At 41.3% G+C, this 57,989-nt stretch overlaps 1 protein-coding gene and 1 long non-coding RNA gene across 8 annotated transcripts; one reads left to right on the top strand and one right to left on the bottom strand.

The window, feature by feature from the left end:
• The first annotated feature begins 23,146 nt into the window (after positions 1-23,146).
• Positions 23,147-57,657, top strand: EXPH5 (exophilin 5). Of its 6 annotated transcripts, XM_068670542.1 has the most exons (7): positions 27,273-27,399; positions 28,218-28,353; positions 39,456-39,613; positions 41,772-41,916; positions 46,396-46,444; positions 47,803-47,929; positions 49,776-57,657. In XM_068670542.1, the coding sequence occupies exons 3-7, from the start codon at positions 39,565-39,567 to the stop codon at positions 55,124-55,126; spliced, it is 5,721 nt and encodes a 1,906-aa protein (XP_068526643.1). In that variant the 5' UTR covers positions 27,273-27,399; positions 28,218-28,353; positions 39,456-39,564; the 3' UTR covers positions 55,127-57,657. The 6 variants fall into 6 exon arrangements, with proteins under 6 accessions (XP_068526601.1, XP_068526638.1, XP_068526631.1 ...); XM_068670500.1 differs by lacking the exons at positions 27,273-27,399; positions 28,218-28,353 and adding an exon at positions 23,147-23,432; XM_068670537.1 differs by lacking the exons at positions 27,273-27,399; positions 28,218-28,353 and adding an exon at positions 23,160-23,427.
• On the bottom strand, positions 23,901-27,125 carry LOC137850504 (uncharacterized). Of its 2 annotated transcripts, none has more exons than XR_011092566.1 (3): positions 26,987-27,125; positions 25,465-26,910; positions 23,901-25,050 (listed from the first exon to the last, which is right to left on the bottom strand). It is a non-coding gene; the product is annotated as an uncharacterized lncRNA (long non-coding RNA). The 2 variants fall into 2 exon arrangements; XR_011092567.1 differs by having other exon boundaries at positions 25,465-26,907.
• Positions 57,658-57,989: the final 332 nt, after the last annotated feature.

Raw genomic sequence — 57,989 nt, 5'->3', positions numbered from 1 at the left:
AAAATGAAAAATCTTTTACCAACTATATATAATTGCAGGAATTTGGCCTTATGTGCACATACCAAAACGTATTCTGGTCTGGAAAAAAAAAGCAGTTAAGCCATTACTCTAAACACGATTGCATGATCCAGCTTAAAAGCTCAGAACAAACTCCTGACTGCATCTTTGGCAACACAGATAGATATGCATAGACAACCAACACAGAGTTAATTCTAGATTTCTCACAGGTGTGTGGATTAAAATGTTTCTACCATAGAAAATTTTAGAATTAAGTCTTTTCCTTCTATGTTGGTAAATAATTTTGCATTCTGGAAAAAAAAAAAAAAAAAAAAAAAAAGCTATCATATATAATATCATATATAAAATAATATTCAAAAGTAGCTGTTTCTTGTTTGAGCCTGATCTTACCAGAGGACAAATCATGTCTTCATGGAAAGAATATGTTTGTCTTCAACGAATCCTTCACTCATTCTCCTTGGCTATGGACAATTTATGAGCCACTACTGCAGAAATGTCCCTAGGTTCTTAAAAATGTCCTTCAACAAGTTGCCAAATTGGGATTCTTTTAGGGGATACTGATTATACACCCCTTAAAACCTGGGGTGAAATAGACTGGGAAAAGTGGGGGAGGAGAGGGAAATTGTGTTGCTCTTCTCTTGATTACTGGGATTTTGACTAAACACCAACCAATTACACAGATCGGAATGATAGCAACCAATTTACTAAATGTTTAAATGAAAGCCACCCTCCAAAAGGCAGGTTTAAGTTAACAACATACAACTTTGTGCCACAGTGTTTCAAAAATATCCAATGTATGTCAAAAACCGTGCTGGGGAGGAATTAGCCATTTTTTCAAAATCAGAAATAAAGCAGGCTTGTAAAGTCTGCAGAAATGCCAAACGGAAGTGTTGATGGAAGTGTTGGATGTTATTAGAGTGTTTCAGGAAAAAAAAAAAAAAAAAAAAAAAAGCTAAAGAGCTATTTGATAGGATATCATACCCATATCTCTTCTAGGAAAGATAAAGGACTTTTTGTTTTCTAGGGGTCTGTTGGTGATTCTATTACTTATGATTTAGTCTACAGGGCCATCCAAATGAACATTTCTCCAGTGAAAGCCTACCTGAATGTTAGGAAAGTTATGATGAAAGCCCTGGACAAAGAGAAGATTTATATAGTCAAGGAAAAAAGCTTTTCTCAGACTGTTGGAAAACAGTGTGACCATTTATAAAATGGAAAATAAAATAAAATAAAATAAAATAAAATAAAATAAAATAAAATAAAATAAAATAAAATAAAATGACTTATTATGTCACACTTTCAGTCTTCTAATAAAACCATCTGCTGCTTCAAAATGTTACCATATGTAGATACCTTTTTAAAAAAGACATGGAACTGATTTTAAAACCTACAGATCCAAAATCAAAACATTTTCCCTTAAAGCTAACAAAGGGATTTTTATTGAAAATTATCAGCATGATGAATCTTGCAGGCAGCATGTGACGCAGGTTGCCGAGACACGTTTTCCCTCGCAGAAATGTCACGCACACCCAGTGTCTCTGCAAGCCCTATCACTTCACCGCTTCCTGCAGTTTGCCCCGTAGCTCTTGGCACTTCTCTGAGCTTTTGGCACAAGGACCGGCATCGTGTTTATGTATATCTAAGCCACTAGGGGCCGTAACAGAACTGTAGAAATAAAAATGACTAATAAATTGTGATCATAATAGATAGCTGTGTAAAAGACCCATGAAATAATCAGGCCTGCCTTTACATGCTGGTCAGGGTCTGTATGCAGCCCAATGACAGGGGCTGCCATTCCAGTCCAGGGAACTCTGTAAATACCTGCTGAATTTTGAGCATCTTTGACAGTTCTTTCGCAAACTGAGCTGATTTCCTGACTCAGAGTTGACAAATCGAATTACGAAAGATTACTTAATCTTCCAGACAGTCGCACATTTTGGAAGAACACCATTTCTGAAAGAGAACGGTATACACTATGTTGCTACTGGGCCTTAATACAAAAATGACACACTTACATGCTGTCCTCTAATTAGTAAAGAACTTTATGGATTAAAAAAAAAAAAAAAAAAAAAAAAAAAAAAAGAGGACTTGCACTTAGCACAGTTCTTGGGCTATTTGTATTTCAGAGTCATTCAAGGAGACAGTTAATGTATTGTTTTTCCCAGCCCATTAACATGGTAAAATATATTTAGCTCTTGTCAGATATGCAAAGAAATGGCGCTGTACTAATGCAGCAGGCACTTACGCCTTATTATCCTTGTGTGTGTATGCTTGATTATTCTTACGTTTGGAGAAAGAGTCATAATTTATTATTTTGATTCTGTAGTTTATTCACTAGGCGTATTGCTCAACTCTGAAGTGCATATTTCTCTCCTGTTTATAATGACTTAAAAACACCTCTTTGTGTGGCTGTGAAGTGTAATCCGCCCAACCAGTCCTATTTATCTGCATATTTCTGGCTGTAGCAATTAAATTTGGTTTAAATGTTTATGCTCATTAGAGCTATATTTGATAGTAATGGGTCATTAGACTAGTTTTAGAGAGGAGATGTAGGCTGGGAGTAAATCACAGAAAGACAATGTGGGAAGGCAAAAGGAAACTGAAGCTAAACTACCTCAGCAGGACCTGTTTACACTGATAGAGGTGAGGCCAGACCAATGCCTCTCCATACACCTCAACCACTCCTGCTAACAATCTCTGTACTTGTCTTCTGGTAGGAACCTAGTGTGGGCCAATATGAAAACCAGCTGTGTGAACTGTAAAGTTGTCAAACCAAGTTCATCCCATATGTAACTGCAAAGTCATATTATATATATATATACACACACACATATATATATATTCTCGTGCTTTTATTATTGGACTTGTACCAATACAAGGTCTTCAAGACTCAGGTGAAATCTATATTGTCCCTATGCCATGTGTTGATTCGGCTGTGAATAACCAATTGTGATCTCCAAAAAACAGAGTGATGGCTGTGTTCTCAAAAATAGAGGGGGAACAGCAGCAAGGCTCACTCTCAGCAGGCATAAAATTCTGCCACCCCAAGCTTCAGAGGGGTGATGCTATTCCACATCAGCCCAAATTCTGTGGCTGCTGTGCTTGATGTCTTTATTTACATGCTCATTAACACACAGAAAGGGTTTTACGGGGAGCAACGTGGTGATGAAGCTGTGCAGATTTCTCTACTGTTCCCTTCTAAAGTATTAGATCAGTTCCATGATGGTTGGTGTAGAGAACCATGTGCATGAGTAGTTTGATTTCTGAAGCTAACGACTACAAAATTTCTGTACTACTGCTGGCTTTAAGAAAACAGGAAAAAAAAATGAAAACAGAAGCATTGTTAAAATTTTCTTTTTTTAATGGGATACTCTGTATACTTTTGTTAGACAAACCGACACAATGATTTAACATTTTTTGACAATCTGATCCCAGGGGCAGCATTCAGCTCCATGCTGTATGCATGTAAATTTAGGTATCTAAATAGGGGGGCTCACACGTGTCTGTCTGTTGCCATCTGAGCTAGGCATCCTGCCCGAGCCCCAGTGGCTTTTCCCGAAGGGCACAGATCTCCCGTCTGCCCTGTGTCACATCTGGCAGCCTCGTGCAGAAGCTCATCTACCCTAGGGCACTAGATGCTTATGTGTAAGCCCACTGGAAACTGTAGAGCCATTTGACTAATTTGGAAAGAGCCATCTCATTTAGTCATCTGTATCCCACTCCAGTCCATTATCTGTATTGACTGGATCTCCACTGACTATAATGGGAGCATGACATGCAGACATGACATTTAAGTGCCTATAAGCTGGAACTGATGGTCTGTCGCCCCTCCCCAAAGAATTTAATGTTCTCCAGATGTAAGGACACAAAGTCAGAGGCATGTGAAAGCACGGGATCATAGAATCACAGAATGGTTTGAACTGAAAGGGACCTTAAAGATCATCTAGTCCAACCCTCCTGCCACGGGCAGGGACACCTTGTACTAGATCAGGTTGCCCAAAGCCCCATCCTGCCTAGCTTTAACACCTTCAGGAATGAGGGATGGACCTTAAAAGCTTCACTAAGCATCTCAGCAGATTAGCGTTCCAGTTTCATTTAATTTAGCAATCCTATAAATCATTTTAGCATCAACAAGACCATTCAAGAAAGCAGTTGTTTCAGTAAATGAGGTTGGTTCATGGGCAGAGTTAAAGCCTAAACAAATCTTTTTATTGAGTTCAGTACTCTTTAATCAAAGTAGGATCTCTATTTCAGATTTAAGTTGTACAGGTTTAACAACTTATAAAACAAACTAAACTAAACTAAAAATAAAATTAAAAAAAAAAAAAAAAAAGAATCAGTTCCTACCAAATTTGGTTCCTACCTACAGAGCATTGGTTCCTACCAAATTCAAAAGCAGCTGGTCAGTCTAAACTACCTGGCTCTGCCTCTCAGCAGAGTTTGGTGGCATAAACATCTCACCACAACCCTCAGATTCATGTCTTCCAGAGGGGACATGGATAACCATGCACCACCCAACTGTCTGCACTCATCAGTGCTGATGTTACTTGGCAGTCTCCTGTTTTGCTCACAAAGAGAACAGCAATACAATATTGTTAGCTGTAAAACAGGGATCAAATACGCCTGAACAGTATTTTAGCTATACTTACAATTGCCTCTTGTGTAGGTAGATATTTTGAAGAGTAAAGGGAGATTACTAATGGCAATCTGTAGGCTTGGCGCCTCGCTGACTTGGCCTGGCACCTCGCTGACCTGGACCTGGATCCTGACATGCTGAGTTGACTCTCTGGCTTGACCTTGTGCCACCACAGACATGTCCGTGTCCGTCTATCAGTCACTGGAAGGAGGCTGAGCTGGGTTACCACCCTGGGGCCTGTTTGCCTTGCTCAGGCACTGGTGACTGTGCCTTGCCAGTGAGGACACTGCTCCTGCCTGCCTCGTGGTCGCTCCCCTTCCCTTACAGCACAGCCTTGCTGCTCCCGACATCACGTTATCTAGTGTCATAAAGGGTTTCCTGGGAAGGCTGTAGAATAATTGACCAGGTAACAATGCAGCAATTAAAATTCAATATAAATAAAGGTGAAATTATGTACATAGATAAAAAAAAAAAGAGACTGTTTCTATTATAAGGTTGCTACTTAGGCATTCACTATCTATATTTAAGCTAGCAGTTATCCTGTAAGGTACAAACTAAAAGTAAAAGCAACAGAAAACTCCAGTGCTATCGCTGTATATCACTATGTTGTATATGTGAACGTTGTCCAGCTGGATGGTTACATGGAGGGCTTTAACAACAATACTCAGCTTTCAACCCCAGATTGTAAACAGTCTGTGAAGAATTTATACTGCTGTGTATTCAGTGAAGTGCAAAGAGAACATGGCCATGCTATGGCTTTCCTCATCCAGCTCAGGACAAAACTGCATGCATGCACTCAGTGATCACTATCCTTCTGTTTGGATTCTCCATGCCATCCTGTCCCGCAGTAGCTGTCTGGCATCAGGAAATAGTAATACCTAAACTGCACTGAAAGGGCAAATAAAGTAACTTAACATCCCTTAGAAGACAACCCAGAACACTTGCTTCCCTTTAAACACAGCAATTCAAATATTGCTAAGACTTGAAATCCAGTCCTCACTGGAGTTGTGCTGTAGCTGTCCACAAGGCCTGGGTTTCACTCTGTTTGTGGTACTTCAATCACAGTATTTGAAAAATGAATAAAAAATCTGTAAGAATCTGTAAGAAGCGCAGGTTACCACTCAGAGATTTCGCAGAAGCACATCATGGCAGGAAAGTGTTGCATCGTCACGCATTGCCTCTGTGCTTAGGATAGGATCCACAGGATCAGGGAAAAATAAATGTGAATTCAAATTTGGGGTGACAAAAAACTTCTGTTCTTCCTCACATTTATTATTGTTACTGCATTTCATTGTAAATCTATCTTTACTGTGTTTATTGTGGCATAAAAATTGGCATAATACATAGTGGCATAATATGGCAAAATATACAAATATGACAAAAAAAAAAAAAAAAAAAGGAGACACATCTTCAGTGAAAAAACATGTGCTTGAAAAGGAACTAAAGAACAGAAAGAAAATCCAGGATACACAGTGAGACCTTTTATTCTAAATTTAAGAAAAAGGAAAAGGCATTTGAGTTGCTACTTATATTCAAAGAGTCATAGAAGAGAATAAAAATATTTATTTTCTCTACTGTGGAATTGTTTTAGATAGTAAGGCACAAGTGAACACGGTGATCTAGAGAATCGATCAATAGCTTTGACAAGACCATATAAGACAAGACCAATAGCTTTAAGTTACAACCATTTCTCTGTGTGTTTTGTTTTGCTTTCCCTTCTGTCACCTTTCAAAGCAGTAACAACCAAAGCCACCTGTGCATCACCACCTGCTTGATCCTCGCTGGTGATAGCAGATATTTTGCATCTTCGTTCAAACCACTCCACCCCATTCCTTGCTGTAATATTAACAACAAAACTTCCTGTTTGGGGATGCATTTCCGCAACAAATCCAATTACTGCGGCTCTAGGGAGGAGCTCAATGAGCAACAAATGCAACCAGGACAGATTGGTGTCACACGGATTTTTTAAAAGCCAGGTCCTCAGCATTGTGAGGCAGGCAAGACAACTGCTATAGCTTGGAATAGATAACAGCATTTTTAGCCTCCCCAAAATCCTTGTGAAGGTGAATTGATTCTGTGCCAGTTCTTGGCCAGTGTGGACTGGAAAGTTGTGCTCCATGAAATAAAGGCTGTAGAGATTCACTGTAATTCATGAAGGACAAAGTTAATTCAAAGTTCAAAAAATGTAACGAAAAATAAGCTGTTGAAGAAGCATGCTCTTTCAAGAACGAAAGGAAAGAAAAGGTTATATAAATGCTGCGATAGACATAGATAATTGTGTCTTTAAAAGGAATACGAACTAGTCATATTATCAATTATCAAATTGTATCTCTATTTTGCAAAGCATTTATCTGAGAAATTTAGGCGAATGGATCCATGCACTCCCTGGTCTCAAACCCTACTTGCCAACACAATGGTAGGATGCTAAATTTGATGTATTTCATTGTTTCTTCAACAGCTTGACACCATGCTGCAGGGGAGCATGGAGGAGCAGGAACTCACAGCAACACTTCCGTGCTTCTAGCAGCTGCCAGGAAGAGTTTGCACTCGCAGTATGAAAACGCTTGCAACCCCTCCAATGATCTGTGGATTTTTAGGGGCCCTCACTGTAAACTTATCACTGTTTCCATTGTGCTCAGCAACTCAGATGTGCAAGAAGTTTTCACAGTGCGTTACTTTTGAAGTATCTGAATGATCTCAGTTGACATTCTGGTATTCAATTAACTTTTTACTGGATGGAGGAAAGATAAAATGCTGCTACCAAAAATTATCAAGATATCAGCACTAAATTAGTTTCTCATGTGGAATTCAAGATTTAGTTTTTCAGTGCAGAGTGCAGACATATCTGAGCAGATGAGAACTGGTGGCAAGGGTCCCCCTCTTCTCCCGAGTACCAAAATGAACAAAACCAACTTATGTTTTCCTAGGAAATAAATCCTTCAAAAACAGTGGCATGTGTTGATTTGTTTTTAAATATTTTTAAAGTAGGTATGTACTTACTTAGTTTTTTGTTTGTTTGTTTGTTTGTTTGTTTGTTCATTTAGGTCTTCCAAGAGCTTCCAATCAGATCAATAAAGTTACAGTAAAATTTGTGAGTTACAACTGTATTTTATTGCCTTGTTGATCAGGCTATTTATAATGTGCATTGCACAGCTACATGCTAGGATATGTAAACTGTTATATCTGCATATCTACAGCTCTACAGCTGTTGAAGTGACATCATTCCCAAGTGTTTAAATGGATACCTTCATTGATACCACGTTTAGTGAGATGAACTGATTTCATTAATCTTCGGCAAAGGCTTCTACATGTAACAGTGTCAGAGCAATAAATTCTTCCCACAGAGAGACAAAAACAGGCAATAGTGGGGAAAAAAAAATCGACTGAAGGATCACTCACTAAAGAGATTCAGATCATCTAGAAATGTAACAATACAGCAAAGACATATGTAACTGCACCTGAAATACTGGATTTATCTTTTTATCAGGAAGGTGAGGAGTAGGTGGAAAATAACAGTAATATTTTGGGTACTGAAAAACAGACAGAAGATAAGAAAAATCTTCAATGGCTCCACTGCCTTGTACTTTGAACAATTGCTTACATTAGCACCTAATGAACGTAATATGCTAGCATTTTCATTAACAATGCCTCCAATTTATAGTCACTTTGCACTGAAGCAAGATCTTATTTCATGAAGTTACCAACAAATTGTTTATATTAGGTGTATGGTTAAGTGGATCCCCATTTAACAAGGTTACTTAACCAGTTTGCAAATACCTTGGTACATATAAACTGTGTTTACCCTGAAGCCAAGCAGCTAGGCAGTATGCAGGGCTATTTGGTTGAGATCATTTTCACTGGAAGAAAAAATACCCATTATCTCACTGCATATCCTGGTTTGCTCATCATCTGACCAAAGTCCTGTCTCCTAAGAGTAACAATGCACCAGCAGAAAGGTAATGTCCACATCCAGAAGCCAAGCTCTGTTTCCAGATAGGTCTGAGAATTTCTGGTCCATATAGAATTACAGGTGGCAAATTTTACTGTTTGTTTTATTCCTGAAGTGGAAGAGAGGAATGAACACAAATGTGATGTTTGCTATTTTCTGTTAAATGAGAACTGTATCATTCTACCACAGTGGTAATAGAGAACTATGTCATTAAATAATATGAATTAAAAATCCAATAGAAGTTTTGAAGAAGGCTGTAAGCCAGTGACTAAGAAATACTTCTTCCTTTGGATCCCCCTTCAAGCCACGCTACTAGCGCTCTCCTATGCTCTTTCTAACCTCCCAGTTGCTTTCAGACATGGTCACGCAGTCTGATTCTCACGCAGCCAAATCAGCAGCCTTCTTCTTCCCCATTCTCGGAGTCACTCTGGTTTGACCATCACTAAGGTGGAGCTGGTGCCTCCTACAACTAGGTCAGCGATACTTTACCTTGATGACACAAGGCAGTGACCTAGTCAGAAGCATTCTGCCAGCTGCAAATTATTCCAAATATGTTGCTGGGTCAACTATGCCACAACAGGCATTGCCTCTCTGTGCAAGTGATCTATTAGACTCCCCACAGCTGCCTCACCATCTTTTTCACCAGTTCCTCCTTGCTGCCTCCTTGTCATTGATGCTGGAAATTGTCGGGTCTGGATGCTGCAGGTTTCAGTCTGGCATTTTTCCTTTCTCTTCAGGCTCTCACCTCAGCCAAATGTTTCCTTATTTTTCACTCAGTCTGTCCATTGAGCATTTGCCTTCCTCAGAGCCTGTCTTGTTTACCCCTCTCCCCTTGCATCTAGAGCACCAGCACGGTATAGCCCATGCTGGAGCAAAAATTGGGTTTCCCAGGTAAGAAGGTCATTTGGCAGGTCCTTTCCTGTTTTCCTTTTTATCACTCGCCAGGCACAGAGCCAGGAGCGGGGCACTTTGCCAGCACACAGGCTGCTCTCACCCCACCCTGGACCTCGTGTCTTCGTGCCTACCTCACCTCTGGAGCGGTGCCTGGGGCCGCACCCCTCGCTACACCCCTGCAGCAGCGGAGCCACTCCTGGCCCTGGCGCTGGCCCCAGCTCCTCTGCCTCTGCCCCACCTGGGGAGCAGAGCCTTGTGCTTTCCGGCTGCCTTTCTCCACACATGCAGCCAGGTCTGGTTCCACTGCCTGGGGTCTCTGTGGTGGCTTGCACTGGGAATGCAGACAAGGCATGTGCACAGACAGAACAGTAATTTATTCCACCTGAGAGAAGGAGAGAATGCTGGCTGTAACAATGCTTGTCTCCCAGATAGGCATCAATCAGACATGTAACGTTACGTACTTTTAATTGATCTGTAGGTTGATGTGGTGATATAGCATCCTCAGACACTCCCCAGAGACAACAGGCTCCTCTCCAGGCAGCTCTTCCAGCACCGCTGTTCCCCTTCTCCTGGGATGACTTTTGCTTCAGCAGCAGCAGAACAAAATCAGCACTTGTCTGTCCGGGATGGAGTTCACAGAATCACAGCATCGCAGGATGGGATGTCTGGAGATTATCTGGTCCAACCCCTGCTCAAGCAGGGCCACCTAGAGCTGCTCTCAACCCCCAGCAAGGAGGCTGAGGGTACACAGAGCCAGGACAGCTGTGTGCAGCCTAACCAAAAGGATATCCCTTACCATACGATGTGTCCAGCAATAAAAGCTAAGACAAAGGAGAGGGGGGAGTTATGTGGTTTTGTCATTAATATTCCCAAATAACCATTACACGTGCTGAGGCCCTACTTCTCTGAAAGCAGCTGGACATCTGCCTGCTGACAGGAAGCACTGAATGAACTCCTTATTTCGCTTTGCTTGTACATGCAGCTTTGCTTTACCTATTAAACTGTCCTTATCTCAACCCATGAGTTCCAAGTTCTTGACCTTCTGAGTCTCCCCCCATCCTTCTTGTTGGGGGAGTGAGCAAGCAGCTGGGTGGGCATTTAGCTGCTGCCTGGGGCCAACCCACCACAGCACTTGAAATGCCTTGGGCTTGACTGACAGAGCATTTTCAATTAATTAATACAAATTAATTGAATTAATACAATTCTGTTCTTTGCTACCAGGGCTGACTGAAAATGGGTACAAGCATCACGATCAGGGCACGTAGGAAAAGCTACGTTTGCTCCTTATCTTGAATGAGGATGTGTCTGAAGGAAAAAGTGTTTTTGCTACTCTGACCTTAACAATGATAATCTATGACAAGGGTTAATTGCAAAGGCACATAATTATTGTTGGCTCCTCTTTGAGCATCTCCTTGCTGGGCCTCACGGTGCCAAGGACATTAAGGAGAGAGGGAAAAGCCTTGCTGCTCTGAGTAAGCTCTTCCTTAGAAATACATGACTGTTTTTTCCTTATTATTCTTCCTTTACTCATTCCCAGGACAGCATGTCCAGCTGCTAACAATGTTTTGTTGGTTTTGTGTTTTTTTTTAAAGATCATACAAAAAGTAACTGTCATCATCAGAGCTCACTGGGAGAGGAGCTAAGGGCGCTAGGCAGCTCCTGACTCCCTCCAGATTAATTATTTGTCCTGCTGGGAGTCATATGGGTACAGGCATCTTCTGCCAGTGCTGAGTAACAGTGTGTCACCCAGGTAATTCTTTTCAAAGTGCTGAAACACTTAGGTACACTTCAACCAGATTAAAGTTGTAAATCCTACCAATGCCATTTCCTATTTCCTGAGCAGCAACTCATCTCAAAAACAGGTGTTAGGTATTCCAGTGTCATGTAAGAACCCCTTTAACGCAATAGGACTGACATCAAAGGACCTGCAGGGTGGACAAGTCCTTGCAGATCAGCCTGTGATAACAGACTGAATACCCATGCTGCATGTGGCACAAAAACATCATGGTGCAATTCTATGAATTTGGTAATGCCTGCTGTCATTCTGATCACGTGGCAACATCTTCACCACCAAATCCAGCACAGAAGATGAACACAACTGTTCTATGAACACACTAATCCCACATAAATCCCTTTGCCTTTAAAGCACAAGCATTACTAAGGCTTTTGCTTCTTGGTTTTTCATTTGCTTTTAAGAAAGAGACTTACACAGTTCCTGTGAGCTGGTAAATAAAATGAAGCTAAAACTGAAGAAGTTATTTTGAAAACTCTTGTGCCATCCAAGTGCTTTTACTAGCATTTTTGTGCTAGTAGTGAAGAAATTGAAACTCCTCCTGTGCTTACAGCATTACAAAACCAGTGTGTAATTCTTTCTTCTGATGAAATACACCCGTATAATACAGAATTTATGGCTGATGTTAAAAGAAAATGAGATCATATATAAATAGCATATCACCATGTAAAAAGTTACCCCAAAATGTTGCAGTTATATGAATTAATACATATGCAACCTCTCACACCTTTCCTGTAGATTATTGATAACATTTCTCTGTTTTTTTTTTTTCATTATTTCTCACAAAATAAAATAAAATAAAATGGATTATATATCATTGCCATTTTTAATGTGCACAAACTTCACCTTTCTTTCAGTATGAAATACAAATTCTGCAAGGTTAATTAACAAAATGATAATTTGCAGGAAAACTACTAATGTAACTAATTTAATTGGAACAGGAATGACTTCTTAATTCTGCATCCCTTCAGGACCCAGAGTTTTAGTAAGCCTGTACCAAATTTTCCTAAATACAGGTTGACACAATTAGAACAATTCCAGCACAAATTTGCCAGGAAGCAGAGCACCAAAGGTGTTGAAGTTACCCTGGTGGCCATTATCTTCAGCACCCATCATTAAAGAACTCTGCAGAGCACACAATCCTCCTTCACATGCTTACAGCAGGCAGGACGTTGGGTGGATGAAAGCTAGCAATGGCACGGCAAACAGAGCTAATCTACGGCACTGCTTGTTCAGCAAAATTCCTTTTCCACAAGAATGGGGTCGTCGGTTTCTTTCCAAGCTGCTGTAGCTGCTTGTATTTCTCCACCTAGATAAATTGTCATCTTTTACATCCAGGTGCACTGGTGAGTCCCTCACTTTCAGCCACTCCCATACTGATCCAGTTCTTTTACTTTAATTTAATCCTGTTATTAATATGTAGAGTTGCTACTTTGATTCTTAATGTGTTTAGAAGAATCCTTCCAAGCTGACCTCTTTTGCTTTTGCACTGGGGTTGTCAAACGGGGTGGCTGCGCAACCTGTTATCCCCAGTTCTCAGCACTCCTGCCTTTGACAGAATTCCCTCTCCCCTTTTTCAAGACCTCTTTGCTAGGTGCTCAGGCAAATCAGTTAACTGTGAAGCCAGACTGATATTTAGGATGAATCCAGCAAGGAGAAAACAGCACAAATCACTTGGCTTCCCCTCCCATTAGAGCTAGCAAAGGCTCTGGAGTTCCATGCCACAGTCACAGTCATGCAAGTCCATGCCCCCTGGTTCTTCAGTTCCTCACACTGAGATCAGGACTGGATTACACCTGAGCTACACAGTAAATCTTCATTTAGATAGAGATTCATTTTCATCACCTAGACTAGGTCCCTAATGCTTTCATCAGACTTTCCAACCAAACCTCCGTTGTATTGCCTACCTTTTATCATCTGGGGTCCATCACTGAGGATCTCTGCAAAACTGACAGCACGAAGTTCCAAAGCCATCTCTTAAATAAGACAGCAACATCCCACTGGGCTTTTTTAATGTATAACACATATTAATTAAAGGGCAAATCATCCTGGGGAAGGAAAACAAACATCTTTACTTCCTGGTGTTATTTGGATTAGAATTATTAAGTGCATATATCACGAAGGATTTATCGATACTGCTTACATATTTAATATAAAACTTGGAAGGAAAAAAAACCCTGTTTCAAAACAATCCTATTCAAAGTATAAGCACATTTATAAAATATGCTTTCCCATTAAGCACTGGATAGCCTTTTCTAAATGAATTTAGTTAAATATCCTTGATGAGAGAGTAAACAAAGCTAAGTGACAAGCCTCATTAAATTCCTCTCAAAACATACAGCTATTGACTTCAATGGGAGTTGAATCTAACCCTAAATTAAGAGCTGAATTGCTCAAGATTAAAACAACTTGTTTTAAAGCCTGGGGACAGTTTGTTCATTTTTCTTTTTTATACTATATTGGTATTCTTCTTTTATTATGTGTACAAACAGGTGGGATGGGATTCCTCTCACCTAACTTCAGACATTTGCAGTGTACACTTCTCAGCCAGCCATGCCAGACTCACTTTATATTCAATGCAGAGAAACAGCCTCTTTTAAGGCATGATTCATCTGACCCATTTTAGATGTCTACTCCAGAATGAGATAAATTGTGTGCTAGAAGTATTTGGTTTTCTTCATTGAAAGTAAAGGTAATTAGGCAAACTCACTTAAAGAGAGCTGTCTATATTACAAGTGTTTACACTTGGTAAAATGAGTATTTCCTCTGGCAGCTGAAGCCATTTAGACCTCTTGTCAATGTATGTAGAAGAGGACTAGTTAGTGAGTTTAGCTGAAGCCTAAATGTGTCTTTTACCTGATCTTGCAGGTGGAACTTGCTTGCCAAGGGAAAAAAAAATATTTTTTATAGAATGTTTATTCTTCTGACACTGTATTTGTAGACGACCAACATCAATAGCCACTGATACTTAAGGATGTGAATGGGCTACACCTCCAACTTCCACTGTTAAGGGCATTTAAGTATGTATTTATGCCAGTAGAATAAGAAATAGATTCTGATAGAATTTCCCTATACAAAGAATCACAGAATCATAGAATGGCTTGGGTTGGACGGGACCTTAGAGAGCATCTAATTAAAACGCCCTGCCAGGGGCAGGGATGCCACACACTAGACCAGGTTGCTCAAAGCCCCATCCAATCTGGCCTTGAATGCCTCCAGCATGAGGCATCCACAGCTTCTTTTCAAACACGATAGAGAGAGGCTTGGCAACCCCATCAGCCAATTCCCTCAGGGCCCTGGGGTGCATGGCATCGGGCCCCACAGACTTGTACAAGTTTGTTTTCATCTGGTGGTCTCAAACCTGCTATTTGCTTACAGTGGGAGGGACTTTGCTCCCCTAGTCCCTTCCTTGAGTTTCAGGGACTTGAGAGATGTGGGAAGCCTGACTGGCAGCAAAGGCTAAGGCAAAGAATTTGTTGAGTACCTCAGCCTTCTCCATGTCTGTTGTCACCAGTTCTTCCTTCTCATTTATCAGAGGAGGTACGCTCTATGAGGACTTTCTTTTCTGGCCAAAGTACCTACAGAATCCCTTCTTGTTATTCTTTGCATCCTTTACCAAGTTCTGTTCCATCTGTGCCTCGGCTTTCCTGATCCCAAAGCAGAGAATTCTGCTTTACGTTAGTAGTCCTCCTGCAATAAAAGTACTCTTGGAGTTATGCACTAATGAAGAACAGAGAACTATCTGTGATATAATTAAGCTATAGACAATCTGCTTCTTAGCTGGAATGCAAGGCATTTTCACTCAACAATTTATATTAATTTTCCCTGGTATATTCGCAGAGGCACTTTGATTTCACTATACCAGAGTTAGTGTACCTTGTCTTCCAAAAAGAGGATTTGAATAAAAGTTTTTTGGTTAAGCAACTTTATTTTAGATGGCTAGATTTTTATTACATTTTATTTATTTTTACTCTCTTTATTAAATTAAAATTAAATGATGATTTTTGTAAGATCCATAACGTTTCTTCTTCACCAAGTACTTGATATCGTGAGATTCTAAGGAAACCAATCAAAGTTGCTGATAATGTCTCTGATGATCTGATTATTATTCCACAGTAAAAGATGAACTTATCTATAACATGAAACAAAATTCCTCACAATGGGTTGCTTACATATCTTGCAGTCAGTACACAGAAGTTGTATGTGTCTCTGCAAATCTCTGTTTTGAAGACCTAACTGTGACATGTATACTATAAACAACTTAGAATCAGAGAACCATAGAATAATTTAGATAGACATTGAGAAGTCATCAGTTTGAATCCCGTGGTCAAAGCTAGGCTAACTTCAATGTTAGACACACAGAGCCTTCAAGTTTTGCCCATTGACAGTCTTCTTCGATAACCTGTTCCAGAGTTTTATCAACCATGTTTGGTTGGTTGGATTTTCTTAATAGTAAGATTTGTTTTTAATGTTATTTACATCCGTTTTCCCCTTTCCTTTTGTGGTGGACCTCCAAGAAGATCCTGGCTCTGTTCTCTCTGTAATCACCCACTAGAAGGATATACCCAGCAATTAGATCCACTTACCCTTTTCTTCATGCTGAACAAACCCATTTCTCTCAGCCTCTACTCAGGTGTCACATGCTGCAACCTCCTCCTCAGCTCTGTGCTCCTCCACTGGACTTGCTCCAGTTTGCTAATGTTTCCTGTAATTGGGAGGCCAAAACCAGACACAGCATTCCAGGTGCAGTCTCTTGAGTATCATGGAGAAGGAATAACCAATTCCCCCAGCATGCTGTCTACACTTAGTAATGCAGCCCCGTATACAGTTAGCCTTTTTTTGTGCAAGGGCACATCGCTAGCTCACATTCAGCTTGTTTACCATGACCCCCAGGTCCCTGAAAGACTGCTTTCTAACCTGCCAGTTCCCAATTTGTACTGTTGCATAGGATTTTTCATGAGCAATTAAAAGGCTTTACTTGCCTTTTTTAACTTGCCTTTTTTATTTTTTCTTGCTGTTTTGAACTTTGAGAAGTTTCTGTCAGGCTCTCTCTAGTTTGTCAAGGCTATTGACTGTCCCTCTGAATAGCTGCCTTGCCATCCAACACACCTTCCACTCCCCTCAATTTAGTGAAGCTACTGAAGTGAAGCTGCATTCCATCTCATCATTCAAGCTGTTAGTGAAGATCTCATGGCAGCTGGTCAAGACCACATTTGCAGAACAGCTGAACAGAAGGCAGACAGGAAAAGAAAACCTCGGGAATTTGTTTATAAGATGAGGAGTCCTCTGCAGCCACATAAAACACATGCTCTTGACCACAGCTATGGATCTGGCTATGTGGAAAAGGAGATCCCAGGAACAAATCACTAACACCAAGGCATTATTGCTATGGAATGCCACGGTTGGTCCATAGCCCATCCAGAGGTGATGGTACCCAACATGAGCCCACCTTCCCAGATTTCACATATATGCTTTTCTGGCTATGTCCATTAGAATATGCAAATGCTCATCTTGGTTCAGACCACCACTCCATCTACCTCAGGGGTATATGAGGCTCTCTCAAAATGTGCCTATTCTCAGCTCATGCATTTTCCTGAGTGCCTTTTCTATTAAATAATCTTGAATGAATCTGTCCATTAAGTACTTCTGCCATCTCCTTTTGAAGCCATATAAACTTTTGTATCCATAAAATCCTTTGGCAAGGACTTGCACAAGTTCTCCTTTTGCTTGGATTGAAATCAGCTCCTGTTAGCTCCATTTGATGGCCTCTCATTCTTGTGTTTGAATAAATGCCAGAGTCAATCACTTTTTACTCTTTGCATTCCATATAGAAATGCAGAATTTTTAGAATTCTGTATTCTAATTCTATATTTAATATATATTTTTACATATTCATATACAACCTGCATGAGTATATAATACATTCTCTATATAAAGAATATATATGAATATGTAATCATTATATATTCACAGTATATATTCACAAAATATTTACATGTGAATATATTTCTATTTTATATGATTATATTTCTATTTATATGAATATATAATATATGCTACACTCCATGTAGAATTCCATATTCATATACAAGTTGTAGGTGAAACATGGAGTTATTTTTCTGTCCTAATAAATTTAATATTTGCTTTGCTTTTTGATACTTTCACAAGTTATGCATGGCATAAAGACTTCACTTCTGAATGGTAATAGTCAGCTCAGAGTCCATTGCTTACGTGTGAAAGCTTGCTTATATGTGAAGCTGGGATTTTTTTCCACACACACCAATATTTCAATAAGTTAAATTTTACCTACCCTTTAATTTCTTAGTCACTTGGTCTTACAAAGGCCTCTTGTGGTCCCTCACAGTCTGTGTTTGTCCTTTCTGTCCTGAGTATCTTCGTATCACCAGCAAACTTCCTTATCTCACTGCTCACTTCTGCAGATCACTTCAAAATGTAATGGACAACACAAATCCCCTCACAGAGCTCTGGGAAACTCCAATGGTGACCTTCCTAAGTGTAATAACTAATCATCTTCTTACCATCTGTTTCCTAACTCGTAACCAGTTATTCACTCATAAAATGATCTTGTCTTTAATTTCATGAATACTAAATGTCCTTGGAAACTCTTGTTCACAGTCCTGTAAAAGTCTTCAAAAGTTCAAGCAGATGGCATAAACCTTTCTGTCTTTATCCAAATATTTGCTGACGTCCTTCTAAAATCTCAAAGAAGACTGCAAAGTAGGATTTCCCTTTTTTAGAAACCACATTAACTCTTCTGAGGTAACTTGTGTTAACCCAGGTAACTACTCATTCTGTCCTTTATTACAGTTTCCACAAATTTACCCAGATGTCTGATGCATAATCCTGTAGTTCCCTCAATTCTCTCAGAAAACTATTTTACAGCTGGTATTTATTTGTCCCACTCCAGTCCTCAGGTATCAAGGACTACAGTTACAGACTACAGTGACTCTAGTTGGAACCATTGAATGAAATAACTTCTGGTACTGGTGATCTCTTAATGTTTCCATTGCTAATTCATCACATAATCAATTTCACAGTCACTTTGGCTTCAGTCAGATTCTCTCCTGGGAAAGGATTCTGGCATGTGGGATTCCCTAGTTTCTTCCACCATGAACACCAATTTCTTCTCTGAAAAGGTCTTCTGCTCTCTGTAGTATTCCTTTTATACCCTGATCATTGATCAGGCCCTACAGATTTTCTGATGAGCTTCTTGATGTGTCTAAAGCTCAGACACCACATCTTGATTTGGTGCTGGTTTAAAGTTGTTCCTCCTCTTTTTTTTTTTTTTTTTTTTTTTTTTTTGGTCTGCTTAATTTTATTTTCATATGTTATCAGCCAGGATTTTTGAACTTTTCTAGTTTCTTCACTTGGATATGACTTTAGCATTCTGAAGGTTGCTTTCTTGATTCTAATAGCAGCCCTTCTTTATTGCTTAGTCACACCTGATTCCTCTTACCTTTACTCAAGCCTGTCTTAATAGGTTGCATGCACTGGCATATAACCTTAATATATTAAATGCTTAATTGTGCTGTGTCCCAGGTACTGGCCTCTGGTGATTATGCTTATGTGCATATTATTTAAGGAGGAAGAGAAGGTTACATAGTTTCTGCCAAGAGAATAGATGTTACATATGGTACTAGCCAACCTATGTCTCTGTCAGTCAGGACACCAGACATGTGAGTACCCCCTGATGAAGCAGAAATCCTGTATCATTTCAACAAAACACATTCCTTCAAGCAGTGCCATTATACTTCTGTACAGAGACGTACAGGTAAGCACCTTCTTCCTTCTTCATATACCTCTCCAGGCCACAGTCCCCTATAGCAACCCCCTAAAATCCCAACCTGTCTTGTCCCATGAGGGATCCTGTTCACAATTTTGCCTCCAGCCCAGAGAAAGTGCAGTCCTGAAGGGTACTCACAGAGGAACTAGTCATTATCTGAATCCTAGAAGTGAGGGAGGAAGGACAGACATCCATGCACGAGCAAAAAGCACATAGAAGGGATGTCAAGGCCTTGTTGTCCAAAGCAGCACCAAATACAAGGAAAGCAGTGTCAAAAAGTGCAAGGATAAGACTCCATGTCTTAAGTCTGTTAAGTTCATAAGACTCTGTTTGGCAGACATCTCATGACCAATTCTCCTTGCCGGCATGCAGTGCTAATATATATTATTAAGATGAGAGGAAACAAAAGCAGTGAGTAGGTGAATGGTGCAGAAAGCCAACATGTCAGCAGTCCAGAGTCTAAAACTGGGAGAAGGAGAGGCCCATATACTCAAGTGACTGGGAGGAAAAGCAAAGAAGGTGAATGAGAGGCTCTGAGAGAGGAAATGCTTGAGGAAATTGTGAAACGGAGCAGTCTGCAGCCATGCAGGCTGCAAGATTTGACTTGTGAGTGGGGTGTACCTCGAAGATTGACTTTCCCTGCGGTGCCTGTGGCGGTTTCAGGGTGGACAAAATGGCCTACGCTCTGCAACCTGCTCAGCCCAGGCCTGGCTCCTGGCTTGCCTCACAAGAGGTTGTGTAGTGCACAAACAGCTATAATAACATGAGCAGCATTTGGATGTTGACATCCAGGCATTCTTCAAAGTGCAGCACTTCACAGTTAAAATGCCTAAATGAAAGTCTTAAGATCTTTTGAAGTGGTAGCTGAGGGCCCAGTTAAGGATCCTGCAGGACACTGTTGAGTGGAAATGTCTACATGTGGCAGTGGGAACCACACACTGCAACCCACTGTGTCCCGTGAAACTCAGCAGGACAATTAGTTAACTTAATGCAATAGCTCAATCACCACTATTACAGTAAACTGAGATATAAATGATGGGCTTATTAAACACAGTGAGAGGCACGGCTTTTGTTTTTGAGAGCACTTTTGATCAAACTATTTTTGACCTAGGTTAGTGTTGGAAATTTTTATTTCGAACACAATGAGCAGATTTAATACATTTTAAATGACGGACGCTTCATATTTATTCTTTGCATGGCCATGAAGGCTTTTTCACTTAGCGCAAGGAGTTAATTAAACTAGCCTTCACTAATCTGCGTGACAATTTACACAGTAATTAGTCCAACAGGATTAGACAAGACCTTACAGTTCTTCCAAGGCTCAAGGCCAATTGCTATAAGATGCAACCAACCCTGCTGCACATTCCCCTCTATTCTCCAGCTACAGATCAGCTTACAGAAACAGACCCTCTGGCTTTCTGCAGTTCTACGCTTTGAAATCTTCCACTGAGAGTAAGTGGAGTTAACACCACCCATTAGTACAACAGTATTTGTAAAGTGCAGTTTTTGAAGAATTTGCCCTGTAATTAAGGTATGTGTCAGCATCCTCTTTAGTGGCATTGGCAATTAACATTACTAATAGACATGTCTCATGTCTGCAGCATCTCATATGTTATTTTGGCCCTCTGTTTCAGGTTGCTAAACAGAAGAAATGCTGCATATTTACAAGAAAACACTTCTGTAGCTTCCTGGAACAGCTCTTAGCTAAAATCATGGAAAAAGTTTTAGAGCCTGTATCCTGTCTTGAGTTTATGCAACAGAAATTAAAGCACATGAGGTGCTAGAGACTCTAAATACTGGAATGCAGGTGGTATTTTCTTGCCATCATGATCTGTATATGAAAAAGGCATAATCTTTAAACTGAGAAGGAGTAATGAAGAGATATGGAAAGGTGGTTGTTCTCCACAAAATAAGAATGTGACAAATGACTCCATAGACAGGACCCATTTCTAGTCATGATCCAATACATGTTTGGTAGTGGTGATATAGCATGCTAAAGAAGCTGTGTAAAATGAGGGTCTTTTTACCAGATGCCCAAGTTTATACTCAAATCTCTAAAAATTCTGGATTTAGAGTGCATGAAGTAATAACTACAGTGATGTGTGGCAGAATCTTTCTGGAGGCCCTAGTATATCTACTCAACACCCTACTAAATAATCCTGTCACTTAGTAGAGAATTAAAAACTTATTTCTTTCTCATTATTACCTGAAAGGCTACACATTGCTTATATACAAAATGAGGGTCTTCTCCCTGTTCCCCTCTGCACTGAAAATATTGTATTCTAACATACGACTTGGTGATTAAAAAGAAAAAAAAAGTCAGATTGCTAGAAAAGAAGAAAAAGATTTGCAGAAACCTAAAAATATGAATTTAATTCTTAAAATTATTGTAGGATATATACAATTACAAAGTAAGCAAACTACGTGTGGGGGATGTGGACCCTTTCTTTATGAAGTAGTGTTTAATTTCTTAGTAAACCCATATGAACACCCATGTACTTTGTATGGACTCTATATATGTATTTATGTATTTAGAGGTTTGCATAACAAGTAAAAAATAAAAATAATAAATATATATATACATAAAACATGACTTCTAAGGCAGCAGAGGGTATTGATGAGGCCCTGACTTGTGGCCCTGAAAAAATGCTCACACTAGTAACAGACATCTTTTCAGACAATTAGCTTAAATCTGTTATTTTCAAACTGCCAGATTTGAATCGAGTTCATTGCAGTGGATCTAGAGAAAAGTCATCATGGTCCTTCTCAGCCCTGCCAGTGTGATGCAGAAGCACCGTGAGCAATTGCTTCCCATACCCTGTAGGTGCCAGGTAGAAAGGGAGAGTGATGTCTAATCCTTTGCCTGGGAGACTCCCAGGAGAATGCCATGCACTCAGCTTCTTCTGCTGGAACATAGCCATGAAGGATACATGATGGAAAGTCTGCAACCTGATATTCCGTTTCTGTAGTTTCTTTCCAGCCCATAGGGAACTTCTGAAAGCAGAAAAGAAAATGCCAGATTGCAGGTATGATGGCTGAGTATGTAATGAAACACTCACTCCACTGTGCTCAACACAACAGAACAGGGAGGACGGGATGTTTGCCCAAAGAGAGAAGATCTGTAAGCTGCTAATGCAGCAGTGATGACTGGGGTGGCTCTTGCATCTTTTGAAATAACAGGTTTGGACTTTACCCAGAAGCGTGTCCTGTACCCTACTAAAAATCCTCTGTGTCTTTTTTTCTGTTGGAGACACCTCCTCCCAACATCTTCTCAGCAGCATAATCCTTCACGCTCTCATTACGTTCTTCATCAGTTGTCTCATAGCCTTGTTTTTGTTTTTTCGTTACCAGGAATCGGTAAACTCCTCTTTGGGCCAGACGAGTGATGCCAGAAGCTACACCAAAATCAGGAGCCTCCTGGAACCTGTTATTCCCGCTGTGCTCTGAGGTCCTTATTTCCACTTGCCCAACACGACTTCCTAGTGGGGAAGCATTATTCGGTGGCCCCACGTCAGCCTGCTGCGGGGTGGGAAGGTGTCTGCATGCAGCTCGGCCCTGCTCCTGCTCATACCGTGCCCTATCCACCACCTCAATTTTCCATAGCAAGAATTGTGTCTGCTTTTGTGATCACATCTGCGGTTCGATCCCAAATAAAGCCCTTCTTTGACCAACGTATTTCAAAGGGCATTTCAGTACTAATATAATGGGTTTAGGTGGCAAGGGTTTGGTAGAGGGGGCTGCGGGGGTGGGCTTTGTGAGCAGAGCCCAGCAGCTGCCCCAGGTCAGGGCAGATCCAGCTCCAGACAGCCCCAAAAGGGACCAGAGTTGAGCCATGAGCGATGCTGGTTGGGTCTCTGGGAGAGCAGACTGAAGGAAGGGCAAATCTCTTGTGCTCCAGCAGCTAGGAGAGAGGGCTGTGCATCTCCACCACTTCTCCCCAAGGAGAGCAAACACCACAACCCCCCGGCCAGACCCGCGGCGCCCCACCGCTGCCTCGCGGAGTGGCCCTTATAGGGCCGGGGGAGGCTCTGGGGCTGCCTCTCCGCCTCTCCCCGCCCCGCTCCGCCTCCAGAGGGAACCGGGGGCGGCCTCCGGAGGGAAGCGGCGGCGGTGGCGGCGGGCGGCGGCCGGGCGCTGTGGTGCCCCGGCTCGGCCATGCCGCTGTGGCGCCGCGCTGCCAGGGGGCCGGCGCTGCCCCCCTGCCGGGGGTGAGCGGAGCCATGAGCGCGGCTTGCCGGGGGCCCGACCTCAGTTTTTTAAGCGAGGACGAAGCCAGGACGATTTTCCAGGTGCTGCAGAGGGACTCGGAGCTCCGGCGGGCGGAGAAGGACAGGGTCAGGTACAGCAGGCGGGGACGGGGCTGCGCTGCCCAGGGAGGGGGGACAGACGGACCAGTCCCTGAAGGGCCGGGCTGGGCTCGTAGGGGCGGCTCTGAGCCACCTCTGCTGCTCCCCGGGGCTTCATGGCAGGGGACGAGGCCAGTTTGGGCTTTTACTCCGTCGCTACTACAGGTAGGAAGGTGCGGGCTGAACGGCGGTGGCAGGGCAGGGGGAGCTGGGCGGGCTTCGGGGCTGAGCGCGGGGGGAGCCCAGCCCTCGGCTGAGGGACTTGCGGCCAAAAAAATGTGTTGGAAAATGAGTTATTTACCATTAGAGGTTATCATTTCCTTGAGGTACCCTGTGGGCGGCTTGCAAGGGGTGTCAGTGTCCCCTCGGATTCACGTGGGCACTCTGAAGAAATCATTCGTGGTAGATATAGAAGGAATGTTAATGAGTAACGTTTCTGTCAAGTGGATTTTTGTGCTGTGTGTTTTTTTAGTTTAGCTTGTGAAGCAATAGCCTGCCCTCGAATTAAAGGCTTTCACCTGCCACTGACTTTGTTCATCCATCTGTGTTCTTCCGACTTAGTTGGCAAAAAAAGTGATCTCTCTTCATGCAAAGGCTGTCAGAATAATCTTATGCTATAAGAGAGCATCTCTGGTGATGCTTTATGGACACAGAGTATACTTTAAATCCCAGCTGAAGAGATACTCAGAAGTTGGGAGAAGATAGGTGTTCATCATCAAGGAGCCATGCTGAAATCTAGGTTAAACTCCTGGATCTGTCAAAGGCTTTGTATGTGTCCTTGGGCAAGTTTCTTAATCTCTTGAGCCTAATAAAAGTGCTTTCTTTCTCACTCCACTTGTCTACCTGGTCTTATTTAGACTGTAAGCTCTTAAGGCCAGGGGAGCCCCATCATGAGCAGATGGGTGGCAGCTCTGTGGTGTTGCTCTGTGCTACTGTAATCTAAGTAATAACAGTGATGACCCTGGAGGGCCAAATCCTGCTGTTCTTATATGACCACAGTGAGCTTCAGAGGCTTGGAATAAAATTGCATTTGCTCCTCTTGGTCCCATATGACTCTATGACTGGGAGCCAAGAGGGCAGGCATTCTTATTACTATTTTGATAATTAACTTTATAGGCATTTTTTGCAGTTCACAGCTTTTAAAATAATGCCTGTGTGCTGTTGTAGCCCACTTCTGTGATGCTTTCTAAGTGTGATTTTGCAGATAGCTGATCTATGCCACGAATCCAGTGGGGTGTACAGGAGATGATGTGCGATGAAAAGAGCAGTTTCATCAATACTGCTTCTGTGCATGAAGTCACTGAAGGGACTTGTGCCCCCAGCTTCTCTTGGACATGGTTAGAGCTGACCAGAGCCAGGGAGTGAGTTAATGATAACCAGCGGGCCCACTGGCCAAGTTAGTTCAGTGGCCATCTTTACTTACAGTGTCCCTGTGTAGACTGAGCTGGTCCAGACTGATGGAGAGAATGGAGAGTTTGGTTGCAGACCGCAAGTCAAGTTCCAACAGCTGCTTATGCGTGCTGTTTGGTGTCTGGTGAGTGAGCACACAGCTGTCTCCAGAACTCTGAGAATATCAGTGAAAAATTGAGTTCCATTCTCAGGTACAACTCACTGTGGAAGCAATAAATAAATAAATCAGGAACAGGCTTTTGTCTTTATACAGGCTACATTTTTTGCTATGTAAGCAAAAACACTTTTAATTTTGAAAGACAAACATTAGAAATAAGTTTGAGGATCAAAAGATGGAGGCTGACATCTGGAATGGTTTATCTTGTCCAGCAAATTACAGCTGTGGTTCAGGGAAGTTGATTTTCACATACATTCAAATGTATTGCTGTGCACTGTAAAGTACCTACCAATTCCTCCTCAGGTGCATTGAACTTTCAGCTGAATAACTGTGAGATTTCCAGGTGGAGATATATATTTACATATATGTATATATTTTTAATATAAAAATATATTTTACAAAATATATTTTTATTTTATATAAAAAATATTAAAATATATTTTTTTCTTGATGCATACCTACACTGAAAGTTTGATAGGGCCGCTGGATGTCTTTTTATCAAGATAGTCCAAGTCTCTGTGAAACAAGATGTATAGTGGGGACATGCTTTGGAAAAAGCCAGTCTCTTTATTCAGCGCCGTCCTCTCTTTCTCTTTTGTAGTCTTTGTATGGAGCATGAACGTGGTCTTCCCAGTCACTTGTGCGCATTTGTCTAGCTGTGGGCTCAGCCGGAGCTGCACTTCGTGGTCTCTGCCCCCATTCCACTTGGTGCATCCCCAGCTCATCCTTTGGGTACCTCCAGCCCTTTTCTCTGCTCCTTGGCGCTTGGCAGGCTTCACACCTTGGCGCCGGCAGGACCTCTCAGTTTTGCTTTTCCTTTTATACAGAAATGGCCTGTGACCTGTTGGACCTTCATTTGTTCTTGTTACTGAGGGCAAGCAAAGCTGATGCCGTTGGTTTTTTGCCCATTTTCTTCTTTCTAGTGCCCTCCCGTGGCCGTGCTGAGCAATGCCTTTGAATTCAAGCCTTCAATTGCCTTTGAACAGCAAACAAACGTACCCAAGCTCCTTCTCCCACGAAACAGGTTCAGAGAAGCTGCAACAGTCAGCTTTGGTGCAACTCACATGACTGTACACTGCCATATACACTCAAAATAATACAGACAATAATTAGTAAGTACATATTTCATAATTCAAAAAAAATGCACATTAGTTTTGGACTTGGGTAACACCCAGCTTCAGTATCCTTTGTTGTTCATCAAATCCAGTCTCACACATAATACCCACTTGGAGAAAATCTGTAAGTATCAGTGTGGGAGGAAAAAAAAATTGAGTATATGGTCTAAAAAAATTCTACAGGAAGTTCTGGCTGAACATGAGGGGTCACTTCTTTACCATGAGGGTAACAGAGCACTGGAGGATGTTGCCCAGAGAGGTCGTGGAGTCTCTTTCTCTGGAGATATTCAAAACTCACCTGGATGCATCCTGTGCAATGTGCTCTGGGTGATCCTGCTTGGCAGGGAGGTCGGCCTAGATGATCTTCAGAGGTCCCTTCCAAGCTTGGCCATTCTGTGATTCTGTAGTAATAGTACTAAAAACAGAAGCCTAACTCAGTCACAAATTACTATTTTAATTAACTTGATTAGTGAAATTGATGACTTTGCCTCTGGAAGCAGGTTCCTTCTCCCAGATATTCCAATCATGGTTAGATGCCTAGGGGAAGATAGGGAGGCATCCAGCTTGTTCAGAGGACGGTGTCATGTTCAGATGGGTCCCAAACAATTCAATTTCCATAAGGATACAATGCTTGCTGTAGGTACAGGTAATGATAACACGTCTGCTTTCAACACACAATGAATTAGTCCTAAAAATCATGACATAAACCATTCCAGATCTTATTTGATTTCTGGTTTCAAGGCTTCAGGGTACACCCTGATCAGGTTCTCAGGCTTTCTTCTACAGCTGCTGGGGACAGAAATTAAAAAACATTTGACAGCTGATATTTACATGCGAAGCCCCGGTTCCCAGAGGCTTAACAAACCTGTAGGTGCTTCTCCTTTCTGTCCTTTCTCCAAGAAGCCAACGGGTAGGGTAACCAGGGAGCCTACTTCCAGTCTCTTCAGGACAACCTTTTGGAGCCTGGCAGGTCGGAGAAGGACTGGCAGTCCGAACAGGAAGGCTCAGCAGCAGTGGGGCATGAAGCTGTAGTATTCAGAGGTGGAGCTGTTGCCTTTTATCTCCAGGGCAGCTCCTCCCTCTGCAGCGTGTGGAGAGGCAGGCAGTGCCGAAGCAGGTGTCCTTTCAGTCAGCTGTGGGGCTCCTGGTGTTGCAGAGGCTCGAGCTTGGTGTGGAGATGCTTCTCCCGTGCTGAAAGAGGGCAGGAAGTCAAGAGAAGAGCAACCAAGACAAGAGGAGCACGGAGACATGGAGCCAGCTACTTAAAACAGGCAGCAGGTAGGGGGGCTGTGGCTGTGGCATGGGGAGAGCTAGCTAGTACATTTGCAAGAGATTGAAAAAATGAATGGTTGGGAGTTACGGTACAAGAGAGGGTAAATAGAGAGTGGATTCAGGCGGGCAGAAGAGCTCCGAGTTCTTTAATTGCTAACTTTTAGGAGATTCATCAGTTTTGTGTGATGGCTCCTACTATAACTACATACAGTGGCCTTCTGCCATTTTAATTTATTAATCCCTGAGAAAAAGGAAAGTACTATTACCAAAAAAAAAAGAGAAAATAACACTGAAAGTAACAGAGCATGAGTAAGTGAGCAGGGAATTGAACCGACTTCCCCAGTCAGCAGTTTACTAGTTAGATCGTGTTTCTAGAAAAAAATATGCCTGCATTGTGTGAGGAATGTTCTTTGCTTGTTTCTTAGTAGGAAGAATGGAAAAAAAATATTACCAGCCCTAGAAAGTATCTTGGGCGTCAGCCACTGTTTATGAATGGGAATTGAAGGACAAAAAAAGGAAGAAAAAAAAAAAAAAGGAAATGGAACTTTGGCGAGAAGAGAGCACTCGTTCCTTTTTCTTTTTTTTTGCTTGTTTTCAGATTGGTTTATGCTTTTGCATTTGCAGCAAAGGGAAGGCTTGTTTTCATTTTATACTCCCATTTAAAGATGAAAGTAAAGTAAATTAATTGGGAGACACACTCAGCACTACTCACCACTCCTCTCTTGGTGACCCATTAACATCATATAAATCACGTGAATCCCCTCCTTACTTTACTCTAGGCCGTCTCCACAACAAATCATGTGGACATAGTTATTTTTTTAAAGGAGCACAACTGTTCTCACTGCCTCGCAGTAGATCATTTACTGAGTTCATCCTTTGTTGCAACTAATTCTTCATTGTATTCTGTTGGCTGACGTTTACTCTCACAGATCTGACTATAGATGACAAAACACTGCATAGGTAATGTATTTTTCCACTTTTTTTTTTCTGTACTTATAACGTCACATTGCAGCCATACTCAGCCCTGTTTTGGTGCTTCCATTATTTTGACTTGTTTACATTTTGAGAGGTCTGGGAGTGCATTCTTTAACCCCCAAAGTAATTTTGGCTTATGCACAGAGGTAGACCTGTTGACTCTTGCAGCCTCGTGAAGACTAAGAATAACTTCTTGTATGTTAGAGATTTAGATTAGGGGCCATGCTCCTTATAATGAGAACAAATTTTTAGAATCAAAGCACTCGTAACCAGCATGGGTGAGGAGCAAGACACCAGGACACCAGCACTTGGGTACGTTGCGGTTTCATTGGCGCACTCTCTGTGAACAAAGCATTAATAAAGGAATTCTTTCATAAGAGATACTCCACCCGGTACATTTCAGGGCACGATTGCCTTATTGTGCCTTGTTTATGAAGGAGATGCCATTATTATTTATTCCTGATACTGTGCCACTGGCATGGTTAGTGGTTTGTAAAGACTTACGAAAGCAGGTCCTTGAAGCCCTGAAGTGTTAATATGCTAAGTAAGTACAATGAGAAGTAAAATGGCAGGAAGGACTGTGATTTAAAAGTCTCTTCTCGGTTTGGTAAACAATTACATGTCATAAATAGTCCCACCTTTGGACTCCCCTTGTTTGAGCGCAGGTTGTTGACCGTAACTGGAAGCAAATGGTTAATTTGCTTATCAAGATACCACCACAGTTGTTCCTCACAGCTATTTTTGAATAATAAGCCCTTCACAGAGGGGCTTGAAATAGAGGGCAATGACTTCACGTGAGCTGAGGAAGGGCAGGTGGGTTACAGGCTGCTGTAGGGCTGCAGGGGAGCAGCTGCCATTTTCTGTTTCGGTTGTAGCCGCGTCAATCTGTTCTAGGTAACCTGATGTCTGTTAATATGTTTTACGTTTACAGAGCAGGCTCCACATAGCATTGCTGACAGATCTCTAGTCTTGTCTGTTCATAGTGGATTTATTTCAGTGTTAGGACAGATTTCAGCGTTATGACAGCTGTGTGCTTCTTTGTGTTTGAGGGCCAGGGTTTTCTACAGCACGTGTGGTGGCATGTGGTCCCAGGAAGGCTTTTAACGGTGTGTTGAGTTCGGAGGAGCCTGTCTGGTCCAGCACTTGTCTGTGTCTGCCTTCCTAACGCTGTCCCGGCACTACTCCCAGGGAGCTGGGGCAGCAGGAGCCGTGGGTCCCCCCACAGGGCCATCAGGGCAGGGCCTCACCACCGGCGCCCTTCGCACCTCAGCCCCATTGTCAGATAGGGCTGTCGTGACACAGCAGCACTTAGACCAGGCTGTGAAGTTGCAGCAGGGTCAGGATGAGGTCCGGTGATGCTGACTGGGGTCAGCCACGGCCCCGTGATGCCAGGCAGGCCAGGGGTGATGGAGCTGAGGCCAGGTGGGGACATCAGCCAGGGGTCTGGACCCAGAGCAGCAGGGCCGTGGCCATGCACAGACAGCAGTGACACATCTGGGCCGTGGCTCGGGCATGGTACAGAGTGACAGCTTCTGCTTAAAAGCAGCTCCCAGGGGAAGGAGAGACACAGTCTTTGCTGACGCCTCTAGCTTGCTTCACAAGAGCTTTCTCCAAGGCCACCAGCGCTGCTCTTCCCAAGCTGGCCCAGTGCCCGGGCTGTCAAACCTGCAGGAGTGGCAAGGACACACTCAGGGCTTTTCTACTTTTATGCCAGAGTTCAAACTAGAGTATGCATTTTTATGTGACAAAAAGTTGCAAAAATGACAATTAAATTGATAATGATTATTTAGACTACTTGCTGATGGCCCTAGGGGTGCAAAAAAGAAGGTACTTGCTGAAATGAATGAGATTTAAGTCCAGGGTTACCTTTAAGCTTGTGGGTAGATATTTTCTAAGTCAAAGCTTAATTAAGAAAGTAAAATTATTTTGGTTTTGCCTACATAGATAAATTAAACCAGGCTATGATAGATAACAAGTGGATCAGGTCAGTTACAGCAGTGCACACTAGTGCCAAACAGTCTGATCTCGTCAGTGATTTGTTAATTTTTTTTTTTTCAGTGGAGTTGTGGCCTGGTGAAGGATTAACACACCTTGTAGGAAGTCCGTGCACTTCCCAGGTTTGAGCTTTCTAGCAGTAATGTTTGTGTCCTCAGCACCCTCTCTCTCCTCCGCAATTCAAGTCACCGGAGCTGCGGAAGGTAGCGCCATTGAAATGTAACCTGTGCTGCCTGTCACGGCCATGAGGAAGGAGATGAATATTGGTCTGCAGAGAGTAGTTTTGGAAGGAACTCAAAATTTTCAGGTGCTGACAGCTTCTACATACTGTGTCCCAACAGTTTGAGGTCCTTGCGCATATTTCAGGAATATTAAATTGGTAGTGCCAGGAAATGAAAACTGTTGCAGAGGAATAGGGCTGATACGTGTTTGTTGTGGATGGATATTTCCCCTGGTATTGTCACAGCTGTGCTGCGCTGGTGTTTTCAGGTTGTGTCTGTAGTCTTGTAAAAGACTGCAGCACATGTTGGAGTCACACCTAAGCAAGGGTTTTGGTGGGATTGTGCCTTCTGTGGTGAAGCCTGAGGAGCCGTAATTTGATAGTTTTGGTTCCTGAGCTACATAATGTGAAGTCTGTTGTGGGTCCATCTAGACATGCAGCACTTGCACTTCTCACAATATAGATTTCCTGTAAGAAATGTTGTATATAAAGCAGGGGAAAATCAGGAACTTTTGCTGAGGATTTGTTCATTTAAATGTTCACATAAAATGTGTTTCTGATCCTTTGTCACTAGACTGTTATGTTAACACTGTTAAATGTAATAGCTCTACTTAAATGCCTGCATTTAAAATTCCTACGTGGAACTATACTCTTTTGATGAGTCTTACCTCAGAAATAACCAGGTACATGTATTGGTGTCATACTAACTGACCAAACACATCAAAATCACAAAATAAAAGCTAAGAGTAAATGATGAAAAACTGCAATATATTTGTACTTTATTGCATCTAAATTACACTCAGTTTAATTTGTGGTTGGAATAATCAACCCATTGCAATATTTCTGCTTGCTGTATCTTTGGATTTCTAGGTAAAGGGGCCTGAGTGCGGAGAGCTGCAGTCTGGCAGAGCTGCAGCAGCATGGCTGGTGGGCTCTGTATTCTGTTCCTTCCTGTGTTGTGGACTTGAATGAACTTAAAATACATATTTATATGCATATATATGTCTATTAAAATTATATATATGTATATATGATTTATAGCATAATACTACTTATGTTTTTATAATATAGTTATATATTTATAATTGTTTTTATAATTATGTTTTTATAATATAATATTTTTATAATATAATATATTTCTTATATTTTTATAATATAGCTATCTCCTGAGATGTAATAAATTCAGAGCTACTACAGCAGGGGCTGTATAAGTATACTATATATATATGTGTATATATATATATATATATATATATATAGGTGTAATATATGTTTATTTCCAAATGAAAAATGTCCACTGTGTCAACTTCCAGAGTCTCTGTTCCTTCTTATGACTGCTTTCCTTAACTTAAAGCAACATAAGGCTTTTGTTGTGTTACAGTAACACATAAACAGTGTACAACACCCTGACCTTCTGTATTACATCTGTTGACCAGAATCTTGCTTCAGATGTGTGTGAGACTGCACAATTACCTGAGGTTTCTAAGGTGTATTTTGAGAGCCTTAGGCTTCAAGCTTAGCCCTGTGCCATCGGATGTCTAAGGCTATCTGGAGTCTCTAAATTCTAGAGGTCTGTCCCAGTCCATTGGCCATCATACACAAGTCTGCTTGCAGCGATGGGACCTTCGTCTTTACTTGAAACCAACTTCCATTATTCAGCATTTTCATCTATTCCTGTTTCTTTTGCTTTGTTTATTTATTTTCTCCTATATTGTTAACTAGAAAATATTTTGCATACATAAAGTCATGCCACCAATATGAGAAACAGCATCTACATTGTGTCTTTGTAAGGCAGTTAAATTTATGGCTGACCTGCAGATTACTTGCATAGATGGCTGTCTCTACGCTATCAGTGTTTGTAAAAGGTCCCACAATCAGCTAGCAGTTCAACCCTGGAAGAGTAAATAGGTCTGCTGTTAATCATTACCTCCAGATGTACCGGAAGACCTGATTCCCAGCCTTGCAACCAATCTGCCCTTCCTACCCCAGCACTGTATTGGAGCAGATTTGTCTCAGATTTCCAGACATCCATTCCAGACCAGCCCCACTCGTCTGGCTGTGCATGCTAACTACATTCATTAATGTAGTCAGAATGTTCAAAGACCTAAAATTCACTGCGTATGGGGAACACCCGGTATACATCCGTATTTCTGTGCAAGGCTTCTGGGACAGAAATTTAGGAACCCAAAACTTATTCCTGTCACACAATGTTTTGGATTGAGACTACATCTTTCCCTACAAACGAAACAGAAACTGCATGGAGGATTATATCCATTGCACTGATTAGTGTCTATTAATGCTTATGGAAATTCCTATTAATAAAGTCATCTCATTAGAGATATTAATTACTACAGTTCAGAAGCTATGTGACACACTAAGGAATGATAGGTAGCCTTCCTTCCCATTGCATCATGAATTTGTTTTGTTATTACCACATAATATTGGCAGGTAGCTTGTGAGTATTGACACCATAATAAAGTGACACCATAATAAAGTGACACCCTTTACCATGCCCATCTGATTTTGACAGGTCATTTACAGAAAGATTGTAAATCATCTGTGAAACATTCTTGCATTAGAGCTTCCACCTACTTTGCACTCTATGTAGTGAAAATAGCAGAGAATCAGCCCAACCTGGAGACTTGCTGACAGCCGTGACATTACCAGTGGCTTTTGACCTCATTCACTCTTGTTGACCAAAGGACTAAAAGCTTTCATATTCTAAATATTTATAAACTCAGTGAAAAGTTGTATGCTTACAGCCTCTTCTGTTTCTTCCAATAGGGCTAACATGATTTTCACTGTAAACCCAGCACAGCTGCTTTAAAAAAAAAAAAAATTATTAAAAGCAATGTTCTGAGCCTCTGCTAAAGCTTGAGATGGATGATCAGTTCCCATGATCTATGTTCACAGTGCTCTGTGCTTTAAAAAGTGAGTATTATGAAGACAGTCATTGAGCTCCAGATTTCTGAGCTTTAGCTGAGAACTGTTTCTGATGTGCTAGAGCAGAGGGAAGGTATGTGGTCAGCACGAGAATGCCTGTCCTTGCCCCTGTGACTGCCACTGGCAGCTCCTTACAAGATTTTGTAATTTTATGCTCCAGAGGAAGGTGTCACTATGCTCTTGCCCAGGGAACAAAAGCTTCAAGCAGAAATGGAGGATTGGACTCACTGAAGGAAAACAGCAGCTAGAACAAAAGTCTGCAGTGTGTTCATTGTGTGTAGTGTCATGTTAGAAGTTAATGCTTTGCAGAAAAAAAAAGAGGTAACTTTTAGCCAGTGTACTTAGGGTGCTCAAGTTAAAGAATGCAGACACAAAAGACATCGTGAGTTACGATGGGAGTCCAATTATAACATTCCATGCATGCTGATACACTCAACCCACAGAGACTGAGATTAATCAATGTACACTTTGCCACTACTTTCGGCTTTCTTAGAGCAGGTGATGGGCTTTAATATAAGGAATAAAACCACTGAAAAAAGTGCTGCTCTTAATTTGTTTTGTCTCATGGATATGCTGGCACTTAAATGATACGGGATGCTGCCGATTATTCCTTTGTTGAGAGTTCTGAAGCTTTGAGAAGTGCCACAAGACTTTTATAAATATAACAGTGAATTATAGAAGATTCCTGGGTCACATTTTGTGTGTTTGTGTGTTTGTTTGTTTTTCCTACCTTTTAATTAAAAAGAGAGGTAGAAATGGAAGGACTTTCCTATGAGCAGACAGGGTGGGACTTCAGTAAGGGCAGAAAAGGCTTTCTGCCTTTAATGCACATATTTCTGGTCTGTATCCATGACACTCATAGCAAGATTTAATGTGTGGCTCTGGTATCTGTTGTCAGTAAAGCGTTGTGGGGACAAAATGACGTGAGCTGTTTGCAGCTACCTGCTTAAGTAACCTTACTTGTGTCTACAGGGCTTCTGCCTCCTAAAATGTACAGTTCGGGAAGAAAAGCTAGAGAGCTTATTTCCCTTTTCACTTTCTCATCACTTCCTTCTGGTTTTGCACATTTTCAGAGCCTCAACATTTAGGGATAATTCTGAGCTGTCAACTTGATGCATCGGGCAAAGTGGGACTGAAAACATATCCCATATACTTCAATGTCAGGCTGATTTCCCCTGTCCTGAAGGTGAACCTTTCCTGGCACTTCCAGTTACTCCGCTCCATCCAGCAGTGTCACCACTAGGTGACTCCCCAGCAGCCTGTTGAACACGGTGAAAGTCGAGCCATTAGATTTGTTGGAATTTGGGGCATGGTTAGAAAGAGATGCCAAACCAACGCACTCTTTGCTCTTCCTTGTTGTGGCATGAACCTTTGCCCTTACTTATTTTTGGTTTTATTGGTCAGATACTCAGACTAATACGTTTTCTGAAGGCAACTTAGTGCGTTAATGGGCTGTGCAAAATCAATACATAATTTAAAAAAATAGCAGCAGTAATGCTAATAAAAAATGTGAATATTTAGTAAGAAAACAAGTATTTGGGAAGAAGAGAAAATACAATCTGGTTGATTTGCGTTGACCCAGCAGGTTAGATTCCAGCGTTATTGCCAATGCAACATTTTGTTAATCAAATGAGAGGAGACCTTGGTTTTCCAGGGAAGGCTTAATTCTACAAATACAAAGGCCAAATGAAAAACAAGTGGCTTTTCAGCTTGGACTTTTTCCACTGCCTTGTAGTGTGTGCAACCAAAACATTGGAGTCAGTTTACCTCTCTGATTCACGTACTTGTGTATACTGTTTTACATATAATAATGAAGATGACTTGCTTTATTGACATTAACCAAATAGAAAACAGCAAGAAAGAAAAATAAACAAAAGATTGCTTTAACATGAGTAAAAAAAATACCAGCTACAGAGAATGAATAATGCCTTGGAAAATGAGCCGACAGTCTGTCTGACATGCTAGGAAAAAGCATCTGAGCTCTCCAGCTTTGTTTCTCTTCCTGAGAGGATTAACCGGATACAGAAGCTTCACTGGCACTGTAGAAAACAGAATATTGTGGGGGTTTTTTTGCTATTAGATGTGATATGGTGGATAATAGTTTATATATTTATTTATTTCAGCTGTGGTGGTCTGATGTTGTCAGAAATACTTCTTTCTCTATTTTTTAAATAAGATGGCAACCTGAAAGAAGGCCTTTAAATGACGTTTTTGTCAAAGTGAAATGTAAGAAAATGTTCTTGCATATGCTTTATAGAATGTTATCCATTGCTGTGATAACAGACATAGTTTCCCAGAAAATTAACTGGCCGTGCAAATGATAAAGATGCACAGTTTGTCTGTGTGGCATAATGCATGGAGCAGTGGGAAGGTGGGAAAGTTGAAGCAAAATGCTGGGAAAGAACTGGTTCTCCAGGCACTGTTTTTCAGCATCTTAGCCTTTTCTTGCTGACAAAGTGAGGAATATAAACAAAGTAAAGACACAAGCTTCTTTTAGGTGGCTGTTTTTGCAGATTAATTGCCCTGATGTAGCTGTTACCTAATGCTTTCGGCACAGGTTTTATGTGCAGTCCTTTCAGCTTTGCCTTCCCAGACACTGAGGGCTTTGATCTGATGAGCAAACCCCGCTCTGCTTCCCGGCCAGCCTGGCGCAATTCCTCGTGCTCAGTTCTCTCGTGAGGTGTGTGCTAAGAGCTGTTTAGTGCCAAATCTTGCTTCTACTGAAACCAGCAGCTTCTGCTTTGACAAAAGTGGGATTGAGTTCCCTGGTCCCTGCGAACAGATCTTCTATTTGGCAACCCAGTTTGCCTTTTGCATTTGTCTTCTGCTCTGTGTTCAATAAGGAGATGATAGAGAAAATACTTTTCCTCTTACGGCAGCAATTAAAGCTCCTTATTATCCTAGCAGGAAGTGACGGGGAGGCTGCAGATCTTTTGACAATATTTGTGATAACCCACATGAAAGCCTAATGCATACAACCATATAGGTTAGCTTTTCCCTGGAGGAGTCTGTGCAAGAAATACTGGGACGTGCTTATGCCAAGAAGGAAGAGATGTTTGGAAAAACACCGCGAAGGAATTGCTCCCAAGTGATTCACTAGTTTAGATGTGTAGGATAATTGATGGGAAAAGTTGAAGAGGTACAGTCTGCGAAGCCATGCTGGATCGCTGCCTGCCCTGGTTTGTGGCACGGGCTCCGTGTGTGCCAGGAGCGGAGCTGCCTTTAATCCTGCAGAAGCTGATGGTGGTTGTGCCTGGCACAGTGGGGCTGCCCCCTCCCAGGGGGGGAAGTGGCTCAGAGTGTCCAGGAAAAGGAAGGAGGAAGAAGGATGGATGGAGCAGACAGGGAAGTAGGATTAATGTATTTGGTTTAGAGGGTATTTAGGTGTTTTGACACTCCTACGGAGCAGTGTCTCAATCTATAATTTGCAATCCAAGTAACAATAGCACTGCCTCAAAGGCAAGTTCATTGCAACGCTGACTGCAGATACCATCTTCTGGTGTAATTGTTTCTCGAGACGGGCTTCCCTTGTAGTTCACAGCCATCCTTCATTGGTACCGTGAGGGGGCATGCAGACGTGACAGAGCAGGTATGTAGTGAAATGAGGTGGTTTGGCCGGGAGCCACTGCAAATGAGAAATATTTAATGGTTGTATGATACTGCAGTTACAAATATATAAATATTATTCCATACTCACATAACTGTACATATATAGGGTTCCACATGGGGGTGTGCATCTGCGTGTAAGTACAAATACGCACAAGCAATTCAAAGGATTTAGTTCATGAGCTGGGGATGGCAGCACAATTAAAAGCAGCACATGCACACATAATGAGTAGAGATAATGTATATGTACTGGTAAAGATTTACAATGTTTAAATGTTAATGTCAGGGTTTGAGCAATTTTTTTAATATATTTTTCAGTCTCAGGCACGTTCATGCAATGCCTATATGGTAGACGCTAGAGTAAGTGTTTTTTACAAATTTTTTTCTTCTATCCACAGGGCACACATTTAAAGCAAATAGATACTTGTATATAAATGATGTAGGAATTCCCCACAGTGAGTACGTTGGAGAACTCACCTGGGAGAGCAATCCTGGAAGGTTGTGCAGGGAACACGGGTGTGTTTTTGGCTGTTACCGTGAGGTGTCACCCTGCTAAACACCATCGCACCCATCCGGCCCGCGCCAGGCTGGCGTCCTCCAACCAGCCAAATCCCACAGCTGTACAGACATACAAGCTGTCTGCCCTAAATTATTTCATTCCTGCTTAGGTTGGCGAGGAAAACAGTTAATTCGGGTTGTGTTAAAGGACCGCAGGAGGTGGGTTGGGTCGTAGGAGCTGGTCTCCACGTCCAAGCCTTCTGCGGCGATGGCCCTGGCTGCAGCCGCCCCACAGGCCTGGCTGCTCCTCAGGCCCCGGGTCCCCTTTGCTAAGGCCGCCTGAGTGAGGTCATGGAGTTGGCGCCTGAGAGCGCTTTGTTCATCTCCTCCTCCGAGAGCACTTTGCTCATCTCCTCCTGCTGGTCTGTGTTACTGCGAGGCTGCTCTCCGTGCTGCAGATGGCGTTCGTTGTGCTTAACCATTCCCACAGCACGGCAGTATCTGTGGTGATAACATTTTTGCCTTTGTAAGAAGTTTATTTGAAATGTCAAGTGCTCCTGCATGAGTCTGTTGATCTTCTTCAAGAGAAATACTCATTTAGCAAAAATGTGGCTTTCCTGCCCTCCTATTCTTCAGAGGCTGCCGGATGAACAGTAGGTGCTAGTGTGGACAACACAGTCTGTATTGATTCCAGATGGACGTACAGCCATTTCCAGGCTAGACAATTAATTTCAAGTTTGTTTTGTGAAGTAATGTTGTTTCAATGACAGAAAGGGAGTTTTTATTCAAGTTGCTAGCTGATAAATGTACGTTCACTGAAAGAATAAACATATGTCTCTGTTCCTGGACATGGGTTTTACCACAGTTTAAGACGGAAGATTTACATGAGCGCCTCAGTAAAACATGGGTATTACATCTTCAGGCTGTGCACCAAGTCTTGCTGTGTTGCCACCAGAGCAGGCTGGGGTGTGGATCTCCCACATTTAAATTTGTACTTCAGGCACTTGTGTGATGTAATTTGAACACAAGTAAGTTGCGCTATCCGGACTTCTTTGCAAGTGTACATTATTCTTTTATGTCCACATAAACAGTACAATCCTGTGACCTCTTGGTATGAAAACTGAACCTGCTGCTAAGCAGCTTCTTCATTTGATGCCACATGTGTGTACCTTGTTCAGTCCTCTCGTCTGCTTGGTAGATCATCCATAATCATTGTTAGCTGCTTACATACATATTAAACACAGGCAGGATCACTATGCAGCAAGGAAAGAGGAAAATGTGATAAACTCGTTGGACATGTTGCGTGTATACCTATTAGCTGAACACAGTATTTATTTTATCTCTTTACAGAGAAAGCATGTGGTGGGCCCCGGTGAGCTTCCTTGTGAAAGTCGGAATAATCTCATTACTATTACTGCTTAAATGAGTGGATAAATATTTTAAGAATTGCTTTGTTACAGTATTATTTATTTTAATTCGATTATTGCCTGAACCTAATCTTACTTTCAATTAGTTTTATAATGCTTATGAATTATTACCTCATTTTGCAAGGAAGAAGGATGTGCTTTGAGGCAGAGAATAATGCAAGCATATGAGTAGTCCAGTTAAGCTAGTCACACAATCTCATTGTTAAGCTGGAGAGCTCTGCTCTCACAAGTCTTTCATGTGATTGCTCTGAATGTATCACGTCCCACTGCATTTTCTTTTCAGACATACTATATGTAGAAATATACTTTAAATACTTAAACAAGAGTACCTAATAATATACCTGTAGTATCTCAAATGGCTTAAAAATAAATTGTATTGTTTTTTTTTTCCTTTCTAGAAAACTTCTGGAGAGAAAGAAGTCTGAAACAGGTCTGCAAGGGGTGACTGGAGAATGGTTTGAAGAAATACAAAGAAAAAAATTTCAGAATAACACTGATGTCAATACAATGCTAAAGCCACCATTAGAGCATCAGCTAAGGAACAGCAAAAAGACCAGTAAGTTGCATTTTCCCAGTTCCTTACCTATATGATAATGGTCATCAAACCAATGTCTTAGAGCATTTCAGAATTTAGTGGATAAGGAGTTTTTGACATGGCATTGAGTTTTTTCTCATGTCAAAGTTTTGCCAAAACTACGTTTTCAAAATGAGCATGTCTTTAAGCAGATTCTGTTAAAAGTAGAACTGTGAGTCACAATAGAAAATCCACGATATTCTCATTCCATAATTGCTTTTATTACAGTGGTGGTTTCCCAGTTGATTTTGTACAAAATCTGTTTCAGCCTTAACCTGGTTTTCTTAAAGAAACTAAAAGCACCTACATGACATTTGGAATAGGTAGGTAGTCTGGGTTTGGGTGAGAGACTGTATTGGCAAACAACTTTTCCTGGTAGCACTGGGTAAAAGGCACACTAGTGCTGATTATCAGGGCAGGGGACACAGCCCGAAAAGCTGGGCTGCCTGAGAAGCAATGGCTAGAGATCTCATTTCAAAGGTGGTGTTGCCCATCCAAAATGAACATGCACAAAAAACATGGTAACTCTACCAAACACAGCATCTATGTTGCCGTGTTGCCTTTTTCATCTTCCCTCCAGGTAGTTTTCATGCATGATGTATGCTTTTATGCCATTCACATTTCTGCACATTTTTCACTGAGGTCTTCTATCTGAGCCTCGTAGCAAGTAGAAGAACCACTTGAAAAGAACTGTATTTCAAAAGAAAAGTGAAAGACTACAAAATTTTGTGAAATTAGAGCCCTCCACAGAACCTCTCTCTTTCCTGCCTGTTTACACCCCAGCATCCCTGCTAGTCCACAGCTATCTAATGTTTTTCTCTTTCAGAGGTGGTCTAATTGGTGCATTAGCTAACTCAGCTCTGTGTGATTGTTCAATGGTATTTAACTTTGAAAGCTGCTCTTTTTATTTCAGATCTGAAGAAGGGGTTGTGTGCCTCAAAGGCTGCTCTGGTATTTCCAACTGTATGAGTTGGTTTAACAAAAGGTACTACTTCTACCCACGGGTCTTGCTCTGCCTACATCCCTAGACCATCCTGGCTGTGGCAGAGCGCTGATAGGACTCTCCTGATGTCACCTTCATTGTCAAGTCAAACAATGACACCAAGAGGTTAAGCTATGAAAGGGGTAAAGGATGCAGCATTTCATAATACGTGATTGTCACTGAAGTGAAAACAATTACACGTGGGATTTAAGTCATGTGACATATTCATTTTATGTTGGACTTGATCCAAAATACTGCCTCATGCTGTTTTTATCGGCGACATTTTGCTTCCGTTTCTGTTTTTGCTTTCTCCAGTGGTCATTGGATAAGCCATTTTCAGGGTGTTGTGTTGTCTCAGACATGATGTTTTAAATAGGAAAAAAAAAATGCAGTGAATCCTGAGTGAGTCTTTGTTTCCTTATGTCCTGTAGTTTCCTGTGGAATATTTTAGTAGCAAACCCTGCAGTTCCTTTCCCTAACCTGTGAGCAATTCCCAGGGATTGCCAGCTTCTTCTACAGGCAGCCTGGGTTTATTCCCAATGGCTTGCTACAGTTGAAGAAATCAAATCATATCCTTCCCAGAGAAATCATTCATGATATATGGCACTTAAAACAGCAGTTCTGATGGGCAGTTTGCAGCAGAAGATGTACATTGGTGCCTTGGAGTGGCCCAAGAAATCCCATCACAAGGAATTGCATGATACACAGTACTGAATTCCTGTTAGGTAGTCACACCCGCAGTCCTTTAAACCATTGTACATTCAAGGTTCTAATATTTATATTTCTTGTAAAAGCAGGAAGAAAGTGACTAATGATTGTGGTTGCCTCAATTTTCAAATGTTCATTTTAAAATGTTTCCGGTTTTCAAATTGTTGAGTGCTGATTACTTTCTGAAAAGCAGCCTCCTTTATCTCACATGTGCCACCTAAAAACAAGAGTACTTTTTGAAACTTTAGACCTGTTCATCTTTCTCTTAGCCTTCTAGTTAGGCATTAGAAAGCAGCATGTCACATACTCTGTCCAAAAATGTAAAAAATTGGATTTTACTGGTATAAAAGGTAAGCGAAAGTGAATTGTGAAAGCGTAATGTTTAATGTACACTTTAATACTGCTTTTAATAAGAACGTGAAGCAAATCAATTTTTTATAATATTTTTAGATCACAAAGAATTTAAAATGTCATCCCACACAAATCCTCAAGCACAAAAGAACACTTCCGCTTCGTTTCTGGGATTCAGATCACCTTTTGCTTGGCTTTTCTCCTTTAGAAAATCAAGGAAAAACCAGACTCAGAAGCAACCACGGTAAGCTATGATAAGAACATGTTATTTCTAACTTTAAAAAGTGTGTAAATTGTTCTGTTTAGAAGAATTAATTTAATTTAAAATTAATTTTTCTGTCTCTTGCCTTTCACCTTACCAGGAAGGTTGCCATTTTACTTGGTAACGTAATGAGAGATTATCTGTTGTGTGTCAGAAGAGTAAGGATTAAGTGGCAAGTAATAGCTACAGTCTCTTGGCTGAATCTGTTCTATTCAGGTTTTGCATAGAGGTTTTAGGTGTATTACAGCCCCTAGACTTAGCAGTGGCTGCATTCTGCTTAATTCCTCTGCAGGAGGAGAAGATGTAAGGTGCATGGGGATGTGGTGCCCTGTAGCAGTGATATAACAGGGAAGCATCGGTTTCCCAGGCCGTGGCAGGGAACATGGGCCGCAGGCAGCTCTACTGCAGCAGTTCCCACTGTTTCTAGCCCAGAGGCAGCTTAGAGCTGGGCCTGGAGCTCAGCTGTAGCCAGCCAAACCGGGCGGCTCCCGATGCTTTTGTCTTGGGTGCTGTGTCAGGGCTTTGGTTCCTACTGGAGCGGTACCAAGGATGGGCTCATCCGCAGCACGGGAGCTGTGGTGTTGGAAGAGCATCTTTCTCACCATCCACAGGGATAAAGCTACTGCTGCGAGGGTAGAGGGGCTGCACTCAGGCCTGACAGGCTGACTGTTATCTCCTAATTTTGTCCAGTGTGGCACAAAATGCTGATTTTCATGCTGTTTGAGGGCATTGGGCTGGTTTTCTGGTCCCTGCCTGGGGCTCCTGGGTGTCACTGAGTGGCACTGAGACAAGGAAAAGCTCAGGTGAACAAAGAGAGGGAGCACAAGCCTCTGAAGAAATGGTGATTAGTGGGATAACGAGGTTTTGTGGCACAGCAGCTTGCAATTGCAGAGTGTTTGTATCAAAGCAAGAGATGTGAGGAGAGGCAGCAAGTTTACCTTCGTGGCTGTTTGCTGGTAACAGTTCTTCTACATAGCAATGCAGCACAGGGAAAACAAACAAGCAAACCACCATTTGCAGAGTTCTAACACTGACACCTGTCTGTGCAATCTGCTCCCTCCTTCGTCCTTTGTCCCGTGACAGGGTAATGCCCCGTATGCTGGGACATGGCGCAAGGCTGTGGGCACGCAGGGCACCAGGCCAGCAAGTCCCTTGCCAAGAGGCACCTTGGTACCGGAGAGTCAGATCTCCAGGGTTCTTCGTACTGGCGTGCTGCAAGGCAGCTGAAAAAGGTGTAGGCTTTGCTCTAGAGCCTAAGCATTGGAGCAATTTTTTACTTAAAAACCAAACAGAGAACAATTCATACATGCTCATTTAATCAGCCCTTTTAACAGGTATTTACCTTGCTTTTCTACAGAAAATCTATCCTATCTTCGATTCCTATGCCTTTGGTTTTTTACAGCGCACAGCTTGAAAAATAAACAAGTCCGTCCTGACGTGTAACTGAGCTGATTGCCACATTTTCTAGTCACGCCTCTCTGTCGAAAACTTCCCCCACCCTCTTCTAGGTGTTGCCGTGGCATGTGGTTTGCTTGATGCATAGACAAAGCACTGAAATAATCTGCCTCTCACCAGGTAGAGTTATTCTGGAGAGTTAGTGAAGTGCAGTAGGAGGCAGCAGTGTAAATCCTGTAAGTACGTCTACCTGGCAGAAGCTTTTAACTAGCTAGGCATCAATGGCTGTTTAGAGGGTCCTTTTTGTGCTGGAAAGACATTTTCCTCAGCTGTGGTGGTGTTCTGCTGTGAGAATAAATTATGGATGCTGCAAAACAGAATATGCGTATGTGGAGATACAGGAGATGCTAATAAAAGGTTTGTAACTGGAGTTTGAAGGTAACCAAATGTTTGATGATATGTGTTTCAGAAATGATCGATGTTCTTGAATTTGTTATTACTCTTTTCTGATATGTAAGCTTTATTCATTCTGGAAGAGAAATGCTGTTTAATCGTGTTTTCAGCATGTTGGTGTTACGTGTCTGCTGCTTAGCTGGCTTCTAAGGTAATACTGATAAGGGTAGTATAGAAGAAAACGGATTGCAATCTGACATTAGACAACTTGGATGTGGCCTGGGGAAGACAGGTGCCGCAGTGAAAATAGCAATTTGCAGCAGATTTCAGGTCATGGTCTTACATTATCGTTATCAGTTGTGATAGTAGTAGTCATACATATTTTTCATCTTACACTCTCTTCTTGCAAACTAGATACATATGTATATGTAAGTGAAAATGTTTAACGAATAACCTCTTGCTTTTCTGAAGTAAATAGTGGTTTTTCTGATGGCAAATGTTTTTGAGCTTGAGAAAGTTTAACTCCTTGGCTTATTACGGGTAATAGATAATGTTTACATGTGTGTGTGCCTGTGTGTATGTGCACTAATGTAAACATTGCTTAAAAACCTTAACCAAAAGAGAAACTTCCTAAAATTACTTTTTCCTAAAATGTAACGATGTGTCTCTGGAACGAAATAAAACTTTAATTTTTGGAACGCTGAAAAACTTGAAAGAGTGAAAAAAAAAAAAATGAGGCAGGTAAGGAGGTGGAGAGATTGGTATGGGGAAAAGATTAAAATAACCTTGTCTGTGTAAGTTGGCAGGGAGGAAAATAAATCAGGATACAATGACCAGTTATTTCTCAAAGAACAGTGACAACAAAGACGTGGAGGAATTTAGAATAATGCCAGAGGTGCAAATGAAAATTTAATTTTTGTCTAGACTATCAGAAGATATTTCTCACTGAAGAGTCTGCTTCGTGTAAGCTTCATTGCGTGGAGCAATTAATTCTGCACCAGGCACAGCACTGAGCAGTGAGAACAGTAGGGAGCAGCTTTGCACAGTAAAGCTGAAGAAGAGAGCTTCTAGCAAAGCTTTTGCATTTTTGTTATGCATATAATGAAAATTGAGATAACTTGCTAAAGCACAGGTTTTCATTGAACTTGGTTTGCAGGAAATCATAAAAATTCTGAAACACGAGTTTAATTCTTAATCCATGGTAGAAGCATTAAAATATATTCAATGTCATTTTAGTATAAAACAAGAGTTGCATATGCCTCTGAGTCCTGATTCTGTAAACCTTATTCACAGGGAGTGGTAACCCTCTGAATTAATGGCTGTTCATGTTCAGTACTACTGAGAAAAACTAGGAAATTCAGATGCAGAGAGCCTGACCTGATCCGAAGCCCGCTGAGGTCACCAGGCTCGTTTCCATTGGTTTCAGTTGGACCCCATGGCAGAGAGGAATCTTGGTTTTAAAGTTCACAATTACAGAAGCAAAAACAAATTGCACCTTTCAACTGTTCTTCCCTGCCTGCAAGCACATTGCAAACAAATGACAAAGCACTTCAGGAGGAAAGGCTTGGCCACAAAGAACCTGCCAACAAGCCGGTTTCTACTTGCTGCAGAAGCACAATAAAATAGTCTACCTGAGCACAAGAAGGTTTTAAGAGCCTAAGAACAAGATCATTCAAAAAGACTCAGAGACAAACAGGAATGAGCAGAACCTTCTTCCCCCCCCTTTTCTTTCTCTTGAGAACTTCCTGGGAAAAAGCCTTTCTGAGACAAGGAAGGAGTGGCAATAAGCACAGATGGAGCACGATTTCCTTCAGGGCTTTTGAAGGGTCTGGGTTTGCTTATCTGTAAGATAAGGGTTTGTAGGCTAGAATGGACTCAGCAAAGTCGAATATTGTTCTTGTTCCTTTCATTTCTTTATATATTTATATGTCTGCAAGTGACCCAGGAGAGCAGCATGCCTGTGATGTGCAGTGCTTCTTGGCTCACTCTGACAGCTGCATTACTCACAAACACTCCAGCCAAACCCTTGCAGTCCTGTGTAGCTTAGGAAAACAGACAGGCTTTCTATTCTAGTACGTCTTAAAAAATGATAAATAAAGGCTGTTTGGGATGGGTAGCAGCAAATTCCAAATTTACACCAAAACCAGTCTGCTGTCTGTCTCACCTCCTTCACAGGGACACAGCACAGCTCTGCGTGTATGTAGGGAAATATGGCAGAGAAAAACAGTAGAGTTTCAGATAAAAACAGTTAGCAATTTTTTATACATGGTTAACTCCAGCTATTCATAGTACCTGCTACATTACTGTTCTTTGGAAAAGGAAGTTATAATATCCTATTGTAATGCTGGATTTAAACAAAGACTTTATGGCTGTTGTAAGCATTAAGATATCAGTAGGTTGAGATCATACTTGGCTGTGCAGGTAAAATATTTGCAAATTGACAAGGCCAAACCAAATGGTAAATTTCTCCAGCATTTTTGCATTTTTTGGTTAGCAGGAATTTTTTTTTTTTTTTTTTTTTTTTTGGGGGGGGAGAAGGGATTCATCATAGGGAAGACTTTTTTTCAAATGCCTTTTGGTAGTTGTTAAAAAGAAACTGCTGGTTATTTACTACTGCATAAAATGATTTCATGTTCCGTTTCCAAGCCAACATTTAAACCCTTCTCCTCACAGATATGACAGTTCTGCTAGCACAGCTCCGAAAGTGGAAGAAATGGCAACGGTAAGCATCTTACCAACTTTATTTGCAACAATGTGTAAATCACAGCTCTTTCCAAATACTAATCCCCTTCATTTAGGCTGTTGATATAATATCTTTTTTAATAATATTCTTGCAATTCTTGTTTTAAACAGTGAGTAAAATGTGCTGTGAACCTGTTGAAGGCAGTGAAATGAGCTTGCCCTGTTAACTATACAAGTCAAAAACTTTTCTAGGTAATACTGAATCTAGCTCTGATCAGTTTTCAGTTCTCTCCTATGATGAGACTACTGCATGAATAATGTCATAGCCCAAACTCTTCACATCTTTTGGCAATTGTAACCAAAGTACAAACAGATAAAAACTGACTTTGAATAGTTTATTTGCTTTTTTTTTTCCTTCATATGTACAAGAGTGAAAAATGGTAGGTGACATGGGCAGGCAGTAAGCTAAAGTGTGCTCCTGCAATGTTTCCATGCACAGAATACCCATGTATATGTGAATTTTGACAGTAGAAAAATAACTTTTGGTTGAATGTTCTGTGTTAGAAGCATAAGCTCAGTTCAAGTATGAGAAACAAATTTATATCTGATGTAATTTATGTGTACTCTGTTGAAATAAACAGATTTCCTCCAAGGATTATATTTGTTATTTTAATTACTTTATTGCCATGTATTACTAACATGTGTTTTGTCCCCTTCAATTGTATGGTATAACCACAGAGGGGACTAAGAAGGTGTACAGTATATAATCAAAGCTATAGAGGAGGTAAATTGGCCACCACCCTTCTCTCATACTTCAAAAACAAAGGGATAATCTTTATTAATATGTGACTGAGACAGAGATCTCATTAGGATTCACAGAATCCTGGCTATTATACAAATACACTGCTATAGCTGGGTAATTTTTATGAAAAACATGGGGAAGGGTCTCAGCCAAAATAAAGCAGCAGAGGGTGTGAACCTCTCCAGGTTGGCGTGTAAGCTAAACACAGACTGATGGGGAATAAAACAACATTTTTCCTGCTGCTGAAGGCATCACAGCCCCTCAAAGTGCTGGCTTAGCTGTAGTATTGAAACTATCTAATAGATCAGATGTGGGAAGAGAAAATGCTGCAATACGAAAATTGACTGTGACAATTATTCAGTTTCTGTTGGGAGTTCTGTGTGTAGATTTTAAAATGTGCTAGTCAAGGAAAAAATGCTTTGGAAAATTTAAGAGATAATGTACAGTGAGGATGCAAATGGAAAAAAAATGAGTAAACTACACCTGTTACTATAAGGTTATTATATGTCCAACACGTACTACAGCATGAGGACCTGATGAGCAAATCTACTTATATGCATAGATCTAAAATCACATTGCCTTACTCTTTTTAACAGGCTGAAATGTGTAATTCCCTGATGTCAACTGATACAGCTGGTCATTCTTTTGATGTAAAACAAGATGAAATGATGGAAAAAAGCACACAGGAGTGGAATGAACAGCTAGAGAAGGAGTTTTTCAGTGGTAAGTACACGTGCTTACTTTGTTCTGATACTATTGCTGTCAGAAGTGACTATGGTGAATAGTTTCTTCTGCAAAAGCTTGAGCTGCAAAGATATGGCTTATTTCTGGTGCAGTGGACACTTTTTTCTGGCTTTGTCTGCTCTGATGCAGACTTTAAGATGTGTCACTGGTCCCTCTTAGAGCACGTGTCTATCTCTTGCTGATCCAGTCCAGAAGAATCACATCTGAAAAGCGTGCGTCTCCCTCTGCTTTATTCTGGCAGGAGCCTATATTCTTTCTGTAGATCTAGACACATAGTTATGGGAGAAGTATTTCATAGCAGTTTCCTGCATGCATAATTTTGATAATGAATTACTGGGCCTGCTTTTATGAATTGTAAGGCCTCAAGCCACAGAAGCGAGAGGCATTATGGCCTTCAGTTACCTTTCTGGAAGCCCTCACAGAACCAGTCTTATGTTGCTGGTTCTTTTTTTCTGACTGCTGAGAAGCGAGGCAGGATCAGGCCCAGATGATGGGTGTGCTGCCACCCAAAATTACAAGAGGTCACAGCTGGGATTGAAAGCATGATCAGGAAGCAGTGGGTGAGTTGGCAGTGCTGGAAGCAGGGAGCACTGCATGGTGGACGGTGGTTCTTCAGAAACCCACATGCCCATCGTCACTTTTGGGTATCAGTCGTAACTGCGCACATTTGCCCGCTGGCAGAAAAACTCTCCAAAGATTGGCTGATGTCCTCAAAACAGAAGACTCAGAAACGACTCCTGTTTTTTCTTGTGCTAATGTGACTATCTCAAAACTCTTCTCTCTTCTGTGCTGAAGAGAAACTTAGAAAACCAGAACAATTTAGAATCTGTTCTCACTTTTTATTCCACCCATATATACCCAACAATGTTTTCTTAGTGATCTGGTATGATCAGCCCAGATTTGTTTGGATTGATCAGTCAGTCTTTTTTTATTTAACTGAGTTAGGAAATGCTGTAACAGAACTGCCAGATCCATTTGTGGTTCTGTCTTGTGTGTGCTATTTTCAAAATACAGAAAGAATACAGTTAGCAAATGCATATTTTTTTTTTTTGCCAATAAAAATGCTGTAAATACATTGCTGTTACTTAGTCTTATGACTGAATATCTTGGTTAGCTGAGCTGCACAGTGTTTAATTCCAGTTCTTGAGAGTGTCTATAACTACAGCTTTGTTGCTAGAATGAATCATAGGTTCTTAACTATTTTCTTACCCTTTTTCAACCAGAAAATGCCATTTTCAGTGTCCATTTTAGAAAAATAAACAACAATTTATTGAAGAACTTATTTTCCAAATGAAACAAACAGTGGACTTGTGAGACTACTGAATATGCTTGTTTGATGATTTGCAGATTTTTGTGTTTCCTTACAGTTAGATCGTAACTGCATGTTGTGATCGCACGAGGGTCCATGTTTGCTTACAAGCATAGGGAATTCTTTTCAGGGATTTTTTGCTTACAGGTTATATTTGGGAAGTTTGCCCTTCCCTCCCTCTTCTCCCTCCTCCCATGAGGAAGCTAGTGAGGAAGAATTCAGACTTCAAATTGTTTTGTTTTTCTTATAAACAGCATGAAGACCGACATTTACATAAAAAGCATTTCTGAGATCAGTCATGGAGCAGAGCATTTTTTTTCCTTGTAGTCATAATGGGTGGCCACTGAAAGGTCCTGTAGATGAGGAATGTGTGGTTTGGAAGAGGTTTTGCATGTTGAGAAATTGACTTCTTTCAAAACCCATCCTAATTATTAACATAGTACAATTTTAACAAAAATAGTCAGAAGATTATTAAGAAAACAAAACCAAGTATCTTTATTTTTTTTCCCTGTGCAGTTCTAAGTGATCTGGATGACCAGCTGGCCCAGGAACAATCCCAAGATCTGCTGGACAGGCCGGTTTCTACCAGCAGTGCTTCAAGTGTGCAATACAACAGAGGTGCCTTCCCTACTTCAAAGAGACAGACTGCTAGTAGAGGGCAACACAGAAATGACTGGAGTGACATGCCTAGCACGTTTTTCCCAGATGGACTGAGAACAATAAGAGCCAGAGATGAACACAAGATTTTCATTAGACCAAGGAAACTGCACAGTGCGTATATGAACTGGCAACAAACCTTTCAAGATGATTATAAATACGGTGATCCAGTCGATGGCAATCCTCATCTGCTAAGCAGCAGGCTGTCTACTGTCTCTTTTGGGCGGTCTTCAGAAGGTAGCTTATATCCTCCTTCCGTAACGCAGAACAGTGGATTTAGGCACAAGAGTTACATGAACAGGGATACAGCTGGCAGGAGTTACTCTGTGTGTTCCCTTCGGAGATGCCCGTCATCGGTGTCTTCTGAACAGCTCTCAGCATCTGGTTTACAACATCCGTTGACAAGGGAAAGCAACAATGGTTTTGTCCCAAGGTTTGGTCGACAAAACCCAAAGAGAATTCCTTTGTCTTCGATCGTATGGAACAATGCACCAGACTCTCCTGGACAAACATCAGCTCAAGAAAAAATGTTTAGAACCCAATCACTGATGGAGTTTCATGCCACAGACCATGGTAGATATCCTAGCTCTTTGCAAGAAAACAAGAAATACACATGTTACCACTCAAAGCACCAGTACAGAAGATCTATTTCAAGCAGTAATTGCTTTAGTAGAGTTAGTTGCCCTGACAGAGCTACTTCTCCATTGTCCTTTGATAACTGGGAAAATTATCCATTATACCAATCAGAAAATAATCTCTCCAGGTCATACCATAGAGATAATTCTCACAGCAAGTTGTATGCAAACCAAAAAAATTCTTACGGAAGGAGAGAGAGTTATCCTTGGACTGATTTTCCTCAATACCACAGTGATGATGTGTTTCTTTCTCCTGATGCCAGCTTTGAAGTGATTATGGCTAATTTAAATGACCAGCAATGGACTCATACAAGGAATGCCAAGTTTTCTTCACAGCACCTGCAGAATGATTTTCACATGTGTTCTCCAGAAAATACAAATTACAGAACAATAACAAGAAGTGCAAGCAGAACTTTTTCAGAATTCACTGAGGGCTGTCAGCCTTGGCTAAGTTGTAACTCTTCGGTTTCTTCAGCTATTATCAGAAGTGATGAATCAGTCTTACCTAATCTGAAGGACCAAACAAAACCTATAGGACTGAAAAGGAATTCAGTCATTGTTACCCAAAGAAGCACTAAGGCAGACTTCACACAACTAGAAAATGTTGAAGGTATGAAACTGCCAGATGAAGTGGATGTTCAAGACATGCCATTACGGTCTGTTTCTCAACAAGCAGATACAAGCTACATCAACGCCCAGAGTTTTCCCTCAAATAACTCTGCATTTGCCATGTTGCAGGGTGATGCATCTCTCATTAACTCACTGAGATCAAAGAGACAAACCCAAGCCAGTGCCAGAACAGATACTGCAAAAATGGATGCATCAAACAGCGATAAAAGAAATGTACAAATGAAGGAAAATGATCGCCCACTCAACAGCATATTCAGTCAGCATCCCTGTCTTCTGCCAGCTGATGAGAGCAGAAGGGAACCTTTTCTTCCAAGTCAGAAGGAACGGAAACATAATCTGCATTATGTGAGACAAAGAGAAGGCATCAAGCAGGATAACCGGTGTGCAGAAGCAGTTAACCAAGCTCCTCCAAAGGGATTTTCCTCACTGCTGAATGTTGCTTCTGCTCCATCCACCGAAAAATTATCAAACTGTCGAGGCACGTCCTGGCCTCCTGACTGTTCATCTAGTTCCTCACCAAGCTTTCCACAAGCACTTTCTCATAAAGACAATTCTAAATGTTTAGGAACGCTAACTAACTCTTCAGCAAGTTGCACAGTTACTGAATCTCATGCAGGAGGTGGAAAAACAGCTCAAGTGAGCAGAATTGGTGTTACCAAGAAGATTTCACAGCAAACACCACAAAGTACAAGCACTTTAGTTACTAAGGACTATAGTGGACAATTCAATGCTAGTTCTCCACAACACAGAAGTTCTGGAAGTATTTATACACATGGAGACCCTGAGACCTCTGAACATAGTTTAAATTATTTTTGCCTTGAAAAAGAAAGTGGGAAAATAAGGAATGATTCATTTGGAACTGAAAAGCTTCACAAGCAAGACAGCTTACTGAGACATACCAGTAGCTGCAGCATTACTGGCTCCCCTAGCAGAAGCAGCTTTAAGTCTTCTGATCCACTTGTTATTTATTACACTTTACCTAGAAAATCAGCCAGCATTGCTGGTAGTATTATGTCAGATACACCCATCTCTTTCCCTAGAGAAAATAGAAGAAGTATGTATGATTGCTTAAGGTCTGAAATCCCAAGTGGAGCTGATGCCTTTTGTTCTAGTCAAAGAGATGTGTCTTGTTTAGAATCAAAGCGCTCCTTTTTAACATCAGCACCATTAAATGCTGCTACAAGTAACAGAGATAGAGATTACCCCAATCCTTTAACCAGAAGTCCTAATGATTCAGTAAGTGGCAGCACGTCAGTTGAACTGAGTGATAGATGTAGACATCTAAGCAGAAGAGAATCCTCTGTGTTTTCGGACTGTAAGGAAGGGGGAAACGGTTTGCAGAAATATAAAACTACAAGCACGTTTACAGTTTGTGTTGATGAAGATCATGTCAAGTATCATGAGCTAGTTTCAATTTATTACACTTTGCCACGGAGGCATTCAAAAACATTTTGTAACCTCTTCAGGGATAATGCAGAGGATGCAGATTTACCTCTTTCTGATGACAATTCTCAGACACCGAGAATACGAAGCAAGAAGAATGAAGGTCACGTGAGTTTAGCAAATGTTTTTTTCCCCAGTACTTTAGAAACAGAGGTGCCTTACTATTCTTCTGACCAAGTATCTTCAGCTCTGGTCACGCCTCAGAACTTAGAAACTGCTGTTAACAGTGAAGAAGAGAATTCGCACTTCCCTCCTGGCTCTGAGAGGGTATGTACTGCGAAGTCAGTGAGTACGGTCAATAACAGGAAGGGTAGTTCAGCAGACCTTTCAGTAACAGGCAGCATCCTTCCTGATGTGGTGACAAAAGACATTTCTTTCGGTGGTCCACAACCCATTGCAATAGCGGCTAACTCAGGTAAGACCCTTTCTGATACTTCAAACAACCAAAGTACGAAAACACATCTGAAAGAAAAGGAGGACATTTCTCCAACAGCTGCACCACAAACGTCCACTTTATCAACCCCTCCCAAGCCAGACAGACTTTTAGACAACTCTTTTTATTCTACTTCAACAAATAAGAATGGTGTACAGAAGGGAAGCTCTGCAAACTGCTATCAGCCTGCTACTGTAAGTACAAATAAAAATCAGAAGAGTTTACTCCTCCACAGGAGGGAGAAGAGTTCTCGTGGAAGGATCAGTAACACGGAGCGTGCTGATGGGCCACTGCCTCCCAGGGAGGACGCAGAAAGGGACAGTACCAAAGTCAAACAGGGAATAAATTTCCTCCACCAAACCACCCCTCTGTATAATAACAAATGCAGTGGACTGCAGTTAAGAGCTGATACCTCAAGAAGTAATGCAAATGATTTAAACTCTCCTAGCAAAATGCTGTCAGAGTCTCAGAACAAAGCATTGAAGGTAAGCACAACTTCCAGTGCTGATCGATCACTTCAGCTAGACAAAACGATCAGCACAGATAAAGATGAGTTAAAGAACTCAAAAATTAAAAAAGAACAAAACTCAGAGAGTACTCAGATGGGTAAAGACTGTAGTGGTTTGCAGGAATCAGAAAGGCCCAGTGAGGGTAGCGCGAACATTAACAGTAAAGATAAAGCCGTCAGGGCTGCACAAGACCAAAAATTAACACAGAGTGCAGAAAACGAGAGCAAGCTTCTCTCTGACTGCACAAGAGACAAAGTCAAAGATATAGAAAAAAGGAAAAACAGAGCCTCCATTAAAAATAAACTGGCAGCTGTTTGCAAAACCAGCCGAAAATTTTCAAGTAAAAATTTACCCCCCAAACCACACATAAGTAATATTTTTTCACAGAATGATGGGAATGCCATGTCTTTAGAGGCCAGCATGTCCCCTGACTCACTGGTTTCAGCAGATTGCCATCAGTCATCTCCGCAGTCTGAGAATGAAAATCAGAATAAGAGTCCAGACCCTGACAGGAATACACAAATACAGAAAACAGCTGAGAATAGTAAGAGTGAAAATGTGAATGATCCTTCTTTGCTAGTTAACAACTTAAATTGGAAGTCTTTTGCAAGCTTATACACCCAGAAGGAAGCCATCAGTCCCAAAAAGACTACAATGAAAGTAGAAAATAGGCCAAATCTTTCAACCCTATTTCCAGATAAAGCGGTAGCCACAAGAAATAAGAATTCCCAAACGCTTGATTTGGGGTTAGAAAACAGAAGCCAGCCCACCTCACTCAGTGCTACTACACCAGACCCAGTGGTTGGTGAGAAAAAAAGAGCTAGCAGCAGTGCTTGCAGTCCTCCCCTGCCACTCTTAACTGACAAAAACTCAAACACATTTGTAAATAATTGCTTGCAGACGGACATATGTCCAAAGCAAAATCTGACTTCTCAGACTGCGCTTGGCGAGCATCAAAACACCGCCCAGTCCAATAGCTTAAAAAACGCCAACTTGCAGAGCTATCTGTTGTGCAAGAATCGAGCAAAAAATCAACGAGAGCGTCACCTTTCTGAGGGTATTTGTGCTCAAGATTCCCATGAGACCTTTGCCTCTGGAAGCAATATTCTGCCAAAGGACAGCATACATGGGAAGAGGTTTAAATCTTCCTCAGAGCTGTTGTCTTGTGATGAAAATGAGAACTGGGCATCAGACGATGAGAAATGCTACAGCACTAGGAATTTGATGTATCCTTCCGTTGAATTTGGTATATTTGGCAAAGAACAGCAGCTGGCCTTCCTGGAAAACATCAAGAGGTCCCTCACAGAAGGGCGATTATGGAGACCTTGTCTTCTTAACAACCCTGGTGCTCTCCGAGATGGGGAGACCCCTTCCATAAACAGGGCTACGCTTTTCAGCTCGAGTTCTGCTGGGAGCAAAATATCATCAGCTGCCTCATCCCCCCGAGAGCTGACGGACATCTATCAGGAAGACCCAGCTACTTACTCAGACTCGGACTCTGATACTACCACAGACGATGAATATTACCTAGACGAGATAGATAAGGAATCAGAGCTGTGACAGCCTGTGGTACGAAGATGGCAAGATAGCTCAGTCGTTTTGGGGCAGGCAAAAACATGTAAAATACTTTGAGCCAGTTCTTGTGCTGCTATAGATGGGCAATCTTAAGTTTCAAAGAGGTTGGTAGTTCATGTTAGCTGAATGTTTTGAGTTTTGTATTAAATATGTGGCTTCACTATTGTTGTTTTTTCCTGGCAGGGGGGAAAAAAAATCCATCCCCAAATATTACCTTCTGTAGGTAAACAACTGTAGGGCTTTGGGCAGTGTAGGGCTAGAGATGGCTTTCCTCTGAGTCAGCAAGCAGTGGCTCAGGCTGCTGCCAGCTAGGTAGAACAGTGCTAAAATAGATAAAATCTTGCTCTAGCTACATCTTCTTACAAGTTGTAATAGGAAACCAACAGGTTACATTGCTGATAAATGTTTCTCCAACTCTCATTTACCAGACCAAGTATCATAATGCTGATCCATCCCACCTAACACCCACACGAAATGAAAATAATCACTTTCTACAGCGTATTTTGTAGGAATGCTCTTCTTCTGTATTCTTGGGAGGCATTGCAGCGATGTCCTGGTGGCATTTGCTGTGCCAGGCAGTGGCCGTGTCATGTGAGGTGGGTTCCATGCCAGGAATTTTCTCCTCAATGAGCTTTGTGTGCTACAGGAGTGCTGCTAACGCGCTTGAGCAAGGGCCGTAGCACTGCTTAGTGTAATAGGAATTTTCACTGTTGGAGAACTGTGAAATTGCCATGGATGTTAACACAGATGAGCATGGAAATCTGCTTTTCAAGCGTGCATGCGGGCAGATTCACAACCGACACAGCTTTGGCTACGGTTGAGATGAATTGCCAGGCTTCTGCCGTTGACTTGGAACAGATTAAGTTGGATTAATAACCCAGCACTTTAAACCATGCGAAATGTAAAAGGATTTACCCTATTTCCTATGCAAACCTTGTAGTTGAATCCTAAGTTGTCCTAGCAGTGGTAAGACGAGCTGAGTGGTGCAACCTGTGGCTGCCCCGTGCGGGGCACCTCTCGCAGCGGGCGCTGGGCTGGGCCGCCGCCGCACAGGTTGGTATTTTTATCCCACGAAGCAGGTGAAACTGGTGAAAAGTGCTCTTTGCCCTTTGCTAAATTACCACCTCTTTCTGGCATTTTCCCACCATTCCCACTGTCACCATGGAACTTTCTATCCTTTGAAATGAAGCGCCGCAATTGTTTTCCTGCGGCTTTTCTTCGGCCACATTAATGAATGTTGTGTTATTACTCAGTAGCCAAAACTCATCCCTGGCCATTAAGTTTCTAACTAAGCTTTGATCTGTTTTTATATGAAATAGCAAGCCAGAAGATAGTATTTTTAAATAATTATGCATTTGTTTCTATTTTAATAATTTCATGTGTGATCTAAAATGTTGATCCATATTTTTGATACACTTTTTAATTCAATAAAATTTCTGTAGGAAATAAATTTCTTATATTTTTGTAACTGGAAGGACGATATACTGATATTTTAAAATAATATATTTTATCAAAGCAAGCAGTGCTTGTCTCACCAAATACTCCACAAGAAACTAAAGATGAAAAGATAGTAGGTAACTGGTGTCCTTATCTTTTGTACTGTAAACTTCGTTAAAGAAGTGGGTCTAATTCAAATCTATACTGATAGATAAGTATTATTACTTTATACTAAGATAATTTGTCTTGTACATAAAAGGACTAATATAAACTATGTATTTATGGTCAGAATTGATCTCTAAAACATGTCTGTCTTGGAAGAATGTTAAGCGTTTGCTGACATATGCAAATATGCAATAGTGGAAGGAAATAACTACCCTGTAACTGTAATCTTGTAAAATGTGGTATTCTAAAGAGAAATTACGTTTTTTTCTGTAAATGGTTCTATATGTTTGGGATCCTGTAGAGTAAGCCAATAAAGCCAGCTGAGTACCAGCGAGGAATTTGTGCTGTACATTTCTGCAAAATATGTTAATCTAAAAACTGGGAATACCAGCCTCCGTAAGTTAAAGGATAATAAAATAAATGTTTACAAGGGAAATAAACAGTCATACAGATTTGCTTGACTTGAAGGGGATGGTTTAGAACATGTTTATTTGTAAGTATTTTCTACCTGTTAATAGAAGTTGGATTAAGTTCTCACCCTGTTGGTGTAAAAAAAGTTTTCTCATTTGCTTTGCTGTGTATCTACAGCAAACCAGGCAGCTTGATTTAATGTAAACAAACCAAAAAACAGTTTCTGGTAATAAATCAGTTGTGCATGACTGCAGCCTGTTGAGGATCCGTGATTTAATATTGACACTGAATGATGGTATTCTCGAAACCAGTTTGGTGAAAACAGGGAGAAAAATCCTTTGAGTAGCAATCAGCTCCATTCAGTTCAGCAGAGCCAGATTTTGATACCTTCGCTCTTTCAAGCTTTTTCTTTGGCAAAAGTATATTATATAAATGCTCATAATTTATAGGATTTTCATACCTGAAGTTACTTGTTTGCAATAAACTGCATTCAAATGAACAAATGCATTGGTACTGCTTATTTTTTTTCACTTACTGAGAACATCACAGAGAATTTATCCAAAAATAAATAAATAAATAAAACACAAAATACAGCATTTTAGTATTGCTGCCAGGGTGTTGCTGGGCAGTGCTGCCAGGAGCTCCAATAGCAGAGGTTTACAAGGGGGTATCCACCTTTGGTCCATCACACAGCTCTAGGCAAAGGTAGCTTGGTCCTGCCTTGCACACATGAAGGATGTGCCCAGCTGAGGTATGGGCACCCTGTGCCTGCCACGGTGCTGGCTCATGGCCCTCGGCAGCTCTTGATCCAGTCAGTTGCCAGTGCTGCTGCCTT

Source organism: Anas acuta, chromosome 1 (assembly GCF_963932015.1).
Source record: "Anas acuta chromosome 1, bAnaAcu1.1, whole genome shotgun sequence".
Classification (NCBI taxonomy): Eukaryota; Metazoa; Chordata; class Aves; order Anseriformes; family Anatidae; genus Anas; species Anas acuta.
This window is presented reverse-complemented; position numbering and strand designations above follow the sequence as displayed.

Excerpts from the sequence above, each read along its gene's own strand:
- EXPH5 (XM_068670500.1), top strand. The coding sequence starts at position 23,314 with ATGAGCGCGGCTTGCCGGGGGCCCGACCTCAGTTTTTTAAGCGAGGAC. Across the intron at positions 39,614-41,771 it reads AAGGAACAGCAAAAAGACCA|ATCACAAAGAATTTAAAATG; the intron begins GTAAGTTGCATT and ends TAATATTTTTAG. Across the intron at positions 46,445-47,802 it reads AAGTGGAAGAAATGGCAACG|GCTGAAATGTGTAATTCCCT; the intron begins GTAAGCATCTTA and ends TCTTTTTAACAG.